At 37.3% G+C, this 72,089-nt stretch overlaps 2 protein-coding genes across 2 annotated transcripts; both read left to right on the forward strand.

Moving 5' to 3' along the window:
- Window positions 1–40,490: 40,490 nt before the first annotated feature.
- On the forward strand, window positions 40,491–43,994 carry LOC113289404 (VIN3-like protein 2). Its single transcript, XM_026538654.1, has 4 exons — window positions 40,491–40,827; window positions 41,720–42,404; window positions 42,508–42,827; window positions 42,917–43,994. Exons 1-4 carry the CDS (start codon window positions 40,773–40,775, stop codon window positions 43,750–43,752), a joined length of 1,896 nt encoding a protein of 631 aa, XP_026394439.1. The 5' UTR covers window positions 40,491–40,772; the 3' UTR covers window positions 43,753–43,994.
- Window positions 43,995–52,376: 8,382 nt separating this feature from the next.
- On the forward strand, window positions 52,377–54,156 carry LOC113289405 (serine/threonine-protein kinase WAG1-like). Its single transcript, XM_026538655.1, has one exon. The coding sequence runs from the start codon at window positions 52,473–52,475 to the stop codon at window positions 53,874–53,876; it is 1,404 nt and encodes a 467-aa protein (XP_026394440.1). The 5' UTR covers window positions 52,377–52,472; the 3' UTR covers window positions 53,877–54,156.
- Window positions 54,157–72,089: the final 17,933 nt, after the last annotated feature.

Genomic DNA, 72,089 nt, shown 5'->3' on the forward strand with positions numbered 1-72,089 from the left:
TGTCCCTCTGCTTAATCACCTGTTTGATGATGATACTTATAGAAGAATACAAGACCAAAGAGGATGTCATGGTCTGGATGGCTGCAAAAGATGGAAAATTTTCTATAAAAAGCACCCACAAGATAGTAACTTTATCCAGCAATGATTTTCAAGTCAATGGGATCAATGTCAACAATATGGAGAGCTCTATGGAGTTGCAGCACAACTCATAGAATCAAACTATTTGCTTGGAAGCATCAGAGATATTAATTATACTAAGAGCAAACTGGCAATTTACAATGAAAGTATAGATACTCATTGTGTCACTTGTGGGCATAATGAAGAAACTATGGAGCATATCATTTTTGAGTGTAGTCATGCTAGAGCTGTCTAGAGAGGAGTTAATATTAATATTGATTTTGTTAGAAATAATTGCTAGACAATATCAAATTTGGGTTATCAATTGGTTTACTTCCAAGAATGAAGATAGACTGTTATATACTCTTATGATTGGCATTTGGGTGCTGTAGAAGGATAAATGCGATGTGGTTTTTCAGGGAGTCACTCTAAATTCTTTTAACTCAGTTCATAAGATTAATTATTTCATGTCATCACATTTGCATGATAATGATAATAATTTGAATGTACATACTCTTAGTACTGTTTCTCATTGGTTACCACCTTTAGATGGCATACTAAAATTTAATGTGGATGCTTCTTATGATCACAATACTAACTAACTGGGCACTGGCATCGCCATACGAAATCATGCAGGTGAATGCCATGGGATCAAAGGGAGTTGCTCAAATGGAGTACTAAGTCCGGAAGCAGGGGAGTGTATGGCAGTACGTGAAGCGCTATCATGGGAAAAGGAAAGCAGTTATCAAGGATTTACATTGAAGCTAATACTGAACTAGTTGTTCAGTCCATTACTGGCAACACTCTTCTGATTCAATGGGAAAATATGAACTTAATAAAGGAGATTAAACATTTAGTCTCTAGTTTTGCTTATTGTAATTTTTCTTTTGTAAGTAAAGATGATAACCAAGTAACTGACCACATAGCTAAGTCTGTTCGATAAAATTTTAGTTTAAAGGTCTATAGTCTTCTGGCTAAAGATCAACGACAATCGCCTCACTGAAGGCAATAAAATTTCGATTTTTAGTAAGAAAAATAAAAAGAAAGAATTCAATGCGCAACAGTCTGTGTGTTTTGTTCTCATGCTGAATAAGACACAAATCATTTAGACACAAATCAGTCTGTTTGTTATAGTTTATGGGCTGGTATTCTAAAAACAATGGATTTTGTTAAAACAGGTACAACTTTGACTGTGGGTAAAGGAAATAACATTTAATTCTGGCATGATATCTGGGTGGGAGAAAAAACTTTAAAAGTGTTGTTTCCAGATCTTTTTAAAATTTCCAGAAGTAAAGATGCTGTGTTGAGAGGTATGGTGCCTGTGGAAGGTGCATGGGATCTGAATTTTGCTAGAAGCCTTAAGGAGAATGAAGTTGCAGAAGTGGTGAATCTACTGCTAACAATCATATGAGATTGGAAGATTCAGTTGAAGATGAGAGGCACTGAAAGTATGGTTTGGGTAAAGGCTTTTCAGTAGCAAACTCTTATTCTGCTTTGGAAACTGATGGCTTTCTTTGTTTCCCTGACAAATGGCTTTGGAATCCTAAAGTCCCATTGAAACTGGGATTTTTGGCTTGGACTCTTTGCTACAATGGTGCACCAACCTTGGATTATCTTCACAATGCAGGACTTGTTCAAGATGCAAAGTGTTTACTCTGCAATCAGCACACAGAGACAAATGCCCATCTATTTTTACATTTCCAGACTACCTACAAGGTATGGTCTTATTTCTTAGATAGTCTTGTGATGTGAAGAGAACTTTATGGGAATGGAAAAACAGGAAAGGCAAGAAAATGCTTAAGAAAATTTGAGGCTATTTGCCATTTTCTATCTGGTGGACTATGTGGAGAGAAAGAAACAATAGGTTGTATAACAATATGACTAGGAATGTGGATCATTTGATTATTCAGGTTAAATGTCTATTGTTCAAGTGGGATATAAACACTGATGTGTTCTCGGGTTTTAGTTTATCCACATTGATTTGTAATTGGGATGTTGTTATTAACACATCCATGTAATTGTTTTGTTTTTCTTTTGTGTTCTTTGTCACCCTTTTAGTGACTTGGAACCATTTAAATAAAATTTGCCCTTTCCAGTCAAAAAAAAAAATATTTGGAGTTTCATACAGCCAAAAAGTGGATGGGTCTGGGCTCGTCCAGCAAATACTTGTAATGTCTCATACCTAATACTTTCAAGCTAACCTATACGAAGTTGACTCTAGTACATAATCAAGCGACTCTTAACATGAGTTATGATTCACTAAAATATGACAACCAAACTTGACATACCAAAGCTTGGTGGGTTCAACCGAGCAATGCTCTAACAATCTCCCCCTTTGTCAATTTTAGTGACAAAACTCTTATATCATATGGATAAACAAATTACAAGAATTCATTACAATCCGCTTGATTCCCGATTCAACAACACAGTAAAACTGCTTACATTCAATCCTTGAAAATGCGGCTGTTGACATTATAATAACAAAGCTAATACTCCCCCTAAGGAAGATAGGTAGATATTCAATCCGCACGTCTTTGTTATACCAATTTATATGACATGTTATTCCCCCTTAGTCTGTGCTTTCACTCTTTCGTTAGATAAAACATTCAAGTACCAATGTTCTTTTCCCTAGCGATGCCAATCAATATAAAATCAATGCCAGCATCACCTGTTTACTCCATATATATCTCCCCCTTTTTGTCACAAAAATGACAAAGAAACGAAAAAATAAAGGACAACACGAAAATAATATTACAAATCTCAAAATAGACTTGCAAACTTGTAGAGTTAGGCACGAGGGTTCCACACATCACGTTCTGATAACCAATATCAAAACCGAAACTACAAGTAGTCTTATTTTGATATGTTACCAAGGAAACAATTATCCGAAACAATTTTTCCAATTTAGTTTAGCAAACCAAAAACAGCTAAGCACATTACTCCCTTTGCTAAACCGATTGTTCAAAAACAACCGCTTAATTCGATAAGACCAAAATAAAGATAAACTCCATTTTTGTCATCGGGTTCTAATTATCCATAAACTTAGACCTTTCAATTTTAAACAAGACAAGTACTAGGTTAGTTAACTCGCATTCCTTGTTTAGGCATTCGATTAGACTTGAATAACCAAAACCTCACTTTGATAAGACAAGTTAAGATCAGAATTAACTTAGTTTCTTATCCGGAATCGAATTGGATTAAACAACTCATCCCTACACAAATTATTTCATTAAGCCATAAATAATTCATACAAACCAAAATAAATCAACTTGCATAATTATTTACCTCAACCAGAAGCAACTGAAACAACATAGACATTAAAAGCACCGCAATTGCACCATAATTTTGTAAGCCTAAACAATTGATACCATACAAAAGCAAGATAACAATAGTTTTTCTTAACCAGAACCAATTGAATCACACACACATCAATTGTACCGAAATTTTGTAAGCCTAAACAATTTATAACACACAATAAATCAAGATAACAAAAGTTTTTCTTAACCGGAACCAATTGAAACACACATCCAGACACACATCATGGAATAAATATCAATTGAACCGAAATTTTGTTAAGCAAAAGCAACAAATATATATAATATAAACTCAGGCTTTTCTTAAACAGGAAAACAATTAACTAACAAGATTATTACCTCAAATTTCGCATCCATTTCTCCAATATGATAGCATCTTCGTCAAGGGAGAATTGATATCGAAATATCACCACGTTGTCATCCTTATGCATAAACAAAAGAATAACAACACACCTCAACCTTTACTAGAGAAAGGTTGCAAACCAGTTTTAACAATTGCAAGCAAAATTTGAAAACCGTCGAAACACATATGCTTTTATGCTAAACCAAAACCGATTCAACATATTGTGACTTTTTCACATACTGTCTCTATCAGAACCCATCATGGTCCTTTGATGAAGCCTACCTACTAGGGCTAGAACTTAATCCCGCTAAATCAAAATGTCATCCAAACCATAAGAGTTCAGAATATATGAGATCGAATATTAAGGTAGTAAATCCAAAATCAACATATATAACAATAAGATAAAAGCAATTAAGCACAGGCTATGTAAACCGAAAACTATCACAAGAAAAATTACTTAATCAGATAATTTTATTCATAATAGACTAATACAATCAATGAAAGAAATCAAAAATTGATGTCTATTTTTCCTTGCAACCTAGTCCTTCATGTCAGAACTGAATGAAGGTGGATTACTACTTTTCAGCTTTTGAATTTCTTCAAGTAGAAAACCTTGTTGCTTGACCAGAATCTCTTGCAGATGAGAAATTTTCGTGAAGGATTCTGCAAGAGCATGTAATTCTGTCTTTGATTGAACACAAAAATGTGTCGATGCCTCAATATACTGATATTTCTTCAGAGTATTCTCTCTTTCCTTCTTGCTAAGCCAATCTCCCTTTCTGATTTTACCCTTAATATCAAGAGATAATCCGGACTTAGTTTAGGATGATCTTTCTGATCCTGCATCTTCTCCAGAGAAACCATTTGATCCAGACCCATAGTTCGGACAAGGAATGATCAAAGTGAGAAGAATCTTTTTATATTTTTCATACTACCGAAAATATAATATTCCTAAAATACGGATATATCAAATATCTTCAAGTACTAGATATTATTTCCATAATCTACTCAAAAGTTCCTTGAATTTTCTTCTTCCTCACTCAAAATTTGGCACACGAGATGAGGAAAGAATTCTAATACGGATCAAGTGGCATTAGTATGAGATTTTCTCTCGTTATGGAATTTTGAACAACCAGAGTGTTCTTGATCTAGTATAGTATGAAAAGATCTCTTTATGTTACCTCGAACCAACGAAGTATCTTGGGATAGACTGAAATTGCAAACGCAACTTTTAGCAATTCTGTTTTTAAGACAGTTTTTGCATCTTGTCTTATTTCTCCCTTTACCATTAGATGATTTAATAATATTGGAAGACATGTCCATTTTTAAAATGGGTAAATCACTAATGGAGGAGGAAGGAATAAGATTGACAACTAATGCAACATCAACTGTTTCCTCTTCTTCAGAATCATATGAATCGAAGGACTTGTCTAGAGTTACATCGAATGCCTTGCTTGCAGTGTATTTCTTAAGATTGGGACAGTCTTTAGCAATATGACCAAACCCTTTACACTTGAAGCACTGCGGCTGATATTCATCATCTTCTTCCTGATCCTTTTTGATAGGAACTCGATCACGCGGTCGAGAAGATCGATAAGTATACTTAACAAATCTCTTGTTTATTTTCTTCAAGAGATTTCGAAACCGTCTAGTAATTAATGACAATGATTGTTCAATTTTATCATCAAAATTTTCTTCAATTTGTTCATTTAAATCATCCAATTGTATATTCCTTTCCATTTGATCTTTTGGAACTTTTGCTTTAAAAGCGATTCCTTTGGTTTGAATAGTCTGTGATTCATGATCAAAGATCTTTAACTTACCAATGAGTGTGCTTCGTGTGAGAGTTGAAATATCGTTTGCTTCTATGATTGCATGTTTCTTAGAATCGTATCTTGATGGCAACGATCTGAGAATCTTGCATACTATATCTTTTTCAGAAATAGTCTTTCCTAACGAGAAAGAAACATTAATTATCTCAGAGAGTTTAATGTGAAACTCCTCAAAAGTGTCGTTGTCATTCATTCGAAGGTTTTCCCACTCGGAAGTGAGGGTTTGAAGTCTAGCTTCTTTCTCTAAAGAATTTCCTTCGAATACGATCTGAAGATTATCCCAAGCTTCTTTCGAAGTCTGACATGTTGACACATGATGTTGTAAATCACGAATTACAACATGAATAATAGCATTCAAACCATCTGAATTCTGCTTTGCAAGTGCCTTTTCTTCGTTCGAAAACTCTGCTAAGCGTTTGAGCTCAGTTTCTGAATTTTCTCTCTTTGGAAGAGTATAACCATCAACGACTAATAACCAAGTATTAAAGTCTCGCTATTGAAGAAAATATCTCATAGCATATTTCCACTATAGTAGTTTGTTCCATCAAATCTTGGCGGTACGTTAATTGAAGTCGATTCATGGGAACTCCAGTTCATTCTTATAGGTTGGATCGCACCACAGATTGTTAGATATTTTCGTGTTTGCCTGCTCTGATACCAATTGAAAAGGCGAGGGTACCCAAATATACCTCGATCTAAAACTTTTCCTACCTATAAGTCCTTTCTCCGAAAGTGATTGTCTATGGACTGAGTCGAGACAATACAACTAATCGGTTCACACTTTGTGTGATCGTCTATGGATACGAGATCGAGACAATATAACAATGAAGTATGTTTACTTGATACAAAGGTTCGGGCTTAACCAAACACAATAGGATTGCTTATCAAGTAAATAGGAATTAACGTTTGTGTAATTTACTTTAATTATAATAAAACAATTATAATGCTGAATATAAAAGTAAATGTCACAGCAAGATTTTATTAACGAGGAAACCGCAAAAGCAGAAAAACCCCAGGACCTAGTCCAGAATTGAATACTCTCAGGATTAAGCCGCTACACAAAATTACACTAACTTCGTATAGTTGAGACCAAGTAACTAACCCTATAGTTCACCTAGTTCCTTCTGTATTCCCACGCCTCAAACTTATAAATAAGTCACGTACTTGGAATAATTCCTTTGGTTCGTATTCCAAACTGTAAAGGAACAACAAATCTGTTTGGTATCAACTCTATTCAACCAAGTGATATCAGTCGGACAAAGGCTCTTCCGTTTATCTCAACATAAACTCCTTCGTCAGGTCCTTAGATCTATCTTATATTCAATCACCCAAAGGTAATCGTTTAAGATTAAGCCAACAACACCTTTAATCCGAAGAATCGTGTTGATGCCGATCTACTCAATTAATCAATTCAATCTACCACAAGGATAAACCGATTATTAATTGGATCCTCTTTTACCGAAACAAGTATTGTGCACACCAAAGATTATAAAACCCAAGTCAGATCTTCAATATCTTCTTTGTCTTCAAATCTTCTTAAATCTTCAATAAAAACCTGCACACAATCACTTGAATCTCTTGTGATCAATCACGCACATAACGGAGTCTGTTAAGAATGGATTATCACAAGATCGTCTTTAGAACTAACAACAGTCTAAATATCCCTGTCGAAACTCTGAACTAGTTTGAGTGAATCGTATATCAGAAGAGAAGATTCTCAAGAATAAACAAACTAGGTGCAATCAGATTTCAACCACCGTTAGTCAATCAAATCAATCGAAAACAAAAGATAAACCGCAATTATCTAGTTCCCACCAACGATACACACTAGAGCTTCTCAATCCCAAAGAAGACTTTAAACTAAACGGCCGTAAGATATTTCGATTAGGTTACTCTCCTCTCCGAATAGGCGGCTACACCAGTAACAACAACAAAAGAGTAAATATGTTGTTTCGAAGGATTAGTTTGCTAGAAAGGCAAACTTCGAGTATTTTTATATACAAAGAAGTTTAGACATCAAGGAATTTCCAAAACCGAAAATATTCTCAAGATATTCATAAAAGTACAAATTCGGTTTTCATAATTCCTGGAAATGCTCTGTCCAAATATAACGATCGAAATCTCTCGGAAAATCTCATTAGTAAATGCACATTACTAATTCTGTAATTTCCCTACAAAATGAATTTAATAACCTTAATTAAAAGATTCTTAACTTACTTATGTTTCAATCCTGGGATTCTCTTCCCTTAGCCGTCAAGGAATATCTTTGAACAATTAAAGAAATAAACATTCACACACGTGTTCAAAGTTTGTCGACATCTTAACTTTGTAAGTTCTCTTCCACACTTACAACCTTGAAACCGATTTGCCACACTTCCAAACAAGTTTAGAATTGGTTCATCTGACTTTCAAGAACTATGTGATTGATCAAACCAATATTCAATCACAATCATGGGTTTACGGGTCTACCTCCATGTGAGTACTGTGCATAGACACACTAGCTTTCCAAAAAGGTACTAGGATCGGTTCCCCACATATATAGGGTATCTAACTTATATGTGTTGCACATGTCCATAGGATCGGTTCCCCTTTGCCCAAAAACGTGTTGCACATGTCCATAGGATCGGTTCCCATTTCTGCTATAAACCTTGATGCACCCCATACAAGGATCAATTCCTTTTGATGTACTGCACCCCTTACAAGGATCGGTTCCCCTTTCCTTTTAATTGGTCACATACAAAATTCGATCATATCACAGGTGATTACTTAAGATCGGTTTTACTAATAAAAGTTATACCAATACATAAGTCAGGCCTTTGTGAATAGTTTTACCAAGAATACAACAAGTTGTGAGCGACTATACTCTATCACACATATTGGTTGTTCATAAGATATGCAATGAATAACAAAACCAATAACACCTGGAAATTTCCTTTTCGGTCCACAAATAAGTTTATGAACTTACTTCCTTAGAACACATGTAAACATTGTTCCCTAGGATGAAATCCTCACCTCATACCCATACATAATCACAATAGCATTCAAATGATTATGGCGATGTCTTATCTACAAAGTTTAATGGTTAAGCAATAAACCTCGTATTGTATTCCTTAATACTATGTCTATCTAGAGTTCAAATATGCTTTGCAGTTATGTTTTCAAGATGCACGACTTGAAAGATACGTTAAGTAATGAAACAGTTCAAGTCAAATATCACTAACCTCAAGTGGAAGGATGATTTTTGTCGTTGTAGCTCCTTGCTTCTTCACATCTTCAAGTCTTCGCAATACTTGTAATGTCTCATATCATAATACTTTCAAGCTAACCTATACGAAGTTGACTCTAGTACATAATCAAGCGACTCTTAACATGAGTTTTGATTCAACTAAAATATGACAACCAAACTTGACATACCAATGCTTGGTGGGTTCAACCGAGCAATACTCTAACACTTACATAGTCTTTCAAATCAGGGTTTGTAATCAATGTTATCTTAATAAGAAAGCATTCAATATTCACCGTTAGATAAAAATCTGATTAGATTCAAGCTAATATCTTTCAACCGTTAGATCGAAAACTTAGCTTGTTACACACAAATAAAATTCACGATTTTAGGTTTGTGTAACCATACCCAAACATGTACATTCATTGGTTCAACAGTAGTTTACCAAATGGTTAGCCATATGAGCACTTTCAAATGACTCAAATGAACTAGTTAGAGAGTTGTTCATGTTAGAGAACTCGTCGTTCGAACTCGCATGCGTTGCTATCTCAAGCATGTTTGTCAATGTTAGTGATCAAAACTATAAGTCTTGATTTCTAGTCTACTATATCTACGTCTAGGACTAGGATAAAAAGTGTAGTTTAGCTCAAGAACTCCATGGCGATCATCATACAAGACGAAGAACTACTCAATGAACTGGTGGAACTTCATCGACTAAAAGGTATGTGGAGACTTGAAATTATCTATCACTCAAAAGTCTATCTACTCTATCTCCTATCTTGAGACAAAAGTCATTTTGCTATATAGACTTTGATTATACACATTTGTTATTTCGAGCCGAGTTTATCTCGCTTATCTATTTCTCGAAATATGTGTTGGTAAGCTTTCGCTTTGGCCAAGTTCATCTTTACCTAGTGGCGAAAGTCATATTATGTTTCAATTACTTGAAAATGGATTTGACGAAAAATAGTTTGTGAACAACAACTATATAACGTCCTCTAAGAATGTTTCAATGATTGAAATGAGAATTTAGATTATATAACCATTGTTGGATATAAGCATTGTATGGTAACACATATATGTATAAGTCCTTATTCCTTGAACAAAAGTATCATGCTTTGCTGATCAGGAAAATCGAACAAAGTCCGCGAACTGTCTGAGGTTCTCTTCCCGAGAAAATGTGCTGGAGTTTGTAAACCTTTTACAAACTTATTCCGGGTACTTAAGTCCGCGTACCTAGTCCGCGTACTTAGGTTGGTTATTTCTAAAAACGATTATTCGTGAACTTATTCTTATATAAACTAAGAAATACAAGTTTGCAAACCGTGGCTATAAAGTTCATGAATCGATTCGAGTGAATCAAATCGTTTTTGCTTCGATTATGTCTTGTATACTTCCATAAGATATAAGCAATTTAACAACTCTCTAACTAGTTCATTTGAGTCATTTGAACTAGTTATGGTAAAGAAGAATATGGTTGATATGAAAGTGCTCATATGGCTAACCATTTGGTTAATTACTGTTGAACCAACAAATGTGCATGTTTGGGTACGGTTACACAAACCTAAAGTCGTGCATTTCATTTGTGTAAGAAGCTAAGTTTTAGATCTAACGGTTAAAAGATATTAGCTTGAATCTAATCAGGTTTTCATCTAACGGTGAATATTGAATGCTTTGTTACCAAGCTAATATTGATTGCAAACCCTGATTTGAAAGACTATATAAGGGAGAACTATAGCAACTGGGAAACCTAATCCCCACACCTATTGTGTGATACTAGTTGTATAAGCTAGAGTCGGTTCTTCTTTAACCTTAGGTTTCTTCGAGACCCTGTAGGTTAACGACTTGAAGACTTCATTGGGATTGTGAATCCAGACCGATACTACTTTCTTGTAGTTGTGTGATATGATATTGTTGATTCTATCGTGTTGAGTACAATCGTAACGATTGGATTGAGATTGACATCTCCGATAGGCAAGATATAAAAATAATCACAAACATCTTCGTCTCACCATTTGTGATTCCACAATATCTTCTTTTGCTGCGTCGATTAAGATTATTGTGAGGTGATTGATAAGACTGAGCTGTTCATCGGGAATATAAGTCTGGTTTATCAATTGGTTCCTATTCACCTTGATTTATCAAAAGATGGAACAAAACTTTTAGGTATTCCTGTGGGAAACAAATTTATCTATTACCGTAGACTTTTCTTTGTGATACATATTTGTTTATTAAAGTCTTAGACTTTGGGTCATAGCAACTCTTAATTGTGGGTGAGATCAGCTAAGGGAATCAAGTGCGCAACACCCTGCTGGGATCAGAGACGTAGTAGCATAACTGTACCTTGGATCAGTGTGAGATTGATTGGGGTTCAACTACAGTCCAGACCGAAGTTAGTTTGTAGTAGGCTAGTGTCTGTATAGGCTTAATACAATGTGTGTTCAATCTGGACTAGGTCCCGAGGTTTTTCTGCATTTACGGTTTCCTCGTTAACAAAACTTCTGGTGTCCGTGTTATTTCTTTTCCGCATTATATTTTGTGTATAATTGAAATATCACAGGTTGTGTATTTGAATCAATCAATTAAATTATCCGACCTTTGGTTGTTGATTTACGTTGATTGATACTTGAACATTGGTCTTTGGTACCGTTCAAGTGATTTCTCTTGTATTCGATTAGACTCGCAGATTTCTATTTGCTTGAGTAAGAATTGAATCGAGAAAGAGATATATAACTCTTTGATATACTTTATTAAGATTGAGTCTAGTTGATTCTATTGAAAGTATATTGGAGTTAGTCTATACAGATTGCTAAGCGAAATATTGGGTGAGGTTTTTGTACCCCCACGTTTTCAATTGGTATCAGCGTAGGCAAACACGTTCAAAGACCTTACAAGTCTGTGTTTGTGGCAATCTGACTCTATGAACAAGAGTACTATCTCTGATAAACGCGTCACCAGAAACAAAAGTTCTGTCTCGACTATTTCTATTAAAAAGAAAGATTCTTCAATCTCAAGAATCGATGAACCTTGTGTTTTAATGAGACAGACAGACACTGAGATGTGTTATTCCGATTACCCTTCAAAAGTGTCAATCTCTATGAACGGGGAACAACTGAAGAGAGTGAATTGATTCTAAATCTTTTTAGAACCAAGCTGATAGATTTAATCGGTAAAACACCATGTCAATGTTCTTCTTGGTGTTGTAAGAGACTGCAATTTCAAAGAAAATACTGAAGATCACTCTTCATGTATGTCTCTTGAGGCAAGCCTTAAGAAGGATGCTTTGGAAATTGAACATCGCTTGATTAAATTCTCAATTCAAGATGCTCTAAGCAGTATAATATGCCACGTACTTCTGCTACAACTAAAACAGTTTCAGCTCCAGAAGTAAATTCAAAATCCCTTCCTATCGGAAAAGATTTGTTAGTCTCCTCCTCTAATCAAGGAATTTCCACATCACATGGAAGGAAGAAATCTCCTAACGAGGTTGTTAAGACTGTATTGTCTAATCACTCCTATGATCAGAAAGTATGCCTCTTTTGCGAAGCAAAAGGTTCTGCTAAACAAAATGGGAACTCTAGGTTGAATAAAAATTCCCTTGTTCAACTTCAACACACCATAGACTTAATTCTCAAAGGTGTAAATGACATTCGTATTTCTAAACCAATTGGTTTTCGTACTTACCGTGTGTATGCTACCAGGAAAGTCAGTTCAATGAGTTTCTCGGATGCTCAGAAGCTGAACAAAAGTCTTAGCAAAAATCGTCTAAGGAAAGAACAAGTCTCTTCTACCGTTAAAAGAGAAGATAACGTTTCCTTTGATGTGAATAAAATTCCAGGAGAAAGGAAGAAAAATGATGATATAAGAAACTACCTGAAGGAGATGATTAAAGGTTATAAAGAGACTATCAACAGGTTGTCAATCCCCTCAAGTCAAAAGTCTTTTGGTAAGAATTCAAACTATGTCTCGTATTTTGATGACAATAAGTTTTATGATAATTTCTCACACCAAAAGGGATCCCTTTCTAGATTTGAAAGAAAAAAGAAACTCGATCATAAACACAATTCTCTTAATGAGCTCAGAGCTCATACTTGTGTTAATTAATCACAAGGGTTAAAGAACTTGCTCGTAAAAAAAAAAATTCATGTTGAGCAAGTTGTGTCATTTTCAGGTATACTATGGCAAATCGGTGTTCAGTTTAGTTGAGTTGTCTTCTTATCGTCCATAGCTTAGCTATTGTCTGCAGACAACGCTGCCTAAAAAGTATTGGTTGTGTCTAGTATCGATTATTTCTGTTAATGCAATTCTCATTGCATCTTCCTTGTCTGCTACCTTTGTGCTCTAAATTTCTTCTATGAAGTTATAGAATTTATTGAGCCATTTTTTTTTGTAGCAAGAGTTTTTAGTTTTAAAGTCTTTGTTTGGGTCAAGTTGTATTCGCATGGATACCCGTGTTCTGGTACGAGTCAACTGTTTGAAAACCCTAAAAAACTTCCTTCCCTAAGAAACCTTTTAAATACCAATCCCTTGATACTTATACGCATACTGTGGGTGTTATTTTCTGTTTGTCAAGAATGTCATTCTCCCCACCTTCACGTTCTTGTGGGTTTGCAAGAGGGTTTCTTGATAAAGGTATAGGTTTCAAGTCGAAAGCAAGGAAGAAAAGAAACCTTGTAGAAGAAGATCATCCCAATGCCTCATGTTACTATGCCTATACTCATGAGGATGTTGAGAAGGAGGATATGGTTTCTGCCGAAGTGGTTCATGAGTTTCTTAAATACTTTGACGAATCAAAACTGCAGCTCATTGATACTTTGAAAAGTCTTGATGTGTTAAAAACTGAGTTGAAAAAGGTTACCTCTGACCTTGGTCTCATAAAATCTCAGGTCAATGTTCTTCTCAAAGAGAATCTCTTCTCTGAAGATGCAATGGATGCTGTCAATCACAAGCTCAAAGACCTCAAGACTCGTGAGGATCCCGAACCATCATTGACTCAAGTTCGTGTTCGACTTTGGCATAGAAGTCCGCTTTGTTTATTAGCTTGTTGATTTTTGTCTAGTAAATCTTCGTATGAGAATTTATTTCTTGTGTTTTATTTAGAAGAATAACTAGAGTTTGGAATAGCCATTACTGTGATTACACATAGCTATGTCCAAATGTTTTCATCTTCATGTTTTTAGGTTTATTTGTTTAAATTCTAAAATTGTTTGGAAGATGATTTTTGCAGTATTAATCTTTATGGTTTTATATATTGAAATTTGCTATGGGATATGTGTGTTTGCGTCCGTGAACTATGATTGTCCCATACTTTGTCAAAATTTAAGTCTTTCATATGTTGATATGCATGTATTGATAAAAGAATGAATGAGCTTTCGACATTATAAAAGTTTGAAGTCTATTATGTCATTATTGATGGTAGATAGGATGAACTTTTTTTTACGAGGATTATGTCTATTGTATGTCATTGTGCAAATAGTGATGGAAAATAGAATGAATCCTTGTCTACTCCGCAGTATTGATCTTCCCTGATTCATATTTATGTATATACTTGTTTATGGGTGAAAACTGATTCTATTTTTTTGGTAATTTAGGGTGTGTTGATGAGAAACGAGTTCAAACCCTAAACAAATGCACTGCACGGGAATGCTTTTAGGTTCGAGAGATCAATCTGTAAGACTCTGGCCTAAACCAAGAAATGGCCGTTCCAGATTCAATTCGGCCACAAAGTGAAGGAGATGGGGTTGATCTTAGGGAGGGAAGCGAAGAAGGTGTTGAGATTGTGAAGGTGTTGGCTGTTTATGACTTGTATCTGAATGTTGAACTGGCTTGCATAATGTAAGCTATCAGTTCTGGTTATTTTCTGGATACGGTGTTAACAACAACTTGGTTTTATGTGTTTTTAAAATAGGTTGAAGAACCTATTTATACAAGTCATTTGAGCGCAATCCTCATCTCGTAGGAAGTGGAGGAAGTTGAGTGATGGAGTAGTGGGGTCGTGTAGGTGATTGTCACACGATCACGCCTTTGCCCACTTCCCTCATCATCGTTAACCGTCCATGCCTCCTGACACGTTCTCGTAATGGGTGTGTTCCACGCCTCACGCTGTAAACCGCCAGTCCAGTACCCTAGTAAGTATGCTCCAGTTTGTGACATGTTTGATGTCTCGAATGAGTGAGTCGAGTCGTGGGATCCGCCGCAGGAAATAACATAAGGTGGTATTAGGTTAAATAACTAAGTTATTTAAGGAATTGATATTCATAAAATATCGTGTATGCTCGATGCATGTAATGCATCGTTTTCAAGCAAGCATCTCAAAACAATCGATATGCATGAAGCATCGCTGTTTTAAAGCTTTATTGAATAAGTCGTGGATTAAGCATCTTAAAATGGCATCATGTCCAACCATCTTCGAGTGATCGTTTGGAGGTCGCATGAGGGGGCCACCATCTGGTCGATCATTCCCTGTGACAGAGTGGCAAACGGTGATCATTGAGGCGTTTCATTGATCGCCTAACTTTTAATCCAATACGTCCAACCAAGATGGAAAAGTTGGACGAACGAGATGATTTACGGCACATATTTGCTGCCATTTAAGAATTTTAGGGTTTTTTAGAGGTACACGAACATCCCATTTTGGCTTGATCTACTCCAAGCATGGGTGCTAATTTTGGAGGGACCGACCAGGCTGGCATGGAGACAGCCTGCTGACGTGCATGTCTACACCTCTCTGTCCCACAAAGATTCGATCTAGGCCACTCAATTGGACCGGCAAAGATGAGTGGTCGTGATCGATTTGCGACAGAAATATATTGCCGCAAAGGGTTTAAAAGTCGTGTGGCATGCTACCTTTGGGCGTGCGTTTCGAGGCGCCGGTTCCTAGTATGCATATGTCGGCCGGTCACACGCAAAGGTAGGCCCACGGTGATCATGTTGACATCCTTGGGACCTCTTGAGTCTATATCTACACCATCCTTTTAGGCTGGTGAAGATGGATGGTCACGATTAATCTACAACAGATGTGCATTGCCGCAAACCCTAATTAAGGTTTTGAAACAATCACGTCCTCGTGACTTTAGCCAAGCAGTTTGGAACGCTTTGAGCCTCCTATTGGGAGTTCGATCACGTGGGGCCCATGTTAGGCTGACGGTGAACGCATGTGCACCTTCCTGATGGTCCTAAATGCGATCTAAGCCATCCAAATAGGCTGGTTAAGTTGGATGGTTGTGATAGATTTAAGACACTAGTGGACTTCCGCGACCCTTAGAAGCATCACGCCTGCCATGGTTCGAGCAAACATTTCATTGCTCCATGGCCTCACCGTGAGAAATCCGACCAGATGAGAAAAAGGTGGGCCCGCCAACGTGTGCGTTAGCGCTTCCCTAATCATTCATGGGATGATCTAATCCGTCCAACCAGGCTGGCGAAGTTGGACGGTTGTGATGGTTTTAATACTGCATTGAACAGTCTATGCTTGTTCGAGCTTCTCCTAAAACAGCGCGGCCACCCCTCTTTAGGTTGGCGTTTGACGGCGCTAGGGAAGTATGTGTGGTGTTCGACCGGATAGGGCACAAGTGGGCCCACCGGTGGTTATCACGATGATTGCCTATTCCTTCCAGGGTTTGACTAGGCTTGTTAAATTGCGCGGCCAACTTGTGTGGTCGTGATCGTTTCTAAGACTGATATGGACAGTCTAGATTTTCCTTAAGGAAATTAAACATGTTCGATCGATCTGTCTTTAATTAAAAGCGCATCAATTCGAGACTCTCTTCGTCAGGGATTAATGTAGCATGTGTGGGTATTTCATGCGCATCTCAATATTGGCACTTCGGGAGATTCATGTTACTCTGCTGAGAGTGAACACTTAATCGTTTTGTCATGTCAATAATGAGAGTTTGGCTGAGAACATAGCATGGAAAATACTAGGAAAATCATGCGTTAATTAATAATGCTAATAAAATTCACAGAATATTTGGGATTGCCATTGCACGTATCGTTCTGGGTGAATTTCGTGTTTATATTGAATTGCTTCAAATAAAGTGAAGAGGTTTTCTGCACTCATCACTTCTTAAATGGCTTTTCCCTTTGCAGGGTGACAGCGCATAAGATACTGGTTTTACAATTTTAGCCCTGAAACTAAAATCCTCCATCAACATTAAGTCCCCTGCTTAGCACGTAATAGTTACACTATTGCGGGGTAAGCACTAGATGGTGACAAATAAAGATAAAGCTTACGAGAAAAAGTTAGATATTACCAGGAGAGATAGTTCGGCCTGTCTTTGGAACATATCACGTTCAAGAGGCATCCAGGTGATCGTTCCCCTAGCATGATGTCGGTTGGCCCCAGGTAGATTAGGCATACGGTTGGTTGGGATCTCAAACTATTCATGACTATGTCATAATCCTCGACTCTGATGTGGACGAGCCCTATCATGAGGAACATCCTTAAAAGGCTGCTGAAGCAATTTCTGAAACAGATGTTGAAGCAGCTCCCAAAGAGAACGTTGATGTAGCGGCTTCCGTAGAGGATGTCAAAGCATCTTCCGGAGAGGACTCTAGCGAAGGCGTCCTTTGCCCTCATTCATGATGCTTTTGTCACTGAGTACTGCGCCACCGTCTCAATGTTGAAACATGCTGCTTTTTGGGATATCTTCAAGGACTTCATTCCAAGCGATATCTTTTGAACCATCTTCTGAATCTTGGATGGTTGTGTGGGATGGGATGCGATGAGCAGTTCCCAGTTACACTTCAGATTCGATGGTGTGGATGGATATGTGAAAATATCTCCGACTTGTACTTTTGGAGTCCTTGATGCACATGTACATCTTCATGTTGAGAAATTTCTGCGGCTCGTAAAGCTTCAACAGTGATGATGCTGATATTAGAAATAAACCGGTTGAGGGACGTGAAGGCATCTTGTGCTGGCAGTCCCCAGGTGTAGTTATCCCGAGCTTTTTCTCTTGAAAGATGTACTTCCACTTGCCGGTAAGGTGGTTGATGAATTGATGAAGGCGGCAATCTTTTGGATTCGTCATTTGTTGATCAATGGGAGGGAGTCGCTCTTGATAGATATGTATTGTATCCAAACTTTTGGCAGCCCATGTATCCCTCCTAGAGGAAATTGGAAATCTAGAAACACCGAATCTGATTTTGTCGGCGATGTGGTTGTTGACGAGCAACTTCGTGCAAGCCTTGGGTAGGCGTCACTGAGTTCTGAGTGGGTGATGTGGCAGACCTCATGCGGTTGGTCTGTGTGGCTCGCTGAGATGTTGAAGCGACTTCTGGGGAGAACGTCGAAGCGGATCCTGGAGAGAGCGTTGAAGCGGCTTCTTTTTGAGAGAGCGTTGAAGCGCCTTCTTCTGGAGAGCGTCGAAGTGGCTTATTCAGGAGAGAGCATTGAAGCATTTTCTGTTGGAGAGAGCGTTGAAACAACTTCTGTTGGAGAGAGCGTTGAAGCGCCTTCTTCCGGAGACCGTCGAAGCGGCTTCTTCAGAAGAGAGCGTTGAAGCAGCTTCTGTTGGAGAGAGCATTGTAGCGGCTTCTGCTGGAGAGAGCGTTGAAGCGGATTATTCTTCATTTTGATTTCCCCTTGTGAATTACATGCTTCTTGATTGACCATCTCTCTTGTGTTGAAGAAGTCCTTGACTGACGGCGAAGGAATTTCATGCTGAGCCTCCGTCCCCAAGCGTGATTTATATGGTTATATCTTGTATGGCTGGTGGGTTTACCATAATAAAGATATCGCCATCTCGCCTCCGTGACTCTATTACTTCTCCGTGGGAAAATAAAATATGCAGAAGTTCGGATTACCTCTATCCGCAGCGGTTGTTGCTATGGTGAAGCTCGGGCTGGTATCAACAAACGAGCAACAACAGTTCTTGGAAACGACTATGATCAGAAAAGACTAGCAGGGAGAGGCGTGATAGCTACGGGCAAAAACTTGGCAGTCTTCATATAGTGGTAGAGGTTATCTCGTTATTAGAGGGAGAAGCTAATGATGGAGCCGATTGCTTCCTTGATGTTGCCTCATGGAACGGAAAAGAGAGAGGCAGTCCCCTTCCCACGAGTATCCACTGAGCCTTCGACTTGATAGATGTTGTCGCGGTGGGTTCATGATCCCGTCTTTACGTCTGCGTTGCGTTTCATAGACGTCTAAGAATGTCGTTGGTCTTGACAATATATATATCCTCGTCTTTGGACATCTTGGTATCATAATGATAGCGTGCTTGCATCTTTCTAAATTCAGCATATTTGAGATGGGCAGTTCTAAGAAGTCCCCAGTCACACTCCTTTGTCATTATCATCTTTGGATCATGTCTTTGAGGAGTAGGGAAGTATCCTTATGCGAATGACTTAAGTAATAGGTTCTGCAAATATGATAAAGCTCTTGACATGGAGAGTCCGTGTACCTTTTAAGTCTCAGGCGCAACCTCCTTTGGTGACGCAACTTCTTCTTCTACGGGAGACGAAATTCTGAAAGCGTCCCTCATAGATGTTGTTGTCGTCGAGCCAGATATGGAATATCTTGGACGTTGTTTTATCATTATGGTAGTCGTGTATGTGATACTGGAGTTGAAGTTGGAGATTTTAGACGCGCAGGATTTCGTATCTCGGTGGTTTTTCTCTTGCTGCTCCAGTGAAACCGCTTACAGAAGGTTGAAGGTTGTATTGCCTGTTGGTCCGACGTGTCGAAGAAGCTTTATCCTACATTCATGTCATGAGCAGCGTGACTGGGTGCACTGTTTCTGAGGAGGTGGTTTCAAACTGGGAGTTCCACTGAGATGTGTTCAATGCTTCCTGGTTCTATGAACGGTTTTCTAAAATCCATAAGCTGCAAGATTAAACAAATGAAGTTCCCTCCGTGGACTTCATTGCTCGGTAAGAGGAGGAGATCGAGAGGCTATACTTGGAATTGAAGCTGAATCAGGATGTTCTCCGCTAAATGAAAGGCACTCTTTCCGAAAAGAATGAGTTGTTGGGGAAAAACTTCCCTTGAATACTTGCGCATTTTCTTTTATATTTCCCTTTTAGGTGTCTTGAGTGATGTAAGGAATTCCTTTCACAATTTGATTTTCTGGTTTTTGAACTAGTAGGTGATTGGATTTTTGAATTGGTTTGCTGGAAGGAATTATGTTTGAATCGGCTGAAAGCCGACATTATGGTTTTGAATACGATCATTCTGAGTAGCTCGTAAAAATTGCAAATGTTGCATAAAAAAGGGAAACATGTAAAAGGAAGATAATGTGGTGTCTAAGAACAACTACATCATTGACTCCCTTCCTCGATGTGGGACGCATGCGTCAAGTCCCCAGGCTTTTAAAATATAAAATTGTTTATCAAAACTTACTTGTTCACAAGATCTCGGTTGAACGAGACTTGAATTCTCCAAGGGTGATCGCTTCGAATCCAAGTTGTTATGGCGTGCCTCGAGAAACCCGTAGTTGGTTCGATCACTTCGATGAAACTGCACACATTAATCTTCGGAGAAAGGGGGTAACTCTCCTGAGTTAATCTTCCTTTGGAGAATATGCTTCAGGCCGTTGCGTTCACTGGTAGAGCGATGAATGAATCTTTGGCAGTGGCAGTACCTCGGGTCCGTCATCTCTTGATCATTTGGAGGACACCATAGGGAGGTAATTGAACTTCCCCGTCTCGCACCCAAACTTCTAGTAATTCCAGAATCTTCCTTGTTGGAAATAGGAAGTGTGTGTATTCCAGATCTGGTTTCTCTTGCGTTAACGACTGCCGTCGTGAGAACTTCCGTGGACTTTGACGCAACCGCAGACCGTTTAGCTCGGTGATCTTGTAGACACATAACTTTTCTCAAGGACTCTGCATCGGTAATAGTAGCACTATGAGGTGGTGGAACTAAGCACCGTTCATTAGTGCAATCTTTGTTTTCTTGAAGGCCTTGGTTGATTTCTCCTTCTTCAGGTGCTTCTGGCAGAGAGTATGAGCAGTTGAGGCTGCGCATTGTTGAATAACCCTCCGGACTTCTGCGAGGGTCTCTTGATACATATTTTTTAACAAATGTTCGTAATCTGGGTGCTTATTTTTATCTCTCCGGTACCATGACTCTCTTGGCGAGTCGTTTCCCCGTGAAACTGTTTCAGCTCCTTGCTGTTGGTTGAATCTTGTGGATTGTTTCTTTTCTGCTCATGTCTGATGTTTGCATCATTGATGGCATTCGCTGGGTGGACGCTTGCCGATTCCTACTATAATAGGTTTACATTCCTTAGAATATGAAGCATCTCGTCTTGCTGCTTGGCGATGTTAGCTTAATTCGCGAGAACATCTTTTAACATCCTGGCCATGTCTTTCATAGTGATTGGATTTTGATAACTTGTGATTTTCGGAGAATTCAACTGGTAGGGATACATCACGGAGCGGAAATTGAGTTTGGTGATTGGAATGAAATCAGGTTAATAACTGAGTTTTAGAACTAAGATCTACCCGTTCTCAATTTTGGAAGATTGAAATGAAGATTGAAATCAATTTTTTGCAACCGAGAGATCAACCTCCCACTGTGGTCGCAAATTGTTTATGGTTAAAAACAGATTCTACTGTTTTTGGTAATTTGGGGTGTGTTGATGAGAAACGAGTTCAAACCCTAAAGAAATGCACTGCACGGGAATGCTTTTAGGTTCGAGAGATCAATCTGTAAGACTCTGGCCTAACCCAAAAAATGGCCGTTCCAGATTCAATTCGGTCATAAAGTGAAGGAGATGGGATTGATCTTAGAGAGGGAAGCGAAGAAGGTGTTGAGATTGTGAAGGTGTTGGTTGTTTATGACTTGTATCTGAATGTTGAACTGGCTTGCATAATGTAAGCTATCAGTTATGGGTATTTTCTGGATACGGTGTTAACAACAACTTGGTTTTCTGTGTTTTTAAAATAGGTTGAAGAACCTATTTATACAAGTCATTTGAGCGCAATCCTCATCTCCTAGGAAGTGGAGGAAGTTGAGTGATGGAGTAGTGGGGTCGTGTAGGTGATTGTCACACGATCACACCTTTGCCCACTTCCCTCATCATCGTTAACCTTCCATGCCTCCTGACACGTTCTCGTAATGGGCGCGTTGCACGCCGCACGCTGTAAACCGCCAGCCCAGTACCCTAGTAAGTATCCCCAAGTTTGTGACATGTTTGATGTCTCGAATGAGTGGGTCGATTCGTGGGACCCGCCGCAGGAAATATCATACGGTGCTATGAGGTTAAATAACTAAGTTATTTAAGGAATTGATATTCATGAAATATCGTGTATGCTCGATGCATGTAATGCATCGTTTTCAAGCAAGCATCTCAAAACAGTTGATATGCATGAAGCATCGCTGTTTTAAAGCTTTATTGAATAACTCGCGGATTAAGCGTCTTAAAATGGCAGCATGTCCAACCATCTTCGAGTGATCGTTTGGAGGTCGCATGGGCGGGCCACCATATGGTCGATCACTCCCTGTGACAGAGTAGCGGTCGATGATCATTGAGGCGTTTCATTGATCGCCTAAATTTTAATCCAAGCCGTCCGACCAAGCTGGAAAAGTTGTGCGGAGGAGATGATTTACGACACATATCTGTTGCCGTTTAAGAATTTTAGGGTTTTTAAGAGGTGCGCGAACATCCCATTTTGGCTTGATCGAATCTAAGCATGGGTGCTAATTTTGGAGGGACCGACTAGGCATGAGTGGAGACGGCCTGCTGGCGTGCATGTCTACACCTCTCTGTCCTACAAAGATTCGATCTAGTCCACTTAATTTGACCGGCAAAGGTGAGTGGTCGCGATCGATTTGCGAAAAAAATATATTGCCGCAAAGGGTTTAAAAGCCGTGTGGCATGCTACCTTTGGGCGTGCGTTTCGAGGCGCCGGTTCCTAGTCTGCATAGGTCGGCTGGTCACACGCAAAGGTAGGCCCACGGTGATCACGTTGACATCCTTGGGACCTCTTGAGTCTATATCTACGCCATCCGTTTAGGCTGGTGAAGATGTATGGTCACGATCAATCTACAACAGATGTGCATTGCCGCAAACCTTAATTAAGGTTTTGAAACAGTCACACCCTCGTGACTTTGTCCAAGCAGTTTGGCACGCTGTGAGCCTCCTATTTGGAGGTCGATTACGTGGGGCCCATGTTAGGCTGATGGTGAACGCATGTGCACCTTCCTGATGGTCCTAAATGTCATCTAAGCCATCCAAATAGGCTGGCTAAGTTGGATGGTTGTGATCGATTTAAGACACTAGTGGAATTCCGCGACCCTTAGAAGTATCACGCCTTCCATGGTTTGAGCAAACGTTTTATTGATCCATGGCCTCACCGTGAGAAATCCGATCAGGTGAGAGAAAGGTGGGCCCTCCAACGTGTACGTTAGCGCTTCCCTAATCATTCATGGGATGATCTAATCCGTCAATCCAGGCTGGCGAAGTTGGACGGTTGTGATGGTTTTAAGACTGTATTGAACAGTCTATGCTCGTTCGAGCTTCTCCTAAAATAGCGCGGCCACCCCTTTTTAGGTTGGCGTTTGATGACGCTAGGGAATGTGTGGTGTTCGACCGGATAGTGATGAGCGCCAAATATTGTATATATTTGCACCTTTTTATTGGCATTTAACTCATCATTTGTGCACTAACGCTCCATTTTATCCCATATTCTGTGTTTTCGTTGTTTTCAAGAATAAATACTTTTATCAATTAATTTTGCATTTTTAGGTACTAAATAAAGCCTGGTTAACTCACGGAACGAAAAGAGCAAAGAAACGGCAAAGACTCCCGCAGAAAGGCAGCGAAGAATGATGTTTGCAAGAGCCGGATCAACTAGAAGTGGGATTGAAGAGGAAGAATTGTCCTTAAAGAAGATATGGGCTTGGCATACCCAAGGCCCAAAAACCTTAACCAAATCCATTTCTATTATCCATACCCATTTCCATGAGAGCCGTCAGATTGGATCCATCTCATCATCCAACGGCCACCTCATCATTGTGCATCAAAATCCGAAGCTCCTGTCAAACACCATAGTACCTAACTCCATCTGAAGCCGTCAGTTTTTTTGTATCTCATAATCCAACGGTCGCTACATACCTCTCCATCGTAGCCGTTCGATTCAATCTATATGGGATCATCCAACGCTCTTTACTCGCTGTGCATCAAAGTTCGCTACTCCCGCTCAACACCCAAACAACCCCTAACCCATTCTTCATCGACCTCTTCTCATCTTCTCCCCAAATTCCTCTCTTCCCTATCACCTGCAACTTCCGCCACCACCATCTCCTGCCACCACCAGACCTCGAACCACACCACCACCACAACCACCCGACAACTCCACCATCTCTCTACCTAGCCTAGGTGTTTCATCAAATTCACATCCCACTGACCTAGGGTGTGGAGTTGATGAGACGACTCGAGCTAGGGTTCACAGTTCACAAAGAAGAGCAGCAAAAGCAGCAGAACAAGTGGGAAGAACAGAAGAAGGTATGGGTCGAGGTGAATCGCAAGTGGGTACGTCAAATTGAAAATCCCCAAATCAAATTTTAGGTTTTCAAAAATTAGGGTTTAGAAATTTGGGGATTTTGCACTATAAATAGAACATGGTGTGTGTAATGTTGGGGGTATGCCCGGGCTAGCCGGAGCACCAAGATCTTAGTGTTCTGTAATTTTACTATTTCATCTGTTTCATCCAGTAGTATAATTTGATCATGTTTTAGTTCACTAAGCTAAGGTTGAGATGAAACCATAGCTTTGTACTATGTTATTTATGCTGTTTGTGTGATTCTTGAATGCTTAAATTGTTCTAGAAAAATTTCAATCTTGGTTCGTCACATTTTGCTCTCACAGTGCATGCCATGTATGCATTGTAGTTAGGATAAAACTATGTGATTATACCACAACTCATGCTTTAGAGACTATTGTTAATCCCTTGACTAGTTGTGCTTAATTAGATAGTTAGTGCTCCGGATTGATATTTTAGTTGTGATTGAATCTTCCATTGGTGAAACACCTTAGGTAAGTAATAGACTTGACACCTCTACCTTATTTGTTAAAAGGACAACAGTATCATAATCAGTTGAATACATAGTATGAGTTAATGGTGGATTCGATAATCCTAGTACCTTCATTCTCAGTGTTTACTCCCTGTGTTATTTGCATCTTTTACTTTTATTTATTTTCTGTTGTAATCCTCACCAACACCTTGTCGTATCGACACATCAAAACAACCCCCATTTTGGTTACTCTTTCTTGTTTAGAATCAGTTTAAGTGAGACCATAGTTTCAGCTTTACACCCACCTTGTCCCTGAGGATCGACATGTGCTTGCCCTGTGTTGCATATCGACATTGTGCACTTGCAATTAGACATAGTCGTAGGCTTCTTTCAGTCCTACCAAGTTTTTGGCGCCGCTGCCGGGGACTTGGCTGTTGTGTAGTTGAACTGTTGTCCTAACTGTTTTCTGGGCTAATTTCTGTTATTACTGTGTAGTTCATGTGCATCTTAGTTCCTGCATCTTGCTGTGCATCTTAGTCTCACTTGGCATAACTTAGTTCTGTAAGCATTTAGCTCACTTGCTGTGCATTTAGTGTAAGCATACTTGTTGTTCTTCTTAATTGTTGTGCATTTAGTGTAAGCTCACTTGCTGTCTTGTTCTTTGCATCTTTTAGCTTAGTGCTATTCTTGCATCTTTTAACTAAGTGTTGTTCCTGATTCTTGCATATTCATCTTACTTGCATCATCTTTGCTGTTCCGCATACTAACTTGTCTGCATATTGTTTTGCATTAACATGTTCATCTTAGCTTGTTCATCTTCATTGCTTTTCTGAGCTAGTTCTTAGCTAGTTCTTGCTGTGTAACTGCATCTTAGTGTAACTTGCATATCTTGCATAGCATATGTAGCTTAAACCCACGTAGTAGCTGTAACTTTTCTAATAAGCATCTTAATGTAGTAGTTTTCTGTAGCTTTGTAAGCATCTTAGTGTAATTTTGCTTGTTTCTTTTTCCTACACACAACTGAACTTCCCTATGTGAAGGTTCTGACAAGCTTCTTTGAGCCACTAGGTACCTGTGGTGCTGCTGAGGAAGAAGCTTGTGCTGCTGTGCTGCTGCCTGTTACTGCTGCCAGCTGCTGAGTGCTGTGTAGCCCGGCTGCTGTGGATCTTGCTGCTGTTGAGTTGCTGCTGAACAGGCCTGCAACATTGCTGCTGCCAAGGCTGGGAGAAAATGGAAAGGAACAGGAGCTTGTGAACTATGAGTTGCTGCTACAGCAACCAAAGCATACAACCCAGTTTATTGGGTTTGGTGTTACAAGCTGTTGCTGGGCTGCTGTTGGAAGAGCTAAGAAGAAGTGGGCTAGTTAGTTCTGTTGCTGGGTTGTGCTGTAAAGATTAAGATCAAATCCCAACTGGGCTTGTGCAACAAAAAAAGGGATAAAAAGCCCAACTGGGCTTCCCTCCAAAAATCAGGTAAGCCTAAACCCAGTAGGAAAGCCCAATTGTCTGTTGGGTTTATATTTTTGAATTCTGGGCTTGTAATATTAAACTCAACAGTTGGGCTTGTATTTTCTTTGGGCTTGTAACTTTGATTATTTTTGGGCTTGTAAAAACTTTTGTTTCAAAACTTGAGTAGTTTTTAAAGCCCCAAATGGGCTTCACTTCACAAACTTTTTAAAACCCACTTCTCAAAACCCAACAGTGGGCTTCAAAACTAGGGCTTCCTTCCAACTCCCAACAGTGGGCTTCAAAGTACAAACTTTTAGAGACCCAATAGTTCAAAGTTTTCAAAAAAGATTTTGGGCTTCTTTTCAAAACCAAAAGTGGGCCTTGCTCAAATTTCTCCCATTTTGAAACCAAAAGTTTCAAAACCCAACAAAACCAAAAATTTCTCCCATATTCAAACCAAAATTTTGCTCCTAATTCAAAACCAAAGCTTTGCTCCACCAATGTGGGCTTGCTCCCAATTTTAAAACCAAATTTGCTCCCAATAACCAAAATTTTTCTCCCACATTCAAACCAAATTTTGTTTTCAAAACCCAACAAATCCAAAAAATTTCAAAACCCATCAAAACCAAATTTTTCTGAAAACAATGGGCGAGTATGTGAATAAACCCCGTAGTCTCCATGAATACATGTACTCTAACAGAATAAGTCAGTTATCATGTATCGTCTTACCCCAGACTGATGGCCCATTTGAACTAAACGCAAGCATGATACAAATACTTCCTATATTTCGAGGGTTCGATTCTGAGAATCCCTATAATCATGTAAGAGAGTTTGAACAAATTGTCCGGGCTATACAACCTGACTATATGTCTGAAGACTCTTTGAAATTGCGTTTGTTTACATTTTCTTTAAAGGAAAGAGATAAAACATGGTTTTACAGTCTGAGACCGCAGTCAATCACCACTTGGGACCAACTCACAAATCAATTTGTCAAAAAGTTCTTTCCCCATCATAGGACCATCTCTTTTCGTCAAAGTATTAATTGTTTTGTCCAGTTAGATGGAGAGACACTTTTTCATTATTTTGAACGGTTTAATGATTTGTTGTTTGAGTGTCCTCACCATGGCCTTGAGAAGTGGAGAATGGTCTCCATTCTTTATGAGGTACTAGACTTTAAGTCTCGAGCCTTGGTTGAATCTATGTGTAATGGTGAGTTCATTGATAAAACTGTGGACGATGCATGGTCATTTCTAGCTGAAGTTGCAGAGAAAACCCATCAGTGGGAAACCTACAGGGAAACTAGGACCATGCCACATGATATGGGTAATCACCATGAGTCAGATGTTGATTTTCCCAATGAGCTTAATTCTGGATATAGTGTTTCATACCCTATTGCTGAAAATGTCAATCCATATTCACCTATTTTAGAGGCAGATGTATGGACGAAAAACACTAATGGTTTTGACAAAGTAGGATTTTCATGTATTTGTGATGATGATGATGATGATGTTATGTTAGAAGAACATGTCTATGCTGAAAATGTTATGGAACCTTTGGGTTCAAATACATTAGGATTTTCTACCCCGACCTTCATGAATGATGTTTCTTCTAGTATTCCATCTACATGTGATGAGGCTACTGATTTAGATATTGTGCAGTTATCCTGTGAAGAGCATGACTTAGGCAATGTTGAATCTTCTGTTGACACTAATGATCCTATGCATGAAAATATAGTTGATGTGTCTGATTCCATACTTAAGCCACAATATATTGCTTCTTTTGATGTTGATTTGGATATTTCGGATAACCATGATTCTGAATTTGGACTTGTGCAATTGTTTTGTGATGATAAGCATGCTACACAACTTGATTATGACTTAAAAAATGCTGATGTGACTGATAATATTGGTACTTTTGATCTCATGCATGTGAGAAACTTAGATGTCACCTTCTTGCCTAAGTCACATATTGAGATTAGTCCACCCAACCTAGATATGGTTTGTAACAAAATTTTTAAACCAACTATTCTGAGAATTCCTAATCTAGGATTGGAACTGTGTGCCTCTCAAGTCCTCTTGGACTATTTTGCATCTAAATACAATACCTTTAAGGAGCCACAGTTGGAATATGCATGTTTGCCCGTCTCTAGCAAAGTCCATTTCGAGTTAGACCTTGTGCATGATGAACCCCCAAAACTGCGAGATTTTGTATCCAATAGTATATCTAGTGTAAGATCCAGGTTTATGGGTAGCTCATTTGGTTTTTCACTCTCACTCCCATTTCAGTCCAATTTTAGTGTTTTGAAATGTCTATGTTTCAACACTTTGTCTTTTGGGTTGATCCTCAACTCTTTAGACTTTATGTATATAGTGAATTTTTGTATATAATCCTGAAGATTCAAAATCTTCAGGTTGAGTCACTTTGACTTGATTTCTTTTTCCATTTCTGTATATATTTTGCTACTCCATGGTGATCGCGGCTGAAATACATTGGATTCTAACCATGGATAATGGAGTTCGTTTCTTTCTTTCGTCAAATCGGGTATTCTCTTTCCTTTCTCTCAAAACTCAACATGTTCTTCTGATATGTCCAAGTTATAAATATGTTTATCTTTAGAAACATTGAGGACAATGTTTAGTTTAGGTTTAGGGGTGAAAAGTAGATACCGTGATATCATGCTATAATTGAAAACAAAACTCCTCCCTCTTTTTGAAAAATAAAAAATTAAAAAATTCGAAAAAAAAAACATAAAAATGGAGCTCATTTACCTTGAAATGTTGACTCTTGTGCATGTATGTAAACATAAGGATTCTTAGTCTAGATATTTAGGCACCCTGATTCTAGCACAATTCACATAGTGATAAGAAACTTGCACGCGCACGATCTACCAATACATGTATAGCCTCAACCTTGAGGTGTTCTATCGGAAGTCACGATTGCCAATCACTTTAGAATACTAAACGAAACTTGACTAGCTTGTTCTTTGGTTGGTTGGGATAGAAGGTGGAGGTTACATTAAGAAAGACAACCATCGAATTTAACTGGGTGCATCAAAAAGGGCTACCTCTTGCAAAGTGTCATGTAATTTTTTTTTCTTTTTTCTTATGTATCAAAAGAGTTACCATGTTGTAAATAATTTTTTTCAAAAAAAAAAAAAATAAATAAATAAAAATCATGTATTCATCAATTCCATCCTCTCTTGTTCCAAAAATAAAAGAGAGTAGTCAATGTAAATAAGAGTCATGTAAAGAGTCATCTTTTGTGTTTTTGTGTTATAAGCAAGGAAGGGTGTATGCCAGTGATGTACAACGCAAGTAATTGTGAAATACCTCCAACTCATTCAGAATTCTCGTAAAGTCCGGACAGCTAGCTAGATTTCGACCTCGGTTCTTAGCCTTAGAAACTATCTCTTGGTGATTAGTAGTCATTACATCCGATCTTTCTTTACACATGTGTAGATACACTTTACACTCTTATCACATGTCTTTATTTGTTATCAGAGCTAGGATTGTGCCTTTGATAGCTAGATTGACATCTCCATTTTGCTGTGAGCTTCTACTGTCTTGCACATGTCACATTTCATGGAATCTGAGCTTATATTTTGTCCTAGAACTTTGTAGGTACGTTCTAAGCAAACCTTCATGAGACTTCAACTCGTCCACTAGGGACACTTAGTGGTTTAAAAGGCTTATTGCATTCGCTAAATGCAATCGAGAGACCAGCGACAGTGGTATAGGTAAGATTTGCTTAGTTTTGTTTTACTTGAGGACAAGTAAAATTCAGGTTTGGGGGTATTTGTTGAGTGCCAAATATTGTATATATTTGCACCTTTTTATTGGCATTTAACTCATCATTTGTGCACTAACGCTCCATTTTATCTCATATTCTGTGTTTTCATTGTTTTCAAGAATAAATACTTTTCTCAATTAATTTTGCATTTTTAGGTACTAAATAAAGCCTGGTTAACTCACTGATCAAAAAGAGCAAAGAAACGGCAAAGACTCCCGCAGAAAGGCAGCGAAGAATGATGTTTGCAAGAGCCGGATCAACTAGAAGTGGGCTTGAAGAGGAAGAATTGTCCTTAAAGAAGATATGGGCTTGGCATACCCAAGGCCCAAAACCCTTACCCAAATCCATTTCCATTATCCATACCCATTTCCATGAGAGCCGTCAGATTGGATCCATCTCATCATCCAACGACCACCTCATCATTGTGCATCAAAATCCGAAGCTCCTGTCAAACACCATAGTACCTAACTCCATCTGAAGCCGTCAGTTTTGTTTTATCTCATAATCCAACGGTCGCTACATACCTCTCCATCGTAGCCGTTCGATTCAATCTATATGGGATCATCCAACGCTCTTTACTCGTTGTGCATCAAAGTTCGCTACTCCCGCTCAACACCCAAACAGCCCCTAACCCATTCTTCATCGACCTCTTCTCTCCAAATTCCTGTCTTCCCTATCACCTGCAACTTCCGCCACCACCAGACCTCGAACCACACCACCACCACAACCACCCGACAACTCCACCATCTCTCTACCTAGCCTAGGTGTTTCATCAAATTCACATCCCACTGACCTAGGGTGTGGATTTGATGAGACGACTCGAGCTAGGGTTCACAGTTCACAAAAAAGAGCAGCAAAAGCAGCAGAACAAGTGGGAAGAACAGAAGAAGGTATGGGTCGAGGTGAAATCGCAAGTGGGTACGTCAAATTGAAAATCCCCAAATCAAATTTTAGGTTTTCAAAAAGTATGGTTTAGAAATTTGGGGATTCTGCACTATAAATAGAACATGGTGTGTGTAATGTTGGGGGTATGCCCGGGCTAGCCGGAGCACCAAGCTCTTAGTGTTCTGTAATTTTACTATTTCATCTGTTTCATCCAGTAGTATAATTTGATCATGTTTTAGTTCACTAAGCTAAGGTTGAGATGAAACCATAGCTTTGTACTATGTTATTTATGCTGTTTGTGTGATTCTTGAATGCTTAAATTGTTCTAGAAAAATTTCAATCTTGGTTCGTCACATTTTGCTCTCACAGTGCATGCCATGTATGCATTGTAGTTAGGATAAAACTATGTGATTATACCACAACTCATGCTTTAGAGACTATTGTTAATCCCTTGACTAGTTGTGCTTAATTATACAGTTAGTGCTCCGGATTGATATTTTAGTTGTGATTGAATCTTCCATTGGTGAAACACCTTAGGTAAGTAATAGACTTGACACCTCTACCTTATCTGTTAAAAGGACAACAGTATCATAATCAGTTGAATACATAGTATGAGTTAATGGTGGATTCGACAATCCTAGTACCTTCATTCTCAGTGTTTACTCCCTGTGTTATTTGCATCTTTTACTTTTATATATTTTCTGTTGTAATCCTCACCAACACCTTGTTGTATCTACACATCAAAACAACCCCCATTTTGGTTACTCTTTCTTGTTTAGAATCAGTTTAAGTGAGACCATAGTTTCAGCTTTACACCCACCTTTTCCCTGAGGATCGACCTGTGCTTGCCCTGTGTTGCATATCGACACTGTGCACTTGCAGTTAGACATAGTCGTAGGCTTCTTTCAAGTCCTACCAGCTAGGGCACAAGTGGGCCCTCCGGTAGTTATCACGATGATTGCCTATTCCTGTCAGTGTTTGACTAGGCTTGTTAAATTGCGCGGCCAACTTGTGTGGCCGTGATCGTTTCTGAGACTGATATGGACAGTCTAGATTTTCCTTAAGGAAATTAAACATGTTCGATCGAGCTGTCTTTAATTAAAATCGCATTGATTCGAGACTCTCTTTGTCAGGGATTAATGTAGCTTGTGTGGGTATTTCATGCGTATCTCAATATTGACACTTCAGGAGGTTCATGTTACTCTGCTGAGAGTGAACACTTAATCGTCATGTCATGTCAATAATGAGAGTTCGGCTGAGAAAATAGCATGGAAAATACTAGGAAAATCATGCGTTAATTAATAATGCTAATAAAATTCACAGAATATTTGGGGTTGTCGTTGCACGCACCATTCTGGGTGAATTTCGTGTTTATATTGAATTGCTTCAAATAAAGTGAAGAGGTTTTCTGCACTCATCACTTCTTAAATGGCTTTTCCATTTGCAGGGTGACATCGCATAAAATACTGGTTTTACAACTTTATCCCTGAACAAAAATCCACCATCAACAATACTGTGAGGCTCCGTAAGTTCTCTTATGTTGAGCATGACAAATTGAATTGATCACACTCTTATGGTAATTTAGTTTTGTTTTCCGATTAGATTAATAATGGGTTTTCTTGTGGTTAATTTAATTGAGTATTATTTGGATTCAAATTCATATTCGTGTGTGATTTGTTATGTCCAAAGAAATCCTTCTTTTCTCTTGAATTTAAGGTCGCTCTTGTTGTTCTATCGGGAATGACATTTTATGGGGGAGAGTTCTTAATTGAACCTGTGCTTAATTGCCAAATCTTTATGGGGAGTGTGGCTGTTGAATATTATAGGAGTATCTTGTATCTTTATAAACTCCTTGATGAAAGCATTTAGCTTCGGCTTTATGATTGCATCTAAATAAGTTGATATGTGTTTGCTTTTGGTCATGAAAAGTCTCTTTGGAAATTTCATTAGGATCCTGTTTTCGTACCTTTGCCAATTTTATTGACAAAAAGGGGGAGAATTAATGTGTAGTTCACACTACAAGTACATATGGTTTTCGGATCATTATGTAAGGGGGAGTGGTTTCCATGTGAGATGGAGTATTGACTCAGGGGGAGTGATACATATCACCATAGTATTGTTGTTGAAGTTGTGATACAATTGAACTTTGATGTTGTATAATAATACTATGACACTGTATAACAATGATTGAGAATTCTTGTTTTCTCATTGTTATAGCTACGGATTTTCAACAACGATGATGCTAAACTTACAACCTTTGGAATCATTGGAGTACTTGGAAGTGACGAAGATTTCGAGTAATGTTGAAGATTAGGCAAGTGGAATAGGAGCTACAAAAGTTTATTTATCTATTTTTGTATTCCATATGTATTAATAGTTTTGTCACTAAAATTGACAAAGGGGGAGATTGTTAGAGCACTGCTCGGTCGAACTCGCATGCGTTGCTATCTCAAGCATGTTTGTCAATGCTAGTGATCAAAACTATAAGTCTTGATTTCTAGTCTACTATAGCTAAGTTTTGGACTAGGATAGAAAGTGTAATTGAGCTCAAGAACTCCATGGCGATCATCATATAAGACGAAGAACTACTCAAGGAACTGGTGGAACTTCATCGACTAAAAGGTATGTGGAGACTTGAACTTATCTATCACTCAAAAGTCTATCTACTCTATCTCATATCTTGAGACAAAAGTCGTTTTGCTATATAGACTTTGATTATACACATTTTCTATTTCGAGTCGAGTTTATCTTCCTTATCTATTACTCGAAATATGTGTTGGTAAGCTTTCTCTTTGGCCAAGTTCATATTTACATAGTGATGAAAGTCATATTATGTTTCAATTATTTGAAAATGCCTTTAAAGAAAAATAGTTTGTGAACAACAACTATATAACGTCCTCTAAGAATGTTTCAATGATTGAAATGAGAGTTTAGATTATATAACCATTGTTGGATATAAGCATTGTGTGGTAACACATATATGTATAAGTCCTTATTCTTTGAACCAAAGTATGCGTACTTTTCTGATCAGGAAAACCGGAACAGAGTCCGCGAACCCAGTCCGCGAACTTTCGGAGGTTCTCTTCCCGAGAAAATATGATGGAGTTTGTAAACCTTTTACAAACTTATTCAGGGTACTTAAGTCTGCGTACCTAGTCCGCATACTGAGGTTGGTTATTTCTAAAAAAGATTATTCGTGAACTTATACTTATATAAACTAAGGAATGCAAGTTTGCAAACCGTGGCTATAAAGTTCATGAATCGATTCGAGTGAATCAAATCGTTTTTGCTTCGATTGTGTCTTGTATACTTCCATAAGATCTAAGCAATTGAAAAACTCTCTAACTAGTTCATTTGAGTCATTTGAACTAGTTATGGTAAAGAAGAATATGGTTGATATAAAAGTTCTCATATGGATAACCAGTTGGTTAACTACTGTTGAACCAACGAATGTATGTGTTTGGGTGACCAGTTGGATAACCAGTTGGTTAACTAAAATCGTGAATTTCATTTGTGTGTAACAAGCTAAGTTTACAATCTAACAGTTGAAAGATATTAGCTTGAATCTAATCAGGTTTTCATCTAACGATAAATATTGAATGCTTTGTTACCAAGCTAACATTGATTGCAAACCCTGATTTGAAGGACTATGTAAGGGAGAACTCTAGAAACTGGGAAACCTAATCCCCACACCTCCTGTGTGATAATAGTTTTATAAGATAGAGTCAATTCTTCTTTAACCTTAGGTTTCTTTGAGACCCTGTAGGTTAACGACTTGAAGACTTCATTGGGATTGTGAAGCCAAACCGATACTACTTTCTCGTAGTTGTGTGATCTGATCTTGCTGATTCTATCGTGTTGAGTACAATCGTAACGACTGGATTGAGATTGATATCTCCGATAGACAAGATATAAAAGTAATCACAAACATCTTCGTCTCATCGTTTGTGATTCCACGATATCTTCTTTCGCCGCGTCGATTAAGATTATTGTGAGGTGATTGATAATACTGAGCTGTTCGTCGGGAATATAAGTCTGGTTTATCAATTGGTTCATGTTCACCTTGATTTATCAAAAGACGGAACAAAACTCTTAGGTATTTATGTGGGAGACAGATTTATCTATTACCGTAGACTTTTCTGTGTGATACAGATTTGTTTATTAAAGTCTTCGACTTTGGGTCGTAGCAACTCTTAGTTGTGGGTGAGATAAGCTAAGGGAATCAAGTAGTAGCATCCTGCTGGGATTAGAGACGTAGGAGCATAACTGTACCTTGGATCAGTGTGAGATTGATTGGGGTTCAACTACAGTCTAGACCAAAGTTAGTTTATAGTAGGCTAGTGTCTGTAGCGGCATAATACATTGTGTGTTCAATCTGGACTAGGTCCCGGGGTTTTTCTGGATTTGCGGTTTCCTCGTTAACAAAACTTCTGGTGTCTGTGTTATTTCTTTTCCGCATTATATTTTGTTATATAATTGAAATATCACAGGTTGTGCGTTTGAATCAATCAATTAGAATATCCAACCTTTGGTTATTGATTACATTGATTGATACTTGAACATTGGTCTTTGGTACTGTTCAAGTGATTTCTCTTGTATTCAATAACACTCGCAGATTTCTATTTGCTTGGGTAAGAATTAAATCGAGAAAGAGAGATATAACTCTTTGATATACTTTATTAAGATTGAGTCTATTTGATTCTCTTGAAAGTATATTGGAGTTAGTCCATACAGATTGCTAAGCGAAATATTGGGTGAGGTTGTTGTACCCCCACTTTTTCTGTTCAATTGCTTAGATCTTATAGAAGTATACAAGACACAATCGAAGCAAAAAAGATTTGATTCACTCGAATCGATTTATGAACTTTATATCCACAATTTATAAACTTGCATTCCTTAGTTTATATAAGTTCATGAATAATCGTTTTTAGAAAATAACCAACATAAGTACGCGGACTAGGTACGCGGACTTAAGTACCCGGAATAAGTTTGTAAATGGTTTACAAACTCCAATATATTTTCTCGAGACGAGAACCACCGACAGTTCGCAGACTGGGTTCACGGACTCTGTTCCGGTTTTCTTGATCAACAAAGTACGCATACTTTGGTTCAAGGAATAAGGACTTATACATATATGTGTTACCACACAATGGTTATATCCATCAATGGTTATATAATCTAAACTCTCATTTCAATTATTGAAACATTCTTAGAGGACGTTATATAGTTGTTGTTCACAACTATTTTTCGTCAAAGCCATTTTCAAGTAATTGAAACATAATATGACTTTCGTCACTAGGTAAAGATGAACTTGGCCAAAGCGAAAGCTTACCAACACATATTTCGAAAAATAGATAAGCGAGATAAACTCGGCTCGAAATAACAAATGTGTATAATCAAAGTCTATATAGCAAAACGAATTTTGTCTCAAGATAGGAGATAGAGTATATAGACTTTTGAGTGATGGATAAGTTCAAGTTTCCACATACCTTTTAGTCGATGAAGTTCCACCAGTTCCTTGAGTATTTCTTCGTCTTGTATGATGATCGCCATGGAGTTCTTGAGCTCAACTACACTTTATATCCTAGTCTGAGACTTAGCTATAGTAGACTAGAAATCAAGACTGATAGTTTTGATCACTAGCATTGACAAACATGCTTGATATAACAACGCATGCGAGTTCGAACGAGCAGTGCTCTAACAAAAGTAAACATGGTCTTCCAAAGGGACCTCCTCAACATCACCTGCAGGAAAAGGCTCTAAAAGGGCTTCAATCTCTTATCGTTGAACTTTGAAAAACTACTACCATTCAGTGTCTCGATATCAACATCGCCATGAGTAAAAAAAGTACGGACAACAAAAGGACCGGTCCACCGAGAGCGCAACTTCCCGTGGAATATATAGAAACGACTATCATAAATAAGAACTTTTTGACATGGACAAAATGACTTTTTTAAAATATTTCTATCATGCACAAGTTTCACTTTGTTCTTATACTCCTTAGCACTATCATATGCATCTCTAAGAATCTCTTCCAACTCATTAAGCTAAGATTTATGTGAGCTCCTGCCTTGTCAAGTGGAAAATTAACCTGCTTCGTCACAACCCAATAGGCTGTAATCTTTAAGTTAACATGCATGTGACTTTTCTTGCCAAATACTAGACGGTGAGGTGATATTTCAATGGGGGTCGTAAATACCATACGGTAAGCCCATAAGGAATCAGTAAGCCTTGAAGACCGGTCTTTCCTATTAGGATTAACTTTTTTCTCTAGAATGTGTTTAATTTTCCTATTTGAGACCTCTACCTGACCACTAGTCTGTGGGTGAGATGGAGTATCTACTTTGTGGGTAATGCCATATTGTTTCATTTAAAGTACAAACGTCTATTAGGAAACTGTGTCCCTCCATCACTAATTATAGCTTGTGGTATACCAAAACGTGTAGGTTTCTCTTTCAAAAACCGGATTACAGGTCATTCGTTTTACAGATAACCGCCTCAAACCACTTAGACACATAGTCAACAACGGCAAGTATATAAAGATAACCAAAAGAATTAGGGAATGGACCCATAAAATCAATGCCCCACACATCAAAGACCCCAATCACTAAAATAGGATCCAAAGGCATCATATTTCTATGGGACATGGTTCCTAACTTCTGGAAAGGCTCATAAGAAACTAATGACAACCAAAGATAAATTTTATTCTATTATACTCATCTTTGGATTTTTTATACCTTGGCATCCCTTTTTTATTTGTGCAAGTCATATTGATATTCCATTTATAAGGCATTATGTGAGCAGAACTTGGAAACACAAGTACCTGATGAAGAACTTAACAAACACGGCAAAGAGGCCACTTTATATTTCAAAACTGTTACTTTTCTCATAGGCATTTAATTTTGGATATGCTGAACCTTATCTGTTAGGATTGTCTATTGAATATGAGACCTATATCGAATGAAAAACTTTCACTTGACCTCAAGGCATACTAGAAACTTTATTGACATGTACCATTCTTTCTCTTGATTGGGTTTCAAATTGAGGGTATTGTTACTTTTTTGATTCTTGTTGGGGTGGTTTTCTTTGTGCTAGCTTTTGTACCAAAAACCGGAGGGTTAAGCTTTGAGTAGGTTGAAAAGCTTCGGAAAGAAAGAGCATGGGGGAGTAGTTATGAGACAAAAAGTCTATTTGAAAATGGTAGTAGCAAAACAATATATAATTCGCTTATTTTCTTCCACTATTTCATTTAGACGGGTTTATCGGTTTAAGTTGTTATTTTTTTCCAACTTCTTGTGATGTGTTTCTTATCTTTTGGGTATATGGATGGAATTCATCACGGTATGCCATGGTGATTAACTCTAAGAAAGAACACTTTCTTGATAGTTGTTTTGGATTAATTTGATTTTCAAATGAACGGAGGAAACTTGATATTGTTACAAGGAACTCTAATTTTGACTAGTCAAACCATTTTTTTTATGTTGTAAAAAATTTGCAACTACAGTAAGCTGTTGCGAGATTCTGTTTTTCAACAGTTCCAAATTGTTGAGACCAAGATTTCGCAACGATAGTATAGCCGCTACGAAATATTACAACATCGTGTTTCACAATAGTTCACTTCTGTTGCAATCCCGCTTCGCAACAAAAATGTGCCGTTATTAAACACTAGAAATGGTGTTGCGAGGTTAATTAAAGTCTTCATTGCGACTGAAGCAACTCCGAGACCTGTAAAGGATGTCAGCTAGAGGAATCAAGTGTGTAGGGTATTGCGAGATCGAAGAGACGTAAGAAGAACGCGAGAATCTGAATTGCTTAGAGGATTTCTTCGGTCTCAACTATATTCCAGTCCGAAGTCTAGTAGTAGACTAGTGTTTATAGCGTTTTAATATAGTGAGTGTTCGAGCTGGACTAAGTATCGAGGTGTTTTTTCTTACATTGGAACTTTTCTTATTAACAAAGTTTCCGGTGTCTCGAATTGTTTATTTTTTGCATTATGTATAGTATAATTGAAAATCACAGTAGTATGATAATCAACCTAGATAGTTGCAAAGAACCTACATGATTTGTTCTTGTGAATTCATTTGTTGAAAAGTATATTACAAGACTTTTTCTTGTTGGAATTCGGTTCTTGTACAATTAAGCTACATACTAGGTTGACCATGATATACAATCAGGAATAAAGATCTTATTTTAGAGATCTATACGTATTGATCGTTTAAGGAGTTGTCCATACAGGTTCACGAACGAAAAGTTGGTGATGTACTAGGTATTTCCTTTTCAGAAAGGCACCAAGGGTATATTAGAAAAATAAATTGGAACTTGCAAGTTGAAGAGGCTCAACTCTGAATATGAAAGACCAACATAATCTACCTATACTTGAAGTAGATGAGGGCTCAATTGAATTATTTGATAGCTAAAACAATGGTTTTCAAAATCAAATATGTTACCGGACTTTGCAGATACAAGAAGAGAGAATTACAACATCATCAATTGTACCACTGAAACTTTTTCAAGATTCTTAGGAAGAAGGACACATACCCAAAAGTCTAAGTTTTGCTATTCACAAATCCTTGCCCACTTTGAAGAACCTTGGTGAATGACACAACTTGCAAGTTACGTGATTCAGAGGAAAAAGATGTTAACCAGTTCCCACTCCACTTGCCTTACACACATCTCGGGTTTAGTTCTATTTCATAAAGTCTTTCTAAATCTACTTGGGGACATCTCTTTCGCAAAACATGATTGTATGGAAAAACTATCCACTTAAAGACAAGAATAATAAGATTTGGGACATTTTTACCAAATGTTATATTGTGGCAGATATAAAAAGAAAGGAAGTACATAATCTTTGGAGGAAGATTGAAATCTCATGAAGTTAAGGGAGTCAAAATCCAATGTAATTCTCTAACCAGCTAATGATTTTACCTTTCACCATGCACCTATAAGCCACATCCTCCTGTAAAATTTGGATGTTGTAGTTGCTTAGGAAGATCTAAAAGCACGTAGTGGTGTTTGTAACAAATTTTTGTTTTGCAAGTATACTTCAAGAGCTTCAACAATGTACTTGGTTTACCCACCTATAGGGGGTGAGTAATTGGAATTCAGAATCCAGAGCCTGAACAATGTACTTGGTTCACCCACAGGATATCAAAATTGGCTTATAGCTTAATGTGTTAGTTCAGACCGTTGATCTTTTTCATCTCCCACTTCAATACGGCAAAACCAAAATGGACGCGAAGGTGCCCTAAACGTTTTAAGGGCAATCTCATTCTCATGAATCTCATCGACAAGAGAAAGAAGTACGTCAGTGTTCGGCCATCCATTGGTCGTCTTTAATCATCAAATCACCTGATAATCCCTGCTCATTCATAATCAATCACCCAAAAGAAAGAAAGAAAAAACTTTTACACATTGGCGATGTTACCTATACCCATATATCATATCATATGGCACCAACTTCAGCAATATAGGATGGATTCAGAATGGACAGTCGCTGTCCATTGATGATTCACTTTATAGATAATGACAAATACCCTGTAATCGCCGTTGGATTGGCATTAGTTTCTGTATCATCACCGCAAGATCTGACACTCTTTTAAGTTACCTTTAATAGAAAAACATTTTTATATCCGTCCGATTTATTCTCTCTATCTCTATCTTTTTCTCTTCTGTTCTCTCTCTCTATCTCTCCATAGTAAAACAACTTCTCTTCTCTTCTCTTGTTTATTGGACTCTTCCCCTAAGTTCCGTCCGATTTATGTTGGACTCTTCCTTTCGTTTCTAAAACAGCTTCGAGGAAGAAGAGGAGGTTTTGGGGTTTTGAGTGGTAGCCGGGCAGTGGAATTCCCAGGAAAGCAATGGGGAAACCAGACGAGAATTACTTTACACCCATGGAACCAGCATTATCATTAGGTCAGTTTCTATCTGGGTTTTCTTTTCCTCTTGTAATGTCACTGTTCCTTAAAATCCCCCTTCTCTCTCAGGGTTTTTTTGTTTTTGTTTTTTCCGACTACGTATCAAGTTATAGGGGTGATGTTAACTTTTGCTGTTGTTGTTTTCTACTGTTGATAATGTATGCATTTATGGATGATAACTCTGAATCTAAAATGGGTTTTTATTGCTCTAGTTTTTACTCTTCGAATTCCCTGGTTAAGAAAAATGTTGTTGTTTTTGAATGGTCCATAGCTCAGTGGTAGAGCATTTGTCTGCAGATCAAGAGAAATGTATGTGCAATATATTAGTACTACTATCGTGTTTCCTAACTTCATCGTAGTCATGAATCGGTGTTAAAACGTTGAGAAAACTTCTCTTAGAGTCACCTACAGATATTTGCTAGTATGCAACTAAGCATTAGACCTTCATGAAAGACCGCTTGTCCAATACTTGTCATTCACCAACCATATATAATTGTTGCATTTTGTCATCCACCAAACCCCATTCTTTCGCTCTTTTTCTGTGTTTGTGTGTGTGTAAGCATGGAGAGGTATCTTATATAGTCTAAAAGTGTTTAATGAGAAGCTCTTTGAAGATAATGTAACAGAACTAGGAATAATGGTATCGAAATAGATTTTATAAGAATTCAAGAGAGAGCATAATCTGGTCGTGTATGCTGAATAGAAACAAATTAGGCATAATTATAATTCTTGATGCTCTCTGTATATGGGATGTGCGTAAATGCATATTGAATTTCTTTATCTAATGTAATGTATACAATACCTTCAAGGGAAGTGAACATTCATTAGCTTTCATATTTGGGAGATTATTTTTTCCAAAAATTTCTTTCCCGTGCTTTGCAATTTTCCAGGTTCTTGCCTTGATCCTGCAAAATGTAGAGGTTATGTTCTTGATCCAGAAAAATGTAGTCGGTTGAGCTTGGAACAGAAAAGAGAACTGGTTCACCAAATTGCTCGATGGTCAACGCATGCTGCTCCTGAATTCCTTAGCTCTTGGACTCGAGCAGAGATTTTAGAAGTTATATGCGCTGAAATGGGTAAAGAACGGAAATACTCTGGTCTGACAAAACCCCAAATGATAGACCATCTACTCAAGGTAGTTTCCATGAATTCTGGAACTGCAAAAGCCAATGACTCACGTACACTAACCGGCTTTAAAAGGCAAAGACAGAAAGAACACCTACATCAATTTGACAGTGATTCGGATCATCTCCTCTTAAGCAACATTGGACAAGACCACATTGAAACCCAACTTTGTGAAAATGTTGCTTGCCAAGCTACTTTGACGTTAAAGGATAAATTTTGCAAGAGATGCTCCTGCTGTATCTGTTACAAATACGACGATAACAAAGATCCTAGTCTGTGGTTGACTTGCTCGTCCGATCATCATAATCAGGATGACTCGTGTGGGATGTCTTGCCACTTGGAATGTGCTCTAACGAATGAAAAGGCCGGGATTATGAATACCGGGTGCAATATTAAGTTAGATGGTGGTTTTTACTGTGTTTCTTGTGGAAAAGTTAACGAATTATTGGGGTAACAGACATTTCCAACTTACCAATTACTACTTTCAGTTTGTAAGTGTTGTATGGTTATCACTGGATCCTGTGCTGACTGCCTCAATTTCTGTCTCTTTCAGATGTTGGAGAAAGCAATTGTTGATTGCGCAGAGTGCTAGACGGGTAGATAAACTGTATCATCGGTTATCACTGAGCCGTAAGATTCTCAAAGGAACTGAGAGGTTCAAAGAACAGCAGAAGATTCTCGATACTGCCGTGTTAAAACTCAAAAAAGAAGTTGGACCTTTACATCAAGTATGCTCAAATTTGGAGCGCGGCATTGTGAATAGGCTTGCTTGTGGTGCGGAGGTTCAGAAACTGTGTTCTCTTGCTATAGAGTCATTTGAAACTATGTTTCCAGGCATGAACTATGATCGTGCTGGTTCAGATATCCCGCCAAGTGAGTTGGTTACTCTCTCAGTTTCTAAGCTCGAACTATTTTAAGAACTCTGATTTTTTTTCATGTATTCTTATAGTATTTATCATCAGGTTGCAAAATCCGATTTGAAGAAGCCTCACCTGGCTCTGTGGTTGTTGTGTTGAAATATGACAAGAAGAAACTAGAAGGCTCGTTTGGCTGTAGACTCTGGTATAGGCAGTCTACTGTAATGTACTATCCAGAAAAACCCGCTTTTCTTGTGCTGATCCCACAGACAAGGTTTGTAATATCAGACCTTGATCCCTCAACGGAGTATTTCTTCAAGGTTTCTATGTTTAATGGCAGTAGAGAATTGGGTGTATGGGAAGCTAATTATGTCACACAAACATCAAGTAGAAGCTCTATTGTAGGTCAATATGAAGAGCAGCAAAAAGAAGGGCAGCAAAATTCACAGCGGGGCTCAACGAACACTAGTGACAATAAGTTAGCCTACAGTGATGAACACTCAAAGCTTTGTTCGTTGGAAGACATCAACAAGAACGATGACAGTCATGTACTAAGTAATACCAAGGATAGTGTACCTATTGTAAGTTCCACATCTGCCCCTCCTCCAACACCATACAAATCTGATGGGATCCATGAGCCATCAGGCTTTGGTGTTCAAAAGCATAATTCAGAAAGTAATAACGAGTACTGTACACGAGTTATCAGATGGTTAGAGCGCGAAGGACATATGAAGAAAGAGTTCAGAGTGAAATTTTTGAATTGGTTTAGCTTGAAAGCAACAGCGCAAGACATAAGGGTGGTGACTGCATATGTGGACACTCTGATTGATGAACCTTCCAGTTTAGCAGATCAGATCGTAGATACGTTCACTGATAAAATCTCCAAGGAACAGAGGAAACCACATCGCTGGAATGGTTTCTGCACTGCATTTTGGCATTGAGCAGGCCAACATACAGGATTTTTTCTTTTGAGTAGATATGGAAACTTTAGCAGAAAAAAGTAGTTGATAATAACTAACTGAATGTGTGTACTTTTGCTATCTAAGTAGTAGAATGCAGTTTCTAGATGAAACTTAGCATACTTGATTGACTAAAATCGAGCGTTTTTTTATCCAACAGAGAAAGAGCCTTCTTTGTGTCATAGCTTTATTTTTTTGCTCAATCACCTGTTACCAAAATTTATAACTTCCAACGACTGATGTACGAAAGAAAGAACAAAATTCATCCAACTAGGCCTATCAATGTACTAACTAGATCCCCTCTTTGGGTCATAATTAAATTCATAACGCACCGGCTTTACTCAGTTTCTCAACTAGAGCTTAGAATCAGACATTTATGAGTCAGATATTTGTGATTCACATGATTCTGAGAGTCTCATACGATTGTAACCATTCATATGATGCTGAGTCGACTTCATAATATTCTAATATTTTCTGCACACTTAATTTTAAATGGCGGTGAGGGAACTGATCTACGCCACTGAAACCGCTCAAAGAGGATTCTTGACGCTGAACTGCATATACTTTACCCAAGAGTTGATTAACCGGCTTAAATATAATGTTTTTTCAGAAGCAAAAACAGACATTAACATCCAGGCAACTCTTCATTTCGGTTGCATCATTCTCATGTAGCCCTCCAATTTTCCGACAACAGTTTCAACCTTTTGGTTGAGAAAATTTTTGATGGGGGCGAAATCCGAAGGGGCATGGGGGACAAATGATATGTTGACACATGTATTTGATTCCCATGAATTCTGTTTCCAATAATACTAACAACAATTAAGAAAACAAATTTTCTGTCCAAAAATACATTTCTTTTATATTATTGGAAATAGAATTCATGGGAATCAAAGACATGTGTCAACATATCATTTGTCCACCATGCCCCCTTCGGATTTCGTCCCCATCAAAAATTTTCTTCTTTTGCTTGGCTAGCATATATGACTTGTTTTATTCTTCGCAGAATATTTGGGGACACGGAGAAGGAGATCACCACCCAGGTTCTCAGCTTCATCCTCTCCTGGTCTTCTTTGTGTCACCGTGCATATAACCTTTTTATTCTTCGAAGAAAGCTTCAGACTGTGCTTCCACCAAGCTCGTGATTTTCTGGATACTACCCTCCTTGAGCATTGTTGAAGTGCAATTCTCCTTATGTTTCCCAGCTTTTTCAGCCAATATAATTTGATGAGCAAGATATTTTACAGCCTGTCGATGCGCCAGCTGTAGCGCCTCTTCTAGATCTTTATCTGTAACCTTAGCTTGTATGTCTGCAACTAGAGGTTTATGATCTCGGGTGCAGGCATAAACCACAAAAGAAAAGCTCATCCCTTGAAGGATGATCAATAACAAATTTGTCATGTATCTTGCTAAATTGCTATTCTTACAACCCCAATTGGGCCACCCCAAGGAATGTCAGATAGTACAAGAGCTGCAGAGCTTGTGGGCAATATAGCCCGTTAAGAAACATGTTCCGACTAGGAGTCTGACTCGATCTCGGTCTGATATCAGATCATTTGCTGTTTCATTTTTCCAATGTCTGATTTGTGTCATAACATCTGACTTCAAGGTGCACATTTAACTGGCTTCAGAAAAATTGATATAGTCATATGATAAGATAATTTTTGAGTTAGATGTGATAAATCAGAATGAAACGAGTCTGTTGAGTTAGAAAAGAAGACAAACATGTTCATTGAACGGTAAAGGTTGGATGAGAAATATGATTCATTTGAACAAAAAAAAAAAGTTGGGTGAATCCCCGGGGTGCGAACCAGCCAACAGATGGCATCTCGAAAATAACCTACTTACAAAATTCGGATCACAGATTCCAAACAACAACAACAAACGGGGACCCTAGGTCCCTAGCTAAACATGTTACAAGATGATTATATGTATCTGCTACTTTTCTTGTTTATCACTACAGAACGAATCAAATGATGAAGTTTGTCTTTGCAATATTTCCTTTTCCCTTGTTCTTAAAGTTAGCAAAAACAAAAGCCGATCGGAAAATAAAAAAAGTTAGCAAAAGCTTCACAGCTAATGAATGTCTGTACTGAAATACTTAGGTTAGCAGCAGAAAGCTTAAAGAGACAGTACTTCATTGGTTTCTAAAATACACTAATTATCTACTAATTAAGTACACAAGTTTAATTAATACTACTAATACTAAAAAAGTTTAGGTAGGAAACAAGTTAATATGCAACCCTCCTTCAAAACTAAAAGGCCTTTTTCTCTTTCCATATTTTTAAGCAAAGAATCCACAGTGTTAACCTCTGTTCAGCTCCTTGGTTTTGGTTGGGACTTGGGAGTTTTCCAACATGAAACTTTAAATATTTAAATCCCATTTCAATTCCTCTCTTTATAGTATTTCAGTATACATTGTCAAGGGAATCTTCATCCTCACAAATTATAAGAAATGGAAACTAGAAATTTGAGCTGGTGTCGACCGGTCGGTTCCGAATTCAGCGTTAAGCAACCATAGTGGTAGGCAACCTAATTGTTTAATTATGGATAAGGGTCACATTAAACAAGGGTCATTTTGTAGCTAATTTTTTCCATAAAGGCTTTCCTCAAATATCAGAATTGGAGAGGATGAAAATCTTGCTCAATTTGGAATTTATTAGTCTTCTCTTCCCCAATTAAACTACGAACAAAATCAAGATGGATATTCATACACCAAATATGAGAAACAGTCATAGCTTCAACCATATAGAGTTACCAGACCCATCAATGATGTGATCTTGACTCATACACTCTTTTGAAACCTCGCATGTTAAATAGTCAGATGCATTCACACATTGATATTAATACATGAAAACCCCCATTCTGTTTTATTCCGTAGAAGATGTGTCATGAGTCCATCCTTGTTGGACATGTTGCAAGCATCTTCAGATCTTCTCTTATCTTATGCTTGACTTCAATCTTGTTGTTGCCCAATCTCCACCATTCTACACTCACCCACCAGTTCCTGTCAGACAAAACAGATCGAAACCAAGACAACTCTGGAACAGATTTTGTTCTTTTCTTTTATCACTTCCGGATTTTCTGAAAGTTATCAAATAAATTAATTGCTCTTAGTCTCTTTTTTCTTCCCTAATGACAACTAATGCTGCACTTAATTTTAATTCTAAAATTGTTATCGACTAATTGTATTTTGGTAGCCTCTTTTCCTGAATTATATACTCCCTCAGTTCTTTTTTAATAAACCAGTTTCTATAAATAAAAGTTTCAAAAAAATATGTCAGTTTCTTAATTGGAAAAGTCAAATGTTACTTTAATTTTTTGGGACCACTTTTCTCTTAACTTTTTTTTGGTGACAAGTGTCATGTGGACCACTTCACTTTACTTCTTTTGCTAACAGTGTCACGAGACCATTTCACTTCACTTCTTTTATTGACAAGTGTAATGAGACCACTTTCAATGATTAGTTTTCTTAATTTTCTTAAATTTCGCTAAAAACAAAACCGGCCTATTAAAAAAGAAGGGAAGGAGTATGTGTGAAGTATTAGGATTTTGATTGGTGGTTTGGGATCTAAATCAATGATTAGTTAGTTAATAAATGATTAAATTATGCATAAAATAATGATATTGATTTTGGGGGAGCATTTTGTTGCATGTGACAACGCATGTATGAATCAGATTATGCAACACAAAATGTGTTAAGCTCTTAAAAATTAAAATGGCCTTGCTATGTGTTGTCTGTTTATTTTCACTATACCTGCAATTCTGTAAAACCTCCATTTTGGTGGAAATGAAACCCAACCAGAAGGATGTTATTACGCAGCTTCCACAACTTCAAGTGCAGCTCATTTTTATTGATGGTCACATGCAAATGACATGCACCAGAGAATGGTTTGATAATGATATGTCGACCAAAATCATTATCCTCACTATCACCAAAAATTTGCTAAATCTAAGACTCTCCAAGTCCTACTAATATGAACGACGCGCATATGTCTATTGTTATTTTTGTCTTTCTAAAGTTTTTAGCTTTATACGTATTGAAATAAATAGAGTGTTCAAAGTTTAAACAAACCTAATTTGGAAAATCATTTTCGACATATGTGCAGAAAACCCTACGATGTGCATAATACTGTATTTATTTGTTTATTAAGATGGATAGATTCAATGAACTTATAGAAAGCAGGGGCCAAACTTTGAAAACTAGGTTGGATGCTTAATTGGTTTCGTTGGCATTATCATTCCATCTATTATCCAACTTGTTGTTTTCATAAGCATTGTATTTGTTGCTTACTGACATAAGTCGTAACCCTTTCTTAACAACCTATATTTTTGTACTATTATTGACCTCAAGTTGATAAATTATATCAACCCTACATTAAGCTAAATTATTGTATTCAACTTTAACGTTTTGTTCTCAACCGAAGTAACTGACATTGTTAATCATGATGAGTTGGTTGAATCTGATTAATCTCATGTTAGGTAGTATAATGGTGGTTTATTCCCATCCAAAATTAACAGATAGATGAGTTGGATCGATATTGACCTTATTAGGCAAAACCTTTGATAAACTATAGTATTAACATTGTTGTTGTTATCTTCTACGGAACAACTAAGTGCAATTATCTCTCATTATATAGCACCGTTATATTATTATTGTTTTCATCATCATTGTAATGGTCCAAACTTAAGTTCAAGAACTTTTTGTTAGTGTTTTTAATATTCATCTTGTTAGGCAAAGAGAAATTGTGGTTTTATTTTTCCAGGCATTCAACAAAAGTTATCGAGGAGTTTTCTTTCCGTTTGCTACAAAAATGTGCAAACATTCCACATTAGTGCATCATTAGTAAAAAAGGTTGTTTGTCTACCGAAAGGCTGCTAATTTGAGCTTGGAGATCAGATCAACCACGAAATGAAATAGACTTCCAGAGCTACGGATTAGACTAAAATATTTGATTGGCATTACGTTTTTGCGGAATTATATGCCATGTTGCATGTTCCAAACGTGGGGTCATGCATGTTATATTTTAGGCCAATCTCTTAACGTTTTCAAGTTCCAAATAATACCAAATGATTAATATATGTCTCATATGAAACTGATCTACATTAATTCATCATTCTAAACTACTTCTGTATTTCATATTATTGTCCCACTTCGAATATAAAATGCGGGTATCCCATCATTAACGTGTAAACTATATACATATCAAAGAATTTATTATGGTAACCCCAAATCGATTGAATGTTTATTAGACATGGAGGTTAAAAATAACAACTTATGAAGCTGGAGTTGATATACAACGTACCATTCCTTATCATGCAGCTGTAACAGTCGTTTTTGGTTTAATGTTCTAGACAAGTAGAACTTGGGGTTTCCAAAATGCCACATCCAACTCTTACACACAACAAATTTTGGTGACGTCCTTCTTCATTTTTAAGGTTCTGAGTGCTGCCACATCGAGCTTTTAAAAACAACATGTTGATTTGTACAACAAAACCAGACGCAATGTAGATGATTTAATGATACGATTATGATGATCAAATGCGCCGGCCACCTCTATAGGTGGGACTAAATCTGATATAACCCCACTTAGCGGAAAAGCCGGAAGTATGTCAAGCCCAACATGCATAAAGCCCATGAACCAGAAAAAGTTGTTGATTAGTATACATTGATTAGATAATTTAGATTGGTGAACTGATGGACATTATTTCGAAGAATAGAATAATAATATACAGTTAAGGACATTTAATACGATAAAACAATTCGTTAGGACTTAAAATTTTTTTTATCGGAGATAGAGGACCGACAATGAAGGGCCATTCCATACCACGTGGCAGACAGCATCGTATGATATTTCCATGACTTGGTCCCACCATCTAGTGAGCGGGTCCGTCACGTTGGTCCCATCACATGGGACCCTCTCTCTCACTCATCAGCAATCTTTGTGTTCCCTCACCCAACACCAACATTAATAACCACATTATTTATAGCGAGACCATAATTTAATTACTTTTATAAGTCATGAAGTCGGCCAAATCGGCTACATGTCGGCTTTGGCTCCGGTAAGTTTCCGTTTTTAAGTAGCATCTTATAGTGTATTTTATTGAACCACCCTTTAATCATCCAGATGATTATTGAGTTGTTACAGCTAGACCACAACTTGACGTTTAAGTATATTTCAGAAAAATTCCAATTTGGACGGCGTTTATGTGGAATACTGGATCGGTTTCCTTGGTGTTTATACCTGATGACCTCTGTTTTTTAGTACGACGAATGAGTTACTGGATGCCCATATGTATCAAACGGTTCTACGCATTACTTGGGCTGGCTCTGCTACTTCTAGGTAAGTTTTGCCACCCCTTAACATGCAAGTTGCAAAATTATAATGCACTCACGTTGCATGATTAATGAAGTACGTGATGATGCCAACTAACTAACAAACTTTAACTGTTAACAAACTTTAAATTGTTTTACCCACGTGCTAGATGATTAGGTTATTAGCTGTAATTAAGATGAAATGACAGTGCATACACATCTATCTGATTTGCTGCCAGATTTCATTGTTCCACAATGTACGTACTAATGATGTAATTATGATTTGTAGTTATTCGTTAATGATAAGTACTATGAGGTTATAATTTCCAGCAAGTAAGTACCATTAGCCAATTATTGAGGTAATTGAGGTGATAGAAAGTTACCAAGTCATACGTGAAAACTCGAGCTTTCATATCCAAAAAACCAAAAAGAGTACTATTAACGAGAGATAGAGTGAAAGGTAAACTACTACGTACATGCATAAATAACTGTGTAATTAGTAACTAACAACCGACAACGTCATGCCTAAGGAGAGTCAAAACTTTCGGTAAAGGCTATAGGAAAGTCAAAGAGCCACGTAATTTCTTGAGCACTATATCCAACAGATAAAACATCCTAGCAGCTAGCAGCTTCAGCCTAACGGCTAAGCAAGGATGATTTTAGCGATTAGGTCAGCATAAAAAACGATGATACAACAGAACCCTAAAAAATGTGAAATATTCGCACCACTAAGTTACCTTAAATTTTAAGGCTATTGCTATTTGCTATCCTATAGTTTATCTCTTTGCTAACCTTAAGAGCATCCACAGTGGGCGAGTATAACCAAAAATTTGGGATGAGATCGTAACACAGTGGGACGGAGTAAAGATCAAATCCCAACCAAAGATCAAATTCCAGACCAAATATGGTCGCGACCAAATCCCAAATTCTAATATAGTCGGGCGTAAATTTAAAGTACGCTTGTTGCTGGGCGTAAATTTAAAGTATGCTTGTTAACGGGCGGAGATTTAAATTACGCCCGATGAAAATTCAAATTAAATAAAAAAGAAAAAGAATGAGGCGGACTTTTAAAGTCCGCCTGATGAAAGTTACCAAAAATGGGGCGGACTTTTAAAGTCCGCCTGATGAAAGTTACAAAAAATGGGGCGGACTTTTAAAGTCCGCCTGATGAAATTTTACAAAAAAAAAATGGGGCGGAATTTTAAAGTCCGCCTGACGAAATTTTAATCATGTACCGTTGCGTCACAACACGGACTAAACCCAAAATTTGGTCTTTTTTTTGATCTTTGATCTTTGGTTTTGATCGCACCACTGCAGTTGCTCTAAGGATGTAAATTCACATACCAAAACCAAATTTAATTATACCACTGTGGGAGAGTGCAAGTTGTACAACTGGAACCATTTGGTCGATATATGTTCGCATTTAGATAAGAACTGGTATGAGATCATTCAAGCAGCATACTGCATACCACACTTGGTATTTTTTAAGAAGCTGCACTCGGCATGAGTGGAAAATGAATTTTATTGTGGACATAAGGATGAGTTTTGTAAACGCCGGTGAAGATTGGTTGCCACAATGAGTCTTAATTCGGATTTCAATCAAGCTCTTCCGCTTTGGAGTTTAGAGAGTAAGATAGTAAGCAAAGGTAAGTAGGATATCAAATAGTACCTCTAATTTAAAAAGGAAAATGTAATTACTCGAAGTCTTAAGACAAGCGAAAAAGTAGCCGTTTAGGTCATTGTCCTTTCTGAGCTATCCAAGGGTATGCCAATACAATACAAACGCGCCTTCCAAAGAACTTCTTGTGTCAGCAGTCTTTAATTTTTCTTAATTTTACTGACGCAAAATGGTCAACTAAATCCTAATTTAATGACATTCCTTTTCTCTTTCCTAACCACACCCTTTATATAACGGAAATGGGTCATCCGTCCAAAAAATTTTAAAACATAGTTCAAATAGACAAGTAAAAAATTAGTATGGCTGAAATGGACAAAAAAAAATTAAAAAGGATGAAACTGGATTCATCCTTGCTTAAATTTAAAAGATAGCAAGATGAAACTGGATGCATCCTCATGTAAATTAAAAATAAGAAAAAGAATTTGAAAATGGGTACGATGAAATTGGTTACATCCTGGCTATTTTTATATTTTTATCCATTTAAATAGTATGTTTTAATTTTTATCCATTTAAACAGTATCAAATGTAAAGTTTTTTCACCTAAAAATTGTTAATTTTGGTCTTTTTAACCAATTTTGTGTTTATATAACAAAGCATTGCGGGCATACTCTTCATTTCCATTTCTATTCCCATTCCATTTCTCATCTCCATCAAATCTTTCTTCCTAGGGTTTTCTCAAAACCATATTGAAAAACTAAACAAGCAACAAAAATGGATGTTGAAAGTATTTTTCCATCAGAGAGTGATCTTGATCTAAGTTTCACAAGTTGTGCTTCATCAACAACAACAGATCGTACCTTCACTTGTTCCAGTGGTCGCAGTAGTTTAACATTAAGTTTCAATGAATCTCGTCTTGGTACGTCTTCATCTTCTTCATTATCATCAAATACTCATAGACCTCACCGGAAAAATGATCCACATTGGGCAGCTATTCAAACAGTAACAAATCTATCACCTGATGGTACTTTACATCTAAATCATCTCAAACTTCTTAGTCATCTCGGTAGTGGCAATCTTGGACGTGTATTTCTCTGCCGTCTTAAAGATTATGATAATACCGATGCTACTTTTGCTCTTAAAGTTATTGATAGAGAATCATTGACTAATAAAAAACTTTCTCATGTTATGATGGAATCTCAGATTCTTTCAATAGTTGATCATCCATTTCTTCCTACTCTTTATGCACACATCGATGTTTCTCATTACACATGTCTTCTGATCGATTACTGTCCCGGTGGTGATTTGCATTCATTATTACGTAAGCAACCTGGAAACCGCTTTAGAATCGACGCCGTTAGATTCTTCGCCTCGGAAATATTAGTTGGTTTAGAGTATTTGCATGCACTTGGAGTGGTTTACAGAGATTTGAAGCCAGAAAATATTTTAATCCGTGAAGATGGTCATGTTATGTTATCAGATTTTGATCTGTGTTTTACTGCTGACGTGGTGCCTACATTGCAAAAGCGGTTTTCTTCTAAAAAAGTGAGATCATCTAAAAGCCGGTTTAGTTGTTTCGGAGCGGTTTTTGGACGGAGAAGAGAAATCAGTGATGAGGAAATGACTGAGTTTGTAGCTGAACCAACCGGAGCTTATTCTAGGTCCTGTGTTGGAACTCATGAGTATTTAGCACCTGAGTTAGTTAACGGCAACGGACACGGTAACGGTGTTGATTGGTGGGCATTTGGGATTTTCTTGTACGAGTTATTGTACGGAAGAACTCCGTTTAAGGGACGCACAAAAGAACAAACGTTGAGAAACATAGCATCATCACGGCCGTTTGATTTTCCAGAGTGCGACGTGGAAGAAGAAGATGGAGTGGCGGAGGTTAAGGATTTGATAGCAAGATTGCTAGTGAAAGATCCAAGGAGAAGACTAGGATGCGCATGGGGTGCTTCTGATGTTAAACGACACCCATTTTTTGACCAGATTAAATGGGCTTTGATTAGGACTTATAGTCCACCTGATGTACCTGGGCTTTTGAAGATGAAGAAGAAGAAGAATCACGTGATGAGTCACGTGGGTAGTAGTGGTAAATTCTCTACTTCGTCGTTTAAGAAAATAAGCCGGTGGTCATGGAGGGGTTTAAGTAGTTTTATTAAAGGAAAAAGAGTGTGAGATTCTAATTATAAATAAAAAGTTGGGAGGGTTAGAATGTAAAGGGAAGTAGTAGTTGCAGTAAAAATTCATATTTAGCCTGTTTTTATTTGTGAAAAAAATGAGAGGTTACTTGGCATTTTTGGGATTCTTTTTTGTGTGTATGTGTAGTGTTGTCTTAGAGAGAAAAGGGAACCCACGTGATGATGGGGTTTATGAATTACACATTTTACGGTACTATGAACGGTGTTGCATATGATTGTAAAATGAAAGGAGAATAAAATACATATTGAACTTTTTACACCTTGCTACGTATGTATTGCAAAGAAAATTTTGCAACCAGTTTTGCCAGACCAACAAATTCGAATGTCAACTCAAAATCATCAAGAACAGCTATCGCAACTTTTGTTAGCTTGTTCAGCATCTGAGTCTAACTAGCCTTAACTTCTTCTTATTGTGTTGTCATTAACTTATGTTGCGAGTCATTTCAACCAAAATTGTACATCTGAATCTAGCATCTAGATGCATTTGTACTGATAGATGTACATTCAGGTTTAGCACTTTACTTCATGTAGGAAAGAAAAAAGATAAGGTACGATTAGAATGAGTAATACTTTTTGCTGTTTGAATGAGGAAGCAGTTGTACGCAAATTAATTGTTCTTTATATATAACGTTCGGTAGGAGGAGTACTCAATAATATATTGATACAGGTCATTAGCTATTCTACCTGGCTTGATTGGGGTATACTCCGATTAATTGGAGTATACCTAATGAGACAAAACCCAAAACATTTTGAAGTAAAAGAAGCCGTCCCATAATTTTGTATTTTCTAAATGGCGAATACACTCTTGTTTAATTAACATTAAAAAAATCTGATTAGGTTAATTAATTGAGTTTAGATTAAAATTTTGAAATTTTGAAATTATGAGATTAAACCTTTTATCTGTCTTATGAGTTCGATTTCGATCAAAAAATTTGGTTTTGAAAATTTGAAAGGTCGGCAAGGTCGACGTTTGAATAAGGTGCCGATCAAGTTTCGCCGGCATGGTCTACGTTTGAATAAGGTGCCGACTAAGTATAGCCGACAAGGTCCGCGGATGAAGAAGACGCCGACCATTTGTAGGCTGGAAGGGTTTTTGAATGAAGAATATGCCGACTATCTTGGGCCAGCAATCTTACCATCGGCATGTAAATATTTCTACAATGCCGGCTATCTTATAGTCGACATGCAAATAATTTCTAACATTGCCGGCCGACTTATAGTCGGCATGCAAATAATTTCTAACATTGCCGGCTGTTGAAAAGTTGGCAATGTAACCTTGCCGACTCTTAGTTATCCCCAACAGAAAACAGAATATGGGAAGATGTAATCCACTTTATTCACGCAATTTTGGTTACTATATTGATTGAAATATAAAATAAAACTCCTTGACGACGGAAAAACGAATGCACTTAGCATGTGCATCAAGCCTTTGAACTCCTAAGTGACCCTAGTGGACGAGTTATAGTCTCGTGAGGATTTACATAGAGATCTACCCACAAAACCTACACTAAAACCATCAATCTTCGTTGGAGGAATCCGAGTCATCTCCGGTCTCATGAAGTCCGGGGCATACTCCAGGATTTTGGAGACCATGAATTCATAGCTTGCATCAAATGCGAATGCTTCCCCCTTTTCCTCCAAGTAGCGCTCTTTGACAACTTCATGCTACAAGCAAAACACAAACTTACTTTGTTAGTGGTGTTTAGTAGGAAGACCAAACAACATGGATCACGTAAAATAAACCACAAACATACTTACAAATTGTTCAATAGACAAGTTGAAGTTGGTAGCGTTGAAAATCCGGGGTTGGAGAGCTAAAAAAGCAAGTATCGCATTTTGGATGACTAGGTGCCTATCATGGACTTGTTGAACACTTTTTCCATTAGGATTTCCAAACTCTTGCCTAAATTTGTTGTGTACCCTAGACCAAAAGGTTACGACATCCACCGTTACCGAGGACTGATGTCTAACTCGATTTTCCGCGTACCCCGCTTTGGTGATTGTCAAATCTTCATTTGAATCAAATGATGCCATTGTTGTATGTAGAGGTATTAGGAGAGTTAGATAGAGTGCATGATGATATGAGCTTTGGAGAGTATATGCAAATAGGTGTGTGTTGTTTTGTACATAAAACTAGTGTATTTATAGGATAGTGCCCAAATTTGGCCGTTATAGTGCCTAAGTACAAGCCAATCAATGCAATTGTACTTGCAAAAATTTTGAATTTTGAATTCGCCGGCGCGGTTTTTGTTTCCCCAATATGCCGACTAAGTTTGGCCGGCAGGGTCTTAATTTTCTTAACCTTCCGACCTTATTATGATTTTAGGCATCAGGAGTTCATTTTCTTTTGTTTAACCGTCAGAATGGTATTTGGTCATTAGCGTGTCGGATTAATTATAGTCGGCAAGGTCGTAATTTTATAACCAACCTTATTCTTTTAAGGCATTAGGAGAAGGTATTTTATGCAACAGATAATCGACAAGGTCGATAATCTAATACCTTGTCGACCATGGTAATTACACCATTTCTGCTGTTAGGACCGGCAGTCTGACAGTTCACAACCTCGCCGATCCTGGTTTAGTCGACAATGTAACTTAACAAAAGCATGCCGGCGGAACTATTGAAACTTTACATAGATAAACAACCATTCATTCAACAACTAGAAATCCAACATTTTTTGTCCAAAATACGAAAACATGTCACATAGACCTTAAAAAAACATTTGTCCAATGATTAACTTTAACATTTGTCTACCACAACATAAAAAAAATAAACTAGGAATGCATTCGTTCACCACCACAACCAAGACCATAGACCCGTTTAGGAGTACCACCACTACTACTACATTCACCACCACGGGAATGACCCCTCTTTTTGTCAGCATTCATCTTGGCTTGTGCTTCCCTCCTGGCTTTTTCTTCCCTCTTTACTTCAGCATCAGCTTGCTTGAACAATTCATAGGCATCCTCATTTTCAACATTGCTAGCAAAGTCAATGTGCTTACTTTTCTCTTCAATCGACAAAGACTCTCCTCTTTCTCTCGCGCAACACATCACCCTCACAAGGCTCTTCAAATGCTCCTTCTATTTTCAATTAAACAACAAGCAATTAATAGAATGATTCGATAATGTAATCTTAAAACAGTAAGAGCAACTCTAAAATACTCATAAAGAACTTAAGACTTGTTGTTGGGTCTTTCGATGCCATCTTCCTATTACGATCCAATTCTTCAACAATCATTTCCCTAATCACAGTAGGACGAGCCCAACCCAAGTACCACGTCATGTATTTTTCATGAGCTTCATGACCTTCGGTCACCTTGTCCAAAAGAATCGTATCGACTTTACGGCCACATCTTCCGTTCCAATGATCGTTAACTGGCGCTGGAGCGTAAGCGATGACAAAACTTTTTTGGGACGTGGTGCAGTCCTCCCTTACCACTTTAAAGTCCGGCTCAGCATCGAAATGGGGTTCTTCTTGGACGTAACCCAATTATCGCATTACCCGATGTGGATCGTACATTGTAAATCCATGGGTTAAAAACAAGGGACCGTAGTATAATGCAACATCATCTCTCCTTTGGATTAAACCTTGATTTCTGGCATCTCGATATTGATCAAATATTACCTCATCCGCAGTCAATTTTTCCAAGAAAATTCGGATTTTGATAAGTTGTTGCGGCATTTCCTTATCCTGACCACTCTTAAAACTGTATCTTTGTCCTCTTGGCTTATCAATCGCAACATTCTCATTCACTTTGAGGTAGGAGTTGGTTTTCACTAAAGTAGGTAAGTGCTCATATATCTAAACCTAGGCAAACACAAAGTTTAGTAAGAATCTTATCTTACTAGAATTTTGTAAATATAAATGACTTAGACAATAAAATTACCTGGAAGAGACATATATTTCCGTTAGCTTGCGCAGTGAATTCCCTTGAAGCTTTTATCAACTCATTGTTCAAGAAGACGACCACCGCAGTACCCCAAGAATACTCATGCATCTTATCTAAGGGATCCAATAATTGCATATACCTGACGTCGACCAAGCTTCCAGAACTGTCGGGGAAGATACATTTTCCCAGGACGTACAACAAATAAGCTGACGCGGTAGCATTGATTCGCACCAAGTTCACCCTTCCTTCCTCATCATAGATTTTCTTGGTCCCATATAATGTGTCCCTCAACTTCTTCAGATTAAACTTCGTGCTTAGATGACTATCCTTCATTACAAGCATAGACTCCGTCTCAATATGATCCCAACCGAACAAAGTTTTGGTTATTTTGAAGATACCCTCCCAAGAAATGCTATTATCGAATCCCTCACTGATTGCTTTTCCCTCAACCTCGAGGTCTAGAATTTGATGAGCATCATCGGGAGTTATCGCCGTCTCACTGAATGGGAATAACATTGTATCAGTCTCTCCGTATAACCTCTCACAGAATGCAGATACGGTACCTCTATCATGCTCAATATTCGAACTCTCCACTGCAGGCCACAACCCGGAGTTCTTGATAATCGCTTGCACCTCATCATATTCATCGTCAAGATCCCATTTCTTAGTCACTGAACATGAAGCTTGGCGCCTCATGAGACGGATGGCATGCTTGTGATCCTAAATACCAAAGAAAACAAAATGAAAAGAAATACAAACACTTGACGCAAATTTAAGATAGATACACTTAAATAAAAAACAAAGATGGATTGATATTACTTATGATAGTATTATGGATTTGACATGCCCATGAGTCTTTGTATCCAAAAAGAACATATCTACCATCTTTTGGGGTCCCCTTTAGAGGCTCACCTGGTTTCAGTATAACCTTCAAGTGAGGGGGAGGCATGTGGGAATCAGCTGGTTTAGTGATAACCCTCTTCTTCTTTCCGGTTTCAATTGAAGTTGAAGATTGGGTTTGTTGAACATTAGCTTGAGTTTGTTCTCCATCTTCTTCTTCTTCTTCTTCTTGTTCCTCTTCCTCTTCAACAATTTTATGTTCGATATCCTTATCTTTATCTCCATTACCATCATCATCATATTCATCATTACCTCCTCCATCAAGTGGCATGTCTTGATCACCATCATCATCATTGTTACCTCCTCCAGCAACCGAAGTTCTTTCAACAACATCATAATCATCATCATCTTTTCTACCAGATGGAATTGATTGGTCTTCATCTGGAGTTTCATCCGAATCATTTGGTTCCGGTGGTGGTTGAGAATTATTCCATACACGGATCTTGAGCGTCGGCTCAACGAATTCCCCTCGATGTGTTGCAGTCAAGAGTTTTTCACCCACACGAGGAGGTCTTGAAGGAGGAGTAGCAGTTTTATTCTTTCCCTTTTGCGACCTAAACAATAACAATTTAAAAAAAATTCAACAGTCGGCAGGGTCGACAAATATAACCTTGCTGGAGACACAAAAGTCGGAAGGGTCGATATCTAAACTACATGCCGACTAAAGCATAGTCGGCATGGTCTTATTCCAATAACCTGCCGGCTTATAACAACTTGAACACATGATTTTCAACATCAACGGTCGGCAGGCTCTATAATCAAAACAATATCGGCTAACATAAAGCCGGCAGGGTGGTATTCAAATACCATTCCGACTTTCAAAATTTAAGGCATCAGGAGATACTAAAAAATTAAAATACAACAGGCATGGTAAAAATTTATAACCCACCGACTTAAAAAAAAACTAACGCCGGCAGGCTCCTAGGTTGAATACCCTTGCCGACCCTGTAAGTAGCAGTTACAAATATTAACCACCGGCAAGATCTTCAACCTAAGAGCTTGCCAACTAAACCTAACTATGAAATGTCGGCAAGGTCGTGGAACAAACACCTTGCCGGTTAAATAACTGCAAATTCAGAATTTTGATTTTTCTAACCTAATTTGACATGCAAACATGAAATTGAAGTACTAAAGTGAGTTTAAGTAGGCCCTTACTTTCTCAATCGCGTCATTTCTCCTTTTTCAGCGGCTTTGATTTCTTCTTCTTCAACCGCTTTTTTCTTCTCTTTCTTTTGAACTAACAAAGTAATTCTAGGGTTGTATTCGTTGGGTTTTCTATTTATGTTTTTCGTACGACTAGGTTTCGGCCGTGGTGGCTCCATGTTAGAAGATTAATTGGAATTTTTGAATCGATGATTACGACGCATTAATCGACGAGTTTTGATGGTGGTGTGATGGAGAGCTAGTATGGTTGTGGAGGAGAAGAAGGAAGATGAAATGAAAAGAATAAAACTGATTTAGGGTAATTAGAATTATAAAGAGTAAGGGTAATATTGTAACTTCACACATATTTGGCCTCCCCTTAATAAGGGCACTATGTCCATATAAATCTGGTTATACCCCAATCTCGCCAGGTTATTCTATAACCTGAATTTTTTTTATTGAAATGCATTCCTGGCCTATCTAAACGGAAATGTTTAGAACATACACCATTTTGTATGGCGATATAATAGAGAATTTCAACTAGCATATTCAGATGGAAAATTAACAAAAAAACAACTCATAAATTACAATCTCAGCCCCGTTTACGACTATTTGGGGGTTCCTTGACCGGCGGGCACGTTCATATTACGTAGAAGAATAGAAATGATCTTCATCGAATTCCAACGCCAAGATTGTTCATGAAATGAAACAAAGGATGTAATTTTATATCTCGCTTAAGTAAGTCACGAGACCAAAAGGATAACCTATTTCTCATCCCCGTTTTCCCTAAATCCCATCCCAACTATACAAGCTAGATTTTTTACAACTCTTGTTAAGTAAGTAAATAAAACTCACTCGTTAGATTTTAGGGAAAAATATCGTTTGTTCTTTTTTTAGGTGGTCCCAAGTCAGTTTGGTCTTTTCAGAAATCACCTTTTTCATTTGGTCCATAATTATTTAAAAATATTAAACGGACCAAAGTACCCTTCCATGTTAATTCCTACTTATTTTTTGTAGCAGTTCATCCTGTTTGATGAACTCCGGAGTTCATTCCTTCAAATGAACTCCTAATAAAACTAAACTAAATTTCCTACTTATTTTTTGTGCGGAATTCATTCTGACTGATGAACTCTGGAGTTCATTCCTTCAAATGAACACCTAGTAATTCACACACGAGTTCATTCTTTACATGAACTCCTACTAAAAAAACAGAGTTCATCTTCAAAACGAGTTCATTCTTTACATGAACACCTAATAATTCAAAATATAAAAACAGAATTCATTCTTTACATGAACCCAAATCTTCAACAAAAGCAGAGAAACAAGAAGCAGAGTTCATTCCATAAATGAACTCTGTCATCTTCATAAAAAATCTTCATCACAAATAGAGTTCATTCCAAAAATGAACTCCGTCATCTTCATCTTCTTCATCAACGGCAGCAACTCATCTTCATCGTCTCCATCATCATCAGCAGCAACAACAGACGAAAAAACATCAAAATTCTTCATCACAAACAGAGTTCATTCCAGAAATGAACTCCATCATCTTCATCTTCTTCATCAGCAACAACAACTCATCTTCATCATCTCCATCATCAGCAGCAACAACAGACAAAAAAATATCAAAATCTTCATCACAAACCAGAGTTCATTCCAGAAATGAACTCCGTCATCTTCATCTTCTTCATCATCAGCAGCAACTCATCTTCATCGTCTCCATCATCAGCAACAACAACAGACGAAAAAACATCAAAATCTTCATCACAAACCAGAGTTCATTCCAGAAATGAACTCCATCATCTTCATCTTGTTTTATAGATCCGAAACTTACCCAAGCATGCGAAGATGATAAAGGTTCATCATCATCATAAATAACAGCAGAATCTTCAACCTCACCGTCTTCATAATCAAAACAGAAGCAAACACTAAAAAAAAAAACGCAAAACTTCATCGTATTCATAATTGTTCATCTTCTTCATCACTAGCAGAGAAAAAAATAGAGAGAAGAGATAATCGTTCATCATCATCTTCATCTTCTTCATCACTAGCAGGAAAAAAAATGGAAAAAAGAGAGAAAATAGATCTGAAAACAGGAAGAGAGAGAAAGTAAATCTGAAAATAAGATATTTTCTAAGTTTTTTTTCTATATATGTGGTCCCAAAATGATATTTCTGTCACCACACAATGACAATTACACCATGACGTCATCGTAGGATCAAACCATAATTTTTAGGACCAAACTAAAAAATATATTTTGAAAAAGGACCAAACAGACAGTTGACTAGGTCAACTGGACCAAACTCTCTCTAATATATTATTTCTGGGACCTAATAGTATTTCCTACTAGATTTTATGGGTGACTTCCGTCTTCATCCACCATTTTCTTCCTTCTTCCCCTTCCCCTTGCTCTCTCTCGAATCTAATCCTAAACCCGTATATCAAAAACAAAACAAAAAAAGAACCGTAACTACTAACATTTGCAACTTATGCCAACACCAACACCACGACACATAATCATCACTACTATTAGTATATCTATATCGTCCTAATGATCAAATAATCATTTTATACCGATACCAAAAACGAAAAAAATGGGAATTGTGATCGACCATGGAACCCGTGATTAATTTTTCTTTCTCTTTTGGGTTTTCCTGTTTATGCAGTGGAAAACTGTGTATATGAACTAAAATTGAGATGTTTAGGAATATATAATTAAGTATTCATCGTATTCAATTAGGTTTTCATCGTCATCAAGCCCAAAAATAATAAATTTTATTAATCTTTTTATCCACACACTATCGTATCATATGAAAGTAAGTTCGGCAATTGAATCAAACCTGATAAAAATGGTGCTTTGATTACTAATTTCCAACCTCATCGTTAACTATGGAAAAAAGGAGAGTGAGTTTTGTTTACCCAATTTTAGAAGAGTTATATGAAATATGGTTTTTGTGGTTGGGATGAGAATTAGAGAAAGTGGGGATGGGAAACAGGTAAAACCGACCAAAAAGGGGATGAAATGAGCGAATACTAACAGAATGTAAAATACGTAATGAAAGTTTGTCTTTGAATCGTCTGATTTGGATCACATTGTGGACCGCTTTGGAGATTTCATTACATTTTATTTTTTTGTGCTAATTCATAAAATATTATTAGCAAAAATATCACCAAATTTAGTCAATAATTTCAAAGGCTAACAATCAAAAGCAAAAATAACAAAAAAAATATCTCAAAAATACAGTTATTCTAAAGGTGTAAGGGAATCCAAAAATATATCTGCACACTCCATAACACCAATTAAATTGGGCTTCCCATATAAACAACAACCTCCCCCTTGCTAAGATTAGCCCATCTTTTAGCTAATTTATCGGCTGAAAAATTGATTTCCCTGTAGTAATGTCTAAAGAAAATATTTCTCATATTTCCAACCACTTTCTTCCATCTATTCAGTACAATCCAAGATATTTTTCAACCTGCAAAAGATGTTAAAACTGCTTTTGAATCTAGACTAAAGCATACATCCATGAATTGCATTTGTATAGCCCGTTCACCAGCCACCATCAGTTCCATGAATTTTGCCACATAGTTAGTATCTATACCCACCCCCCTGATATTACACTCACACAACCACCATCGTTGCTTCTGCCAATAAATCCAAAACCAGCCGTACTTGGATTCCCTTTTACAACTTCATCACAACAGATCAATATCTAATAAGTTTCAGGTAATCTGAAGAAAACTTCCTTAACATTGCACTTGTACTTATGATTCCTCTAATACCAAAAGCCATCATGATGTCAATATCATAAATACAATTTCTCATACATCATTTTATCCTTATACTACACTCCTTCGTAAAGTTCAAAATTTTGTTTTTAAGTTTCTCTACATTAGAATTTTCACTTTCATATATCTTTTTATTCCTTGTTAACCATAATTCCACTATAATGAAAATGAGCATATATACCAGATTTTCTTAACGGCAGAGCTTTTGCTTTTAACACAACTTAATACTTCTTCAAAATTTAAAGGATTTATTTAAGAATTGGAATATACCTCCTAACCAATGCTAGGGCTGTTCATTGAATGTACAGTTCCATAAAATATGTTCCATGTTATCCTATCTATTGGCACATCCATAAAATATGTTCCATGTTATCCTTTCTTCCTTACATTCTCCTCAGTTGCACATGCACCCCTCATGATCTTCCACAAATTACAGGCTGTATATGGATGAATACAGTGACTCCACACTTTCTTTGTCCAAGGAAATACTGTACATTTTTTCCTTATAGTTTGAACAACATTATCCACTGTGAATTTTTCAGATAGCTCTGTAGTCCTATTCTTTTATCACCATCTTCTCCAATAACTGGTAACTTATTTGTTGTGAAGTAATTATTCATCTCCATTGGAATTATCCATTTTCCTTCTGTTGTTAGATTTCACCATCAAATATTTATTCTGCTGCATGTCTTTCTATCAATGCATTCCTTGACCCAATTATCCTTCGAGACTGATACATAACTCCCATCTCCAATTAACCACCTATTTCCTTCATCAAATTCATGCACCACCCATTTGAGACATGGCCAAACTGAATATTGCATGTAGTATGTTATCTACTCTTCTTTTTTATTTTAACATTTTGCTTTCATAAATATTACCCATTCCTCATCTTCAGTCTCTATTTTCCAGAGTAACCTCAAAAGTAATTCCTTATTCATTGTTTCCAGTCATCTTATTCCAAGCCCACCTTTTGAGAAATGAGCACATACCTCATCCCATTTATTGTTACTATTTTTTTAATAGCTGGATCACCAGTCCATAAGAAATTTATAGCTATTCTTTCACACTCCTTCACCACAGCTATAGGCCATCTATATACTGACATGTTATACACTGGAATGCTACTCAAGATAAATTTCACTAATGTTCTGGGAATGCAAGTAACTTTCCCATCCATACAGCTAAGTATTTTTGCATCATTTTCACCAGTCCCCATACTTGAGAAGTCTTCACACTTCTAGGGCTTAAAATCACTCCCAAATACTTATCTGGAAAATCAGATAATTCCATTCGCAAACTATCATCAATTAATTTTCTTCTTTCATCTGAAACACTTCCTACATAACATTTTATTTTCATCCTACTCACTGTTTGTCCAGATGCCTTTTGATATTGTTTTAACAACTTCATCAAGTTATCTAATGACCTCTTGTGACCATTATAGAAAATAAAGATATCATCAGCAAACAACAAATGGGATGGCTGACATCCATTTCTATTGACCATTGATGTAATTTGTCCTTCATATACCATTTTAGATAAATTTCTGCTAGATACTTCCTCAGCTATCACAAACAAAATAGGATATGATGGATCTCCTTGTCTAAGTCTTCTTGCAACATCAAAGAATCCACAAGGGCCACCATTTACCAATACTGAAATTTTTGCAGACTGGATTTTTTTCCAACCAATCAATTCCTTATGTAGAAAAACCAAAATGCTTCAGTACTTCAAAAATAAAGTCCCAACCCATAGAGTCAAATGCCTGAGTGATATCCAGTTTCAACCCCACATTACCTCGACTTCTTTTAATACTCATTTCATTGACCATTTCTGAAGCTAAGACTATCTTTTCATGTATACTCCTTCATTTGATAAAAGTCCCTTGATGTTGAGAGACTACCTTTCCAATTATAGAACTAATTCTTGTTGTTATTATTCTTGTAGTCACTTTAAAACAGAAATTTTCCAGACCTTTTGGTTTAAACCGTTCAACTCTCTTAGCACCTGGAAATTTTGGCAACAAAAACAGAAAGTTTGAATTCATCCCCTTAGGTATGAATCTACATCTCCAACAATATTACAATGCATCTATTAAGTCTTGCCCCACTATATCCCATACAAATCTATAAAAATTTCAAGGAAAGCCATCAGGCCCTAGAAAGCTATTCGGATCCATACTAAATACTGCACTTTTAATATCCAAACCAGATGGAATAGCATCCATAAAATTATTATCCTCCTTAGTTATTACCTTAGTAATCACATCAAATAAACCCTCTGCAAGCTCCACTTGTTGATATTCAAATATTGTTTTAAAACGAGACACTAACAAGGAAGAAATTTGTGCTTGATCTGCTATCATATTACTATTTGTATCTTCCAGTTCTGCAATAACATTGTGAGCCTTTCTAATTTTCATAGAAGCATGAAAAAAATAAGTTTTTGCACCTCCCTTTTTCACCCATTTCACTCTAGATTTTGACCTCATAAGTTCATTGAATTGATGTGAAACAAGCTCATGCTTTCCTCTTGCAGTTACTAAATTGTTTAATAACTCAATACTTTCTGGCTGAGCATCTGAAAGTAAAGAGGCAGTCATGGCATCCTCCTCAGTGTTTTCATCTTGACCTTTAAATCCCTAAAGGCTCCCTAATTCTATTTCTTCACAACCGTCTTGAACCTTTTGAGCTTGCTCATAGAGACAAACGCATGATTACTTGTACATTCCTCTCTCCAAAAATTCTCAATTAATTGTAAAAGTTCAGGGTGAGAAGTCCATACAGCTTGATATTTAAAAGGAACATTCATTGGTTTAGGTATCCCAATAGCACATCTCATTATAGCTCCATCGTCAGATACTCCCCTAACTCCCACTTTATAATTCCAGTCATCATATAACTCCAACCATTTTTTGTTATAAAAATGTTTATCCAAATCACACAAAATTCTTTTTCTTCCCACTCTATTATTGCACCATGAAAACTGAATTCCATATTTTGGAGCTTGTACCAAACTATAGATCTCTACACAATCTCTAAATTATGTCATAGAAATTCTCAGAGGACTTCTTCCTCCAATCTTTTCTTCACTACTCAAGACCACACTGAAATCTCTTAGGACAAGCCAGGGAAAATTCATCTCACTTATTATCTCCATCTCCTCGCATAATTCCCTTATATCAATAGTTAGACAAGCAACATGAACTCCAGTAACTAATATATCCCCTAATCTCACTGCAATAGCTTGCTTAGTAATTGACATAACAGACGGGGTAGATAAAGAGGAATCTCACTGTAATAACTCAAATATAAATATTAGCTTTTATATTTGAATTAGAATTATGTATCACCATCTGACCCATTCCAGGTAATTTTAAATTTCTAACATGACTACCATGAACTCTTACCTTAGGTTCAGCCATCCAGAGTAAGGAAGGATTAAACTGGTTTACCAACCTTCTGAGTTTGTCTTTGGATCTATTTCTCTTCAAGCCTATGACATTCCATAACATCACTCTCATTTAGAAGGAATTATTTGAGAAAATTCAGGACTTCTCCCTCCTTTTGTCTTAACTAAATTTCTTGCAGGATGTTTTTTCTTGTTGTGATAAGAGAAACAGTAGATGAAGATCTACCTTTCACATCTTTCCCCTCATTTTGAGATTGAGGTTTTGTATTATGTTCTATATGTTCCTCAACTACATCCACCAGTACTTGAAACTTACTTGGAGAAGCAAAAGATCCAAATTCACCAAACTACATATTTTCTGATATTACATAACCATCAATTTGATTATGCACTTGAGTTATAACCTTCAATTTCATAATATCATTATTAACCGAAATACCAGAAGTAGCTTGCATTAGTTTCTCAACTGATAAATGAGGAAAATACTTAGTGAACTCAAAAGTCCTGTTGAATTCTGCATTTTATCTGGAGTAACCCTCTCCTGAATTTATAATAGAAGGAATGATTGCATTTGTTTCTTCATTGTAACTTCATATTTCCTCTTCAACTGTAAGCAATTTCTCCTTTGGAGTAAAAAAAATATCAAAACTCTCGGTATTTGGAATATTAACTTCTTTAGGCTTGTAAGTTGTATCTCCAATTGTTTTTATGTTTCCCAACCATCACCACATTGTCATCCACATTCTGAGAAGTTTTCTTTCTTTTTAGTCTATACTCAACAACATAATGCCCAACAACCTTGCAATGATTGCAAAATTTTGGAAGCTTAGGAATCTGAACTTGTAGAGAAAAGCCTCTATACTTCGATGCAACCCATACTTTATCTGGAACTGCATTAGCCAAACGATTCTCACCAACACACTAGCATAATAACCGACATCCTTCTTCAATGTAGTTTAATATACTTTTACATGACGACCAATATCTCTACCGATTGACATAACTACCGGTTCATTCAAATATTCAATACTTAATCTTGGAAAATAAGCCCATACAAATGCTCTAGATGATTTTTTATTTTCAGGAATAATTTTTTTCCCCAAACTCGAATATGTAAAACTTGAGCTCCTGAAATACTCTATTGTTTCCTTAAAGACGATTCTGCAATCTCTATCTTCAATTTTACAACATCTAATCTCCCAATCAAGTTAAATTTCCATTCATCTAAACATGCATCTATAACATCATCAAGAATATATAGTGCAGGATCGTTATTACCCACTGAAAAACAAGATCCATCAATTATTTTTTATTTTTCAAATATTTCAGATTCAAATCGAAAAATCGATTTTTCCGATGATTCAGACATCATTAATACCAAAATTGGATACTGAAAACAACGTCAATCATTGAACAACCACCTTAATTCACCACAACCCGAAGAAAATTAATGAAAAATTCGAAACATAAAAGTCAGATCTGAAAAGAATGAAGTGAGCCAATCGCCAATTTACAGACTTTCTCTCACCTAAACTCAGTCCGATCTCCATTCTGAAAAACATTTCATTACATTATCGACTTTGTGTCACATGACTGTTGTGCGCGCAAGATAGATTTTGAACCACATGAATATTTTGAGCCATTAAGTACACTTTGCTTCATAAGGAGCACTGTGGATCTTGATGAAATATTTAGAGTTACAGGAGACGATTTTATGTAGTGACCAATATTTTGAATTACAAAGGAGATTTTAGGTCAAGGGTACTCATAATGCAAATTTTGGATTATGAATTACATTTCAGGTTACCGTGTTGGTATTCGGTCAGGAGGAAAATTCTAGATGCTGATGAAGATTTTCGACCACGGTATTGCTCTGGTCATAATAGGAGGAGGAGAATTGGTCTTAGGAACAGAAACAGATAAAGAGCGAGATCGGAGTGTTAGGATTCAAGCGGAAGTATGTAAAGCTATGCGGTTATTGAGATAATGTCTATCATTGTGGTTCAAGTAATATGAAGCATGTGAAACTACAATCGTATAAGATTTGTCCGTCTTATCAATACCGTCTTATCAATAGGTCGACTGACCTATAATATTCCACAGCTAACTTCTTTTTCATGTTGCAAGTAAATGTTCTACGACATCTATAAATGCTGTAAACTGCCAGACTAAAACCCTAAAGATATTCTCCATGGGACATTATTGATATCTCGTATAAATAACAATAGTAAAATAAAGTGTTGTTACTGTTAAGTCGATTAATTCAAACGGAGACTTCCTTGGAAAAGCGATTGAGTCAAGGTTCAGTACACTGCAATAATTAACTAGACTAATTAGTGTCAACCCTCGCGACACCCGCAAGTTTATTAGAGACTTGATAAAGTGGAATATGTACTTGACTAAATCCATGTCAAATTTTGACAAGTAGATCTGAGCATTAAGTGGCGCTTCAACTGATGATGCCAATCGTGGGCATCTATTGACATTGTGAGATAATGATATTGGCTTTGATGCCTCTACTAGTAGGTGATGTCACGCATTGGCATTGGATGATCTGATCACTCATCATTATCATTAGCACTTCGGGGCATCAACAGGAGATGCGAATTAACATGAGGTACTAGAGAGACGTTAGCATCCATTTATTGGTGACTCAAGCTAGTGGCAATTTGTGGGGAATGAAGATAGTGGTAACCATGTTAGTGATACAAGCTAGTGGCACCACCTCCTTGGTTGATGTAAGCTAGTGGTGTCACTTTGTTGATGATGCAAGATAGTGGCATCACTTAACCCTGCCTGCCGATGTTGTCAAGTATTGACATATCTAGTTAAAATTCTCAACTATTAAATATTTATAGCTCGTGGTATTAGATTGAGGTACCCATTCATAGTTTACGGCAAATGGAGTATCCTAGGCCTCAAAGGACAGTGTGTGGTACATTAAGAAGCTTAGGCATGCACTACATACAGCAGAAATATTTTTGGTGACAACAATATTGGCTGGGTGTGTGAGGCATCAAGTATAGTTTTAATGTTGTTGGTGAAAACAATTTGGAAATTAATTATTTATGAGATAACAAAGTGGTGACTAGGGCTGCACAACCGGTAGATTGGGTAGGATATGGCCTATTTCGCCATCCTACCCGCCATTAAGCGGGTAAGATCCTGCCATACCGATTTAATAACGGGTCGGGTCAGATCAAGTAGCGGGTATAACCATTTTATTTTTTTTGGGTGGGGGGTCTGACAGTCAAAACATGCATGAATGGCGAAGTCATTCATGGATGTCAGGGAAGGGGAGCTGGACCTCCTTCCAACACTATAACCAATTGGCAAACACTTGTGAATATTAGCTGGATAGATTAGAAAACAAAGAAGATGATGCAGAAGAAAACAAAAACAAAAAGGAAAAATAAAATGATATGACTGATAATATGATTCCCCTGCAGACATAAAAGACTAGGATAGATATGACAATGACAGGAAAAAACAAAAGCTACCAAATGAAGATAACAGTACCATCTTGAAAACCAGCCTAATATTTCTATCAAAATTTAGAAATAGCTTCTGCATGGCACAAGATGAGAACCAAAAGAACAATTCTCTTTTCAACAGTAACCAACATAGAATTAACGATAATATGAACAAGAGTTGGATAAAAAACTGATGGTAGGTTCCTGTAAAAACATTAGTATCATCATCAAAAGCTCTTCATACGACATTCTTCTTTAATCATCATCTACGATGATGGAATAAGTACCAAGATCACCAAATAAATCTACAAAACAACAGATAAAGCCAATCAACATAAAAATCTCAATGCACTGAGTAGGTAGCAGAAGTATAGTGTATAATGAGTTAGAAGGATCCATGCAAAATTCAATAGCAACAAGTTCCATACCTGACTCTAAGACATCATCTTCCTTCTCTTCAGCTCCAAATGTAGATGGATCCATATCAATTGGTGTCCTCAACCAGTTTTGTAGGAGAATCAATGCTTCCACAGTTCGGGGTCTTAAAGAACTTCGAAAATGACCAAGTATTCGCTTTCCAGTACTGAAAGAGGATTCACTTGCAACTGAAGAGACAGGAATAGCAAGTACGTCTCTTTTTATAAGTGACAGAATATCAAACCTTGCAGCATTGCTTTTCCACCAAGTCAGTATATCAAACTTTGAACCTTCTTTGTTGTCTTTTGTTGGTGAGTAAATCTGCTCCGATAAGTATCTTTCCACCTCTGATTTGTCAACAACCTCCATTATAGACAACTGGGTTTTACGATCTTCTTTATGGGCCTTATGTCTTCTCTTTATATGTAACGTAGAACTAGAACTCAAACTATCTTGACTAGGACTACCACCAGTATCACCTACGGACTCTGACGAGGTTAACACACTTCCTACACCTGTATATTCTGCCTTATAAGCTGTAAATAACTCATTAAAATCCTCTTTCACTTTATCTAACCAATTTTTTACCAATCTTTGTTTCATCCAAGGAATATCATGCATAATCAAGTCTTCCAGTATTACTTGCAGTCCACATTCTTTTTCTCTTGGATTAAGAAGCACCGCAATAAACAATGAAGGATTCATGTTTTTATACTCATCCCAATACTTGTTGTATTTAAGTAACATCTTCTCACCCATATGGCTTAAGTGAGGATCATAATGAGCTTTTTGCCATTCATTTTACTCTCCATGTACATCACAAATTTCCTCCAAAAATATATGCGAAGTAACATACGTAGAACCAGAAAACTCAACAGTGGCTTCAAAAAATACATGTAGAAACAATTTTAATTGTTATCTAAGTAAGCATAGAAACTTCATATACAGATCCTATTAACTCGGAAGCAACACAACAAGCTACTCAAAACAGTTGACTAAGCCAACTGACTTTACACAGTATTTCGAGAAGAGGCCGGAACAAGATCAAACAACATCTTTCCAAGATAAATTGATAAATTTATTGTCTCTAAGCATGGTATTACAATGATTAATACATGTCAAACAAAATATGTACAAGTATGCTCTTGACTACTGAGAACCAACT

Source organism: Papaver somniferum, chromosome 6 (assembly GCF_003573695.1).
Source record: "Papaver somniferum cultivar HN1 chromosome 6, ASM357369v1, whole genome shotgun sequence".
Lineage (NCBI taxonomy): Eukaryota > Viridiplantae > Streptophyta > Magnoliopsida > Ranunculales > Papaveraceae > Papaver > Papaver somniferum.

Excerpts from the sequence above, each read along its gene's own strand:
- LOC113289405 (XM_026538655.1), top strand. The coding sequence starts at position 52,473 with ATGGATGTTGAAAGTATTTTTCCATCAGAGAGTGATCTTGATCTAAGT.
- LOC113289404 (XM_026538654.1), top strand. The coding sequence starts at position 40,773 with ATGGGGAAACCAGACGAGAATTACTTTACACCCATGGAACCAGCATTA. Across the intron at positions 40,828-41,719 it reads GGAACCAGCATTATCATTAG|GTTCTTGCCTTGATCCTGCA; the intron begins GTCAGTTTCTAT and ends GCAATTTTCCAG. Across the intron at positions 42,828-42,916 it reads TGGTTCAGATATCCCGCCAA|GTTGCAAAATCCGATTTGAA; the intron begins GTGAGTTGGTTA and ends ATTTATCATCAG.